This window comes from Capra hircus, chromosome 29 (assembly GCF_001704415.2).
Source record: "Capra hircus breed San Clemente chromosome 29, ASM170441v1, whole genome shotgun sequence".
NCBI lineage: Eukaryota > Metazoa > Chordata > Mammalia > Artiodactyla > Bovidae > Capra > Capra hircus.
In genome coordinates, this window is record NC_030836.1 from 1191495 (window position 1) to 1263583 (window position 72089).

At 39.7% G+C, this 72089-nt stretch overlaps 1 protein-coding gene across 1 annotated transcript; it reads left to right on the forward strand.

The window, feature by feature from the left end:
• SLC36A4 (solute carrier family 36 member 4) lies at nucleotides 17784–58942 on the forward strand. Its single transcript, XM_018043423.1, has 11 exons — nucleotides 17784–17924; nucleotides 23288–23411; nucleotides 24770–24860; nucleotides 26043–26131; nucleotides 27117–27212; nucleotides 29854–29938; nucleotides 34709–34936; nucleotides 37714–37812; nucleotides 42092–42261; nucleotides 48648–48817; nucleotides 54794–58942. Exons 1-11 carry the CDS (start codon nucleotides 17873–17875, stop codon nucleotides 55099–55101), a joined length of 1512 nt encoding a protein of 503 aa, XP_017898912.1. The 5' UTR covers nucleotides 17784–17872; the 3' UTR covers nucleotides 55102–58942.

Below are 72089 nucleotides of genomic sequence, written 5' to 3' on the forward strand. Positions count from 1 at the left end.
AGTTGTCTGGTATTCCCATCTCTTGGAGAGTTTTCCACAGTTTGGTGTGATCCACACAATCAAAAGGCTTTGGCATATTCAATAAAGCAGAAATAGCTGTTTTTCTGGAACTCTCTAGCTTTTTCAATGATCCAGCAGATGTTGGCAATTTGATCTCTGGTTCCTCTGCCTTTTCTAAAACTAGCTTGAACATCTGGAAGTTCACAGTTCATGAACTGCTGAAGCCTGGCTTGGAGAATTTTGAGCATTACTTTACTAGCGTGTGAGATGAGTGCAATTGTGTGGTAGTTTGAGCATTCTTTGGCATTGTCTTTCTTTGGGATTGAAATGAAAACTGACCTTTTCCAGTCCTGTGGCCACTGCTGAGTTTTTCAAATTTGCTAGCATATTGAGTGCAGCACTTTCACAGCATCATCTTTGAGGATTTGAAATAGCTCAACTGGAATTCCATCACCCCCACTAGCTTTGTTCGTAGTGATGCTTCCTAAGCCCCACTTGACCTCACATTCCAGGATGTCTGGCTCTAGGTGAGTGATCACACCATTGTGATTATCTGGGTCTTGAACATCTTTTTTTGTAGAGTTCTATGTATTCTTGCCACCTCTTCTTAATATCGTCTGCTTCAATTAGGTCCATACCACTTCTGTCTTTTATTGTGTCCATCTTTGCATGAAATGTTCCCTTGGTACCTCTAATTTTCTTGATGAGATCTCTAGTCTTTCCCATTCTAATGTTTTCCTCTATTTCTTTGCACTGATCACTGAGGAAGGCTTTCTTATCTCTCCTTGCTATTCTTTGGAACTCTGCATTCAAATGGATATACCTTTCTTTTTCTCCTTTGCTTTTTGTTTCTCTTCTTTTCACAGCTATTTGTAAGACCTCCTTAGACAGCCATTGTGCTTTTTGGCATTTCTTTTCCATGGGGATGGTCTTGATTCCTCTCTCCTATATTATGTCATGAACCTCTGTCCATAGTTCATCAGGTACTCTGTCTATCAGATCTAGGCCCTGAACTCTATTTCTCACTTCTACTGTATGGTCATAAGGGATTTGATTTAGGTCATACCTGAATGGTCTAGTGGTTTTCTCCACTTTCTTCAATGTAAGTCTGAATTAAGCAATAAAGAGTTCATGATCTGAGCTGCAGTCAGCTCCCCTGTCTTGTTTTTGTTGACTGTATAGAGCTTCTCCATCTCTGGCTACAAAGAATATAATCAATCTGATTTCGATGTCGACCATCTGGTGATGTCCATGTGTAGAGTCTTCTTTTGTGTTGTTGGAAGAGAGTGCTTGCATGACCAGTGCATTCTCTTGGCAGAGTTCTATTAGCCTTTGCCCTGCTTCATTCTGTACTCCAAGGCCAAATTTGCCTGTTACTCCAAGTGTTTCTTCCTACTTTTGCATTCCAGTCCCCTATAATGAAAAGGACATCTTTTTGGGGTGTTAGGTCTAGAAGGTTTTATAGGTCTTCATAGAACCGTTCAACTTCAGCTTCTTCAGCATTACTGGTTGGGGCATAGGTTGGATTACTGTGATATTGAATGGTTTGCCTTGGAAATGAACAGAGATCATTCTGTCGTTTTTGAGATTGCATCTAAGTACTGCATTTTGGACTTCAGTTGACCATGATGGCTACTCCATTTCTTCTAAAGGATTCCTGCCCGCAGTAGTAGATATAATGGTCATCTGAGTTAAATTCGCCCATTCCACTCCATCTTAGTTCGCTGATTCCTAGAATGTCGATGTTCACTCTTGCCAATCTCCTGTTTGACCACTTCCAATTTGCCTTGATTCTTGGACCTAACATTCCAGGTTCCTATGCAATATTGCTCTTTACAGCATTGAACCTTGCTTCTATCACCAGTCCCATCCACAATTGGGTGTTGTTTTTGGTTTGGCTCCATCCCTTCATACTTTCTGGAGTTTTTTCCTCCACTGATCTCCAGTAGCATATTGGGCACCTACTGACCTGGGGAGTTCATCTTTCAGTGTCCTATATTTTTGCCTTTTCCTACTGTTCATGGGGTTCTCAAGGCAGGAATACTGAAGTGGTTTGCTGCCGGGAGCCAGCGTGAGGAACTCCGCCCATGGCAAAGGTCATGAGGAACGAGGCTTGGCATATGCAAAGGCGTGATCAAGCCTCAGGAAACCCCCTGTTCCCGAGCATCTAACCCCAAAACCAGAGTCTGTTTTGTGCTCTCCTCCATAACCATTTTTCTTGGAGAAGGAGTAAACGTGTAGCTCCAAGGCAATAAAAATTCTTGGGCGTGACAAGAGTGTTTCAGCTTATGAACTCCTCTGAAGGTTATCTAGCCCACCTGTATAGGTTCGTCCGGCCGCATGTGATTGTTTACAGCCTCCCAATCTGAGAGGCACGAGATGTTTTAGACTTACTAAAGGCAAATTCTTTTGGGGAGTTAGAAATTATTAGCATAGTGTGTTGGTTAGGAATTATATTGGTGAAGGGTTTTTTCATCTGTTGTATCAATAATCGCTGCTAATTCCCTGCTCTGGGTGGGACAAGGATGTCTCAGGTCAAACCTCTCTGCTGACAGACTAGCTTGTGTGACAGGATTATCCATACTCCTGCCACTACGCACGTGATTGTTTACTACCTCTCAACCATAAACAGCACAGAGAGTTTTGGAGTATTTTGAGAGTCTTGATTAGCATAGGGCTTTTTCTTCTTCTTGAGTCAATGATTGCCGCCAGGCCTCCATACCCTTAGGCACCTGGGAATATATTAATCAATGTATTTGGAATATAGAAAAGGAAATGCAGTAGTTTTTAAGGTTAGCAATACTAGACTTTTTGAGTTAATGGATTTTCTCTTTTGTAATAGATCACTGTACTTTGTTATACATCACTGTGTCCTTGCTATGTAAAAATGTAACTTTATCACTATCTTAAGACTAAATAGATCTTAAGGGGAACATTGGTGAAAGGATTTTCATTTGTGGGGCTGATGTTTGCTGCTAAATCTCCATGTTCCCTACCCTTATAATGAATATAACTAGCATATAGGAAGAAATAAGTATTAACCTTTAAGCATATAGGAGAAATAAGTATTAACCTTGAAGATTAATCCTGTTAACCTTGGGTTAAATAAATTCCTTTCTTGATTGTAACTCACTACACCCTCACCCTATAGGAATGTAACTTTATTTGGAGGGTGGTGCCTGGTTTAAGAAAAAAACACCCTTGGAAGAAATAAGTTTTTTGGTTATCAGAAAGAAAGGATCATAAAATGTCAGCAGGTCTCACTCATGGCCAGAAGATGATGTAATATCCCTAAGACCTTTTTTTATACATTTATGTGAAGTACCTGATTTTGATAAAGGTCAGGACTGCTGACTCCCGCGTGACTCTATATTCATCCCTATGTGTAACAAAAGGTATATAAGCAAACCCCAAAATAAAGAAATCGGATCAGTTTCCGGAAAGACTGATTCCCCCATGTCACTTCTTTCTTGCTCCCGTTTTTCTGGCTGAATTCCCATCTGGAGCATGGATACTATTCCACGTAATCCAACTTATTCAGCCTCTTTTTCTCCACTAATCTTCCTACTACACTATCCATTTCTAATCTCTCTATATCTGTGATTAAATATGTATTTTTCCAAAGATGCCGACTCTGTCCCCACCTTCGAATCACCCTGAATCCACTGGGGCTGGACCCCGGCAGTTTGCCATTCCCTTCTCCAGTGGACCACATTCTATAGTTGGGTAAATTGATATTTAAAAACTTTATTTCTTGTAGGTCAGCAGTCTTTCACAAGAAGATTCCCTCTCATTTTGACTAGAAAATTTCAAAGGGCTTTTTAGAAAATCTACTCTCCTCAGTCTTTGCTAGTAATTCAAGTGTAAATTCTGAAACTGCTGTGTCCCCGCAAAGATAACTGACAAAAACAGAGTATATGAAAACAATTACTGAACAGGAGACCATATAAATTTTTAAAAATAATAAACTTCACATGACTTTCTGGAATGTTTCTCTTAACAAAAATTAGTAATTGGAAGGAACCATGACTTTCCCTCTTTGTAAATTTAGTGCTTGTTTTTTATCATGTACTCAAAGAATCAGATAAGACGTAATGAAAAACAAGTTCTTATTTCACCCTTCCTACAACTCCCTTTCTCAAGAGGCAACCACTTTGAACTCTTGATAGTTTTATTTGATATTTTACTTCGATATTTCTAAATAACACACCTATAGTAGTACTAATGTTTCAGCTTTAGATATTCTCTTTTTTCTCACAACTATGAAAAGGGAGAATTTAGCTCTTTTTCACAGTCTTCACTGAGCACATTTCTTCCCACCCCACCCACATCTTCAAACAGAATTGTAATATATTCTCTGTCAAAGTTATATTTTGTGTTTTTATTATTATGACTTTCCATGTATTATTCCCTGCCAAGCAAAATAGCACATTATACTTAAATTTCTTTTATCGATGCTTTATTCTTGAAGGCATCCCTTCTGGGTACCTTCTGTTCTCCTGCCCTAACTGGAACTTGTTGCTCTCTAGGCCTGTTGCACCGCTGTGATCCTGCAACTCCCCTTTGGTGTCCCCTTGGGCTTTACCTCTCCCATGTTGAATCCCTGCTTTCTGGGCTCTCATATCTACTTCTTCCTAGATGTACTCTTTAATTTTGATGGAGCTTCCCTGGGTGGCTCAGTGGTAAAGAATCTGCCTGCCAATGCAGGAGATGCAGGTTTGATCCCTGGGATGGAAAGATCCCCTGGAGAAGGAAATGGCAACCCACTCCAGTATTCTTGCCTGGGAAATCCGAAGGACAGAGGAGCCTGGTGGGCTATAGTTCATAGAGCTGGACAAGACTGAACATGAATACTTGACTTTGATGGAGCAATCCTCCTATGCTTTCTAAGAAAAGGAATACAGGTGGTACATATTTTTGAACTCTTATATATTTTAAAATGTGTGTATTTTGTGCTGTCATTTTATTGATAGTTTGGCTAGGTATCAGATTCTAAGCTGGATGTGTTTTACTTCAGAAGTTGCAATTCAATTCTCCATTGTCCTCTAGTTTTCTTCTTTTCTTGTGATATTTATTTTGAGGAAAATTAGATATCAGTGGTGTATATGAAATACTTACTATGAGCTACATACTATGCTGTTATTATCTGTTTATAATCTTTTATTTTTTTAATTATGAAAATATAACACATTTATAAGTGACTTGGAAAATACAGAACAAGGTTACATACAGTTCCACTATATATTATAATTATTTTTAAGTAGATGAATTAAGATTTTAGTTGGAGTTTCAATATCAAACTCTTAAAAATTAATAGAATGAAAATATAGAGAAGCAGGATATAGTGACCTGAAAAGCATTATGAACCAACTCAGCATAATTGAAATTTATATAATTTTTCACATAACAGTATGATACAATTTCTATTCAAGTTCTCATAGACTATAATCTAGGAGACACTGGAACATATCCTGTCCTCTAGCTTTTGATGTTGCTACTGGGCAGTTAGATGCAACTGTAATTGAAAATGATTCCCTCCTCATCTTTTTTTTTTTTTTAAGTCTCAAGAAGCTGTTAGGATCTCTCTATTATTTTCTAATAATAAAACGTTCTAAAATTTTACAATTTTATCTTGGCTTAGGCCTGTTTTCATCTGTGGGATTGGGCATTCAGTATTGTATTAGGCAATCCTTCTAATTTAGAAAAAATACCCTGCAATTATGAGAAATTCTGTTGTATTATTGTTTTGATTTTTCCTTCACCTTGAACCTGTTAGATGAACCATTAATTACTTTTTCTATTTTTCTTCCTTTTTGTCTTTCTGTTTTACTTTTTGTTCTCTGAACATTCCTTTTCCTATGGCATTATATTCTTATTTTATGAATTCACTATCTTTTAAAAATTTATTTGAGAATATCAGTATTTTAGTTACCTTTTTCTACTTGCATTCCTTTACTTATAGTCACAGTTTTCAGTTAATTTTAATCACTAAATCAGTCACAAAGAGTTAAAGAAAACAAACTTATTGGTGATAAAAGTGAGGTTATCAGTAGCAATTACTTCAAAGAAACTCTTAAGAGAATCAGTGCTGGTTAGCATGTTTTCTAAATTCTCAACAGAATAAAGAAGTCATTAAGATAGATATTAGTTAGAAGATGGTAAAAAATTATCTCTATATTCATTGAAAACATAAGAGGATGAAATGTACTTAAGATATATAATTGGGCTTCCCTAGTGGCTCAGATGGTAAAGAATTTGCCTGCAATGGAGAGACCCAGGTTTGATCCCTGGGTCAGGAAGATCTCCTGGAGAAGGAAATGGCAACCCACTCCAGTATTCTTGACTGGAGAATTCCATGGACAGAGAAGCCTGGCAGGCTACAGTTTATGGGGTCACAAAGAGGTGGACACAACTGAGCATGAGACACATAATAAAGTAATATTTCACACAGAGGAGAATCAAAGTAAAGTAAACACCTAAGATTTGGTCTGTTAAATTTCTCTTTTTGGAAACTATTCCCTTCACCACACTGTCATCTACATAATTTCATCAATGTGTACATATGTTAGTTGCTTGGGCATGTCTGACTCTTTGCAACCCTATGGACTGTAGCCCACCAGGTTCCTCTGTCCATGGAATTCTCCCAGCAAGAATACTGGAATGGTTGACATTTCCTTCTCCAGGGGATCTTCCTGAGTCATGGATTGAACCCTAATCTCCTGCATTGCAGGCAGAATCTTTACCATCTGATCTACCAAGCCCAATTTCATCAGTACGTACAATATATATAACTTTGTTCACACCTCATTTGATTAGTCTTGGATGAGAACCTGATCTAGTCCAATTGGAACCTAATCTAATCACATATTTTTCCTGGGAAATTTAAAAGCTTAGAAAAAAAAGAAGACACTAGTATCTTTCTGGACACCTGAACACAGAAACTGCAAGTTCTAGGAACCATGTTTCCTGCTGGGAAAATCTGAGAAGCAGATGAATTTAGCAAAAACCTGCACAGATACACAAGCAGGTACACAGTGAAAAGCAATGGCCAGAGAAGGAGATAGAGTCTCAGAGACATCAAAATCAGCTTGTCCTAAATCTAGGCACATCTCTGTTCTGGGGATCTCAATAGTCTCATTAAAGTCTATCTTTGTCTTAAGTTAATTTATATTGGCCTCTCTCTCTAGAGCTATTAAGAAAAAAAAAAAAAAACCACTTAACTAATATGGTTCGTTTATTTGATGCTTTCTGTTGTGAAATGGAGTATTTCTTGCCACAGAGGTAAGCAAGGATATTACAGCCTTATGAATGTAAATTTCTGAGCCTAGGAAGAACAATGCAGGGTACTGGACAGGCACAGTCACTTTCTTGTAAGCAGCAAGAGTGAGCACTGAGGAGCTGGGAGGATGTAAGAAAGCACAGGCCATCAGCCCCATCTGCCACTCCCTGTGCTGAGCCAGGAACTAAGGATGCAAACAATCCGGAAGCAGAATTTGGCCCCAGATAGCTAAGATGCCTATGAAACAAATGAATTCAGTGAGCCAAGCTGCCTGCCTCTTTCTATACATAGAGGAGCACTAAATTCCTTAACTTGAGGTATCTGGTTTTCCTTAATTAACAATAATCTCCAACGTTCAGATGACCTGCCCTTTGTGTTGCAAACTTCTATATAGAAGTTCCTTCCCCCACCTTGTTGGAGCAGTTTCTCAGGGCTACTTGGGATGCTGCCTCTGGGGCTTGAAGTCTTACAAATTCCCACTATGTAAATATAACTGTCAGCACTCAGTTGTGACTGTATTTTTTAGTTGGCACTGTGAACTTGGTAATGGGCTAATGCTCTAAATACTTTACCTCATTAAATCGTCGCAACAACCTCTGAGGTTGGTAATACTATTTTACGCATGAAGAAACTTTTGAGATATAACTACTGTATAAAAGATAATGCTATTCAAATGTTCCATGGGTGTCTCAAATCAACATGTATAAAACACAATCCTTTCTCCATCTGTAAAATGGGAAGGTTATTCTCAAAGCCTTGGCTGGTCTTCTCCTTATGTAAATCTAACCAATTCCTTCTAACATTTTCCAGTCCTGTGGCCACTGATGAATTTTCCAAATTTGCTGGCATATTGAGTGCAGCATTTTAATAACATCGTCTTTTAGGATTTGAAATAGCTCAACTGGAAAAGGTCAGTTTTCATTCCAATCCCAAAGAAAGGCAATGCCAAAGAATGTTCAAACTATTGCACAATTGCACTCATCTCACATGCTGGCAAAGTAATGCTCAAAATTCTCCAAGCTAGTTTTCAACAGTACATGAACCGAGAACTTCCAGATGTTCAAGCTGGATTTAGAAAAGGCAGAGGTACCAGAGATCAAATTGCCAAATTCTGTTGGATCATTGAAAATGCAAGACAATTCCAGAAAAACATTCACTTCTGCTTCATTGACTATGCTAAAGCCTTTGACTGTGTGGATCATGACAGACTGGAAAATTCTTCAAGAGATGGGAATACTAGACCACCTGACCTGCCTCCTGTGAATCCTGTATGCAAGTCAGGAAGAAGCAACAGTTAGAACCGGACATGGAACAATGGACTGGTTCCAAATTGGGGAATGAGTACGTCAAGGCTGTATATTTTCACCCTGCTTATTTAACTTATATGCAGAGTATATCCTATGAAATGCCAGGCTGGATGAAGCACAAGCTGGAATCAAGATCACCGGGAGAAATACCAATAACCTCAGATATGCAGATGACACCATCCTTATGGCAGAAAACAAAGAACTAAAGAGCGTCTTGATGAAAGCAAAAGAGGAGAGTGAAAAAGTTGGCTTAAGACTCAACATTTAGAAAACTAAGATCATGGCATCTGGTCCCATCACTTCATGGCAAACAGATGGGGAAACAGTGGAAATAGTGACAGACTTTATTTTTTGGGGCTCCAGAATTACTGCAGATGGTGACTGCAGCCATGAAATTAAAAGATGCTTGCTCCTTGGAAGAAAGGCTATGACCAACTTAGTCAGCATATTAATAAGCAGAAATATTACTTTGCCAACAAAGGTCTGTATAGTCAGTTATGTTTTTTCCAGTAGTCATGTGTGGATGTGAGTTGAATCGCAAAGAAAGCTGAGCACCAAAGAATTGATGCTTTTAAACTGTGGTGTTGGAGAAGACTCTTGAGAATCCCTTGGACTGCAAGGAGATCCAACCAGTCAATCCTAAAGGAAATCAGTCTTGAATATTCATTGGGAGGACTGATGTTGGAGCTGAACCTCCAATACTTTGGCCACCTGATGTGAAGAACTGACTCCTTGGAAAAGACCCTGAAGCTGGGAAAGATTGAAGGAGGGAGGAGAAGGGGACGACAGAGGATGAGATGGTTGGATGGCATCACCGACTCAATGAATATGAGTTTGAGCAAGCTCCAGGAGTTGGTGATGGATAGGGAGGCCTGGTGTGCTGCAGTCCATGGGGTCACAAAGTGTTGGATACAACTGAGCGAATGAACTGAACTGAACTGAACCAGTTTCTTCTAACCCAGAGGTGTCAACTTAAATGTCATCTGAGACGTCTGTCCTGCCTACTCAATCTTAAAGTAGGTTCTCCAGTAGCATCCTGTTAGTATTTTCTTCACTAACATTGTAATCACATAGTAAATATTTTGCTTAGTTCCTTTCTTTTGCAAGCTCTTGTACTGTACTTTGAATTCCAGTACATACCAGTGTTCTTTGCCATTATAGACCCTACATCTAGCACAGTCCCTGGCACAGCGATGGTGCTTCATAAATGTGTTTGGCTAAATTAAAGCTTTCTAAATAAGGCCATATTCAGTGACTTTCAACACCTATTTATTGAACCACTGATACATGCAGGGCACTCTGTAAGGCCTTATTGAGACAAAGGCAGAGACAAAGATACAGCTTCTCTGTGCAAACAGTCACAGTATATGAGAAATGATATATTTCCTGCCATATAAGTAAATAAGGATATCACGATCATCAGTGATTGTAGCCCTCAAAAATAAGCTGTTGAGCCCTAAGGGTACTCAGGAAGGAGAATTCCTGCCATTTAGCAACCATCAGACTGCAGCCACTCCCAAGAGAGCTCAGGATGTGAATATACAGGACACTGGCCGGGACAGCTAAGGGGAATATGAAAGAAATGATTTCAGGGAGCACAGACTCCTCCATCCTCCCATACACAGAAAAGTTCTAAGTCCCTTGACTTGGTTTTCTTTAGTTAACAATAGTCTTTGGATGTTCAGACTACCTGCCCTTTGTTGCAAAACTTCTATATATAACCTGGCTCTCACACTCACCTCCTCAGAGCAGTTCTCTCAGGGTTATTCAAGCTGTCTCCCAGGCTTGAAGTTCTAAAAATTCCCACAAAGTAAAATGTAACTCTCAACTTTTAGGTTGTGAATATTTTTTTAAGTCGACAAGCATAAGACTCAGGCAGGGATATAATTATGAGGAGCGAGGTGTTATAACAGAGTTACAAATGAGGAAGCAATTGAGATATGGTCCAAGGCATTAAAGTGAGGGAAAAGAAACACAGGAATTGCTAGGGTTCTGTCAGATTCTTTATAATATCGTTATTCTAATACAGCTTTTTCCTACCTCTTCTTCCAGTTTACAAGATCTGGAGCAGAAGTCACGGTAGTTTCTCAAGTAGTGAAATATGAAACCATATATTCTCTTGAATTTTATGATCACCCTTATCCCTTATCTCCATATCAATCTGTAAAGATATTGAGACAGGCTGCTTGCTTCAGCCCAGACTTCCATTACAGGTCAGGTTTTTTTCTCTCACACTGCCAGATCTGCTTATCCTGATGCTAAGATTGAGGACAATGGCTTTTGATTCCATTTAACACTCAAAGAAAGCCTTCCTAAGTGAACAGTGCAAAGATATAGAGGAAAACAATAGAATGGGAAAGACTAGAGATCTCATCAAGAAAATGAAATACCAAGGGAACATTTCATGCAAAGATGGGCTCAATAAAGGACAGAAATGGTAGGGACCTAACAGAAGCAGAAGAGATTAAGAAGACGTGGCAAGAATACACAGAAAAGCTGTACAAAAAAGGTCTTCATGACCCAGATAACCATGATAGTTATCTGGAGATTACCATCTCCAGATTATCTCCAGGTTATCTGGAGAGCCAGACATCTTCGACTGTGAAGTGAAATGGGCCTTAGGAAGCACCGCTGTGAACAAAGCTAGCGGGGGTGATGGAATTCCATTTGAGCTATCCTGAATCCTAAAAGATGATGCTGTGAAAGTGCTGCACTCAATATACCAGCAAATTTGGAAAACTCAGCAGTGGCCACAGGACTGGAAAATGTCAGTTTTCACTCCAATCCCAAAGAAGGGCAATGCCAAAGAATGTTCAAACTACTGCACACTTGCATTCATTTCACAGGCTAGCAAAGTAATGCTCAAAATTCTCCAAGTCAGGCCTCAATAGTACATGAACTGAGAGCTTCCAGATGTTCAAGCGGGATTTAGAAAAGGCAGAAGTACCAGAGATCAAATTTCAAAATTCTGTTGGATTATAGAAAAAGCGAGAGAATTCCAGAAAAACGTTTATTTCTGCTTCACTGACTGTGCTAAAGCCTTTGACTGTGTGGATCACAACAAACTGTGGAAAATTCTTCAAGAGATCGGAATACCAGACCACCTTACCTGCCTCCTGTGAATCCTGTATGTAGGTCAAGAAGCAACAGTTAGAACTGGAGTTGGAACAATGGACTGGTTCCAAATTGCGGAAGGAGTACATCAAGGCTGTATACTTTCACCTCGCTTATTTAACTTATATGCGGAGGACATCAAGCGAAATGCCAGGCTGGATGAAGCACAAGCTGGAATGAAGATTACCGGGAGAAATACCAATAACCTCAGATATGCAGAGGACACCACCCTCCCCTCCTGGCAGAAAGCAAAGAAGAACTAAAAAGCCTTTTGATGAAGGTGAAAGAAGAGAGTGAAAATGCTGGCTTAAAACTCAACATTCAAAAAAACTGAGTTCATGGCATCTGGTCTCATCACTTCATGGCAAATAGAAGGGGATGCAATGGAAACAGCAAAGTGACCAACCTTTTTCCTTTGGCTCCAAAATCACTGCAGATGGTGACTGCAGCCGTGAAATTAAAAGAGACTTGCTCCTTGGAAGAAAAGCTTTGAGAAACCAGTCAGCATATTAAAAAGCAGAAACATTACTGTGCCAACAAAGAACTGACTCATTTGAAAAGACCCTGATGCTGGGAAAGATTGAATGCAGAAGGAGAAGGGAATGACAGAGGACACGATTTTTGAATGGCATCACTGACTCAGTGGACATGAGTTTCAGCAAGCTTTGGGACATGGTGAAGGACAAGGTATCCTGGAGTGCTGCAGTCCATGGGGTCGCAGAGTGGGACAGGACTGAGTGACTGAACAACAACTCTCAAAGGATAATGTTGCTCTTTCAAGACACTGTCCCAAGTGTTCTCATTACAATGGGTGGTTTCTTGGACAATTACCTGTCTGATGTGCATATTCTCTCCCACTGATCTGTAACAGGTACCCCACCCCAACATGGCTTATGATCCATGATGGAGCTCTTTCTTCTCTATCTTCCCTATATCTTTGTTATGTTTCTAGAACATTTCACATAAAACCTTTCTTTGGTGTTTGCATGTGTATGTTTCAGAGTGATTGGGGTTGATCTAAAGGAAAAAAATGGTGTTGGCAAACCGCAGTAAAACTCACAAAAGGATAAAACAGGAGGAAGCATAGATATTACTTAACTGCGTACATTTAAAATATTAGCATTTAAAGTACTTATCACTGTTGACTTAAAAAATATTCACAACCTAAAAGTTGAGATTCATGTTTTAATTGGCAGAAATTTTTAGGACTTCAAGTCCTGGAGATGGCATCTCAAGTAACCCTGAGAGAGCTGCTCCAAGAGGCGGTAGTAGTAGTGGTGGGAACCAGGTGTCTGCGACAAAGGGCAGGTAGCATGAACATCAAATGGTCATTGTTAATCAGAGAAAAGGAGATAACTCGAGTTTAGTGCTTTTAGTGCTTTTCTGTATAAGGGAAGATACAAGAGTATGGGCTCACTAAACTCATTCCTTGGATACGCCCTTCGCTGACCAGGGGCCAGTTTCCTTTGCTCTCACATCCTGAGTGGCCTTCCCTCAGGGCTCAGAATAGGGAGTGGCTGATGGTTGTTTAGTTCAGTTCAGTTCAGTCATTCAGTCGTGTCCAACTCTTTGTAACCCCATGGACTGCAGCACGCCAGGCCTCCCCGTCCATCACCAATTCCCAGAGTTTACTCAAATTCAGGTTCACTGAGTCAGTGATGCCATCCATCCATCTCATCCTCTGTCCTCCCCTTCTCCTCCTTCCTTCAATCTTTTCCAGCATCGGGGTCTTTTCAGATGAGTCAGTTCTTCACATCAGGTGGCCAAAGCATTGGAGTTTCAGCTTTAGCCTTGGTCCTTCCAATGAATATTCAGGATTGATTTCCTTTAGGATTGATTGCTTGGATCTCCTTGCTGTCCAAGGGACTCTCTGTTATGCCCAGCGTCCGAGTCCCCAAAACTGAGAGAATAAGACGTCCACAGCAATGCAGAAGCATAGAGGGGTTTATTGCTAGCTCGAGCTAGGGCCCAAGTCTCATCCAGCACAGTGGAATCTTGATGAGAGCCCTGAGCTCTGAATCACAGCTGCTTATATACAGGTGGTCTTTTGTCTCAGCAATAGTGTAGTTGGCGTGTGGTGATTGACTCAACCTTGGGTCATCGTGGTGATTGATTTAACCTTGGCGTCATCAGGGAGGACCTTGGTGTCATCGGGGACCTTGGTGTTATCGGGGACCTTGGTGTCATTGGGTACCTTGGTGGGTCTTCCCAGAATTATGACTCATGCTTACAACAACCTGAGGCTTAGGCCTAGTGTGGCCTGTCGAGCCTGTCATGGCTCAGGTCAGGTCCCAACACTCTCAAGAGTCTTCTCCAACACCACAGTTCAAAAACATCAATTTTTCAGTGCTCAGCTTTCTTTATGGTCCAACTCTCACATCCATACATGACTACTGGAAAAACCATAGTTTTGAGTAGACAGACCTTTGTTGGCAAAGTAACGTAAATGGACCTTTGTTGGCAAAGTAATGTCTCTGCTTTTTAATATGTTGTCTAGTTTGGACATAACTATTCTTCCAAGGTACAAGCGTCTTTTAATTTCATGGCTGCAGTCACCATTTGCAGTGATTCTGGAGCCCCCCAAAATAAAGTCTGTCACTGTTTCCATTGTTTCCCCAACTATTTCCCATGAAGTGATGGGACCAGATGCCATGATCTTCGTTTTCTGAATGTTGAGTTTTAAGGCAAATTTTTCTCTCCTCTTTCACTTTCATCAAGAGACTCCTTAGTTCTTCTTCACTTTCTGCCACAAGGGTGGTGTCCTCTGCATATCTGAGGTTATTGATATTTCTCCTGGCAATCTTGATCCTTGCTTGTGCTTCACCCAGTCCAGCACTTCTCATGATGTACTCTGCATATAAGTTAAATAAGCAGATTGACAATAGACAGCCTTGACATACTCCTTTCCCGATTTGGAACCAGTCTGTTGTTCCATGTCCAGTTCTAACTGTTGCTTCTTGACCTGCATACAGATTTCTCAGGAGGCAGGTCAGGTGGTCTAGTATTCCCATCTCTTGAAGAAATTTCTGCAGTTTGTTGTGATCCACACAGTCAAAAGCTTTGACATAGTTAATAAAGCAGAAATAGATATTTTTCTGGAACTGTTTTCCTGTTTAGATGATCCTACAGATGTTGGCACTTTGATCTCTGGTTCCTTTGTCTTTTCTAAATCCTGCTTGAACATCTGGAAGTTCACGGTTCACTTGAAGCCTGGCTTGGAGAATTTTGAGTATTACTTTACTAGCGTGTGAGATGAATGCAATTGTGCAGTAGTTTGAGCATTCTTTGTCATTGCCTTTCTTTGGGATGAAAGAAAACTGACCTTTTTCAGTCCTGTGGCCACTGCTGAATTTTCCAAATTTGCTGGCATATTGAGTGCAGCACTATCACAGCATCATCTTTTAGGATTCGGGATAGATCAACTGAAATTCCATTACCTCCACTAACTTTGTTCGTAGTGATGCTTCCTAAGCCCTACTTGACTTCACATTCCAGGATGTCTGGCTCTAGGTGAGTGATCACACACCATCGTGATTATCTGGGTTGAGAGGATCTCTTTTGTGTAGCTCTTCTGTGTATTCTTGTCTCCTCTTCTTAATATCTTCTGCTTCTGTTAGGTCCATACCATTCCTGTCCTTTTGTGTCCATCTTTGCATGAAATGTTCCCTTGGTATCTCTAATTTTCTTGAAGAGATCTTTAGTCTTTCCCATTCTATTGTTTTCCTTTATTTCTTTGCATTGATACCAGAAGAAAGTTTTCTTATCTCTCCTTGCTATTCTTTGGAACTCTGCATTCAAACGGGTATACTCTTCCATTTCTCCTTTGCCTTTCTCTTCTTTTTATAGCTGTTTGTAAGGCCTCCTCAGCCAACCATTTTGTCTTTTTGCATTTCTTTTTCTTGGGGATGGTCTTGATCACTGCCTCCTGTACAATGTCAGGCACCTCCGTCCATAGTTCTTCAGGCACTCTGTCTATCAGATCTAATCTCTTCAATCTATTTGTTACTTCCACTATATAGTTGTAAGGAATTTAATTTAGGTCATAACTGAATGGTCTAGTGGTTTTCCCTACTTTCTTCAATTTAAATCTGAATTTGGCAATAAGGAGTTCACAATCTGAGCCACAGTCAGCGCCCAGTCTTGTTTTTCTGCCTGTATAGAGCGTCTCCATTTTTAGTTGCAAAGAATATAATCAATCTGATTTCAGTGTTGACCATCTGGTGATGTCCATGTGTATCGTCTTCTCTTATGTTGTTGGAAGAGGGTGTTTGCTATGACCAGTGCATTCTCTTGGCAAAACTGTTAGCCTTTGCCCTGCTTCATTCTGTATTCCAAGGCCAAGTTTAGTGCTTTTAGTACTTTTCTGTGTGAGGGAAGATGCAAGTGTCAGGGCTCACTAAAATCATTCCTTTGATATGCGCGTTGCAGACGGGGGCAGTTTCCTTTGCTTTCACAACCTGAGTGTCCTCCCCCAGGGCTCAGGGTAGGGAGTGGCTGATGATTGCTAGATAGCAGGTATGTTCTTCCTGAGTGCCCTTAGAGCTCACTGATTCAGTGATCCTAGAAATTAGACACTGCCCCCCCCCACCCCCACCCCCAACCAAAACAACAACAACAAATAAATTTGCCTCAGAAGACCCTAGGGAAATACAATGGAGAAAAAGAAAAACAAACAAACAAAAAAAACATGCAAAAACAACAACAAAAAAACAAAACAAACAAACAAACCCAGAAAACAGAAAATAAAAAACAAAGAGAACAACTTCAAAATTATTTTTCTTTAATCCAAAAACCTTACTCACCCAGTGATGTAGTCCCGAGGGACCAGCTTTGCATACTGGAAGCCCTGGCTCTAGCTGCAGTTAGAAGTCCATATTTGCCATTTACTACATTACTATCCTTGGACAAGTGTTACTTAGCTCTGTGTGCTTAGTTCCTGCATGAAAATGGACAAACACAGTAGAATTATTGCAGAGGCTGATCATCTGAATAAAAGAAGACAATCCATGCACAGTGCTTAAGGATATTTGACACTGCATCAGCATTAGCCTTAACCTGAATTTCCTTTCAGCACTGTGGTAAGGGCAAGCATCTGTGAAGGGCACTGGAAAAAAGTCCTTAAAGTGAGACTGACTAAATGAAGAGCTTCTTGAGGGGACACTAAAGCTCTAAATAGACGCACAGAGAGATCAACAGCCAAGGAGGGGTCAGAACTTCAACACGGATGGGGCAAAAGTACTACCTCCTACTTCGCATTCTTCAGGGTGCCTTATAGAATGATTGTTTGCGTTCTTGCTCAGTCCTGTCCTGTCCAATTCTCTGCGACCCTATGGGCTTTAGCCGATCAGGCTCTTCTGTCCATGGGATTTTCCTGGCAAGAATATGGAGTTGGTTGCCATTTCCTCCTCCAGTGGATCTTCCACATGCAGGGATCAAACCTGTCTTGGCAGGCGAATTGTTTACTATTGAGCCACAGACTTCAGATTGCTTTCTGTATGTGTGTGTGTGTGCGTGTGTGTGTGTGTTAGTTGCTCAGTCGTGTCCGACTCTTTGCGATCCCATGGACTGTAGTCCTCCAGGCTCTTCTGCCCATGGAATTTTCCAGACAAGAATTCAGAATGCTAAAGCCTTGCAAATACATGGGCTCCTCAAATTTAAGCTCGTGGTTATATCTAAAGGCACCCTCCGCGCCCCCGCATGGTGGCCCAGTTTGTAAAGAATCGGTCTGCAGTGTGGGAGCCGTGGGTTCGATCCCTAGGTTGGGAAGATCCCCTGGAGAAGGGAAGGTCTGCCCACTCCAGTACTGTGGCCTGGATAGTTCCGTGTCCTGTACAGTGCACTGGGTCGCAGGGTCGGACAGGACCGAGCGCCTCTCCCCTCCCCGCCCCCGCCCGTAAGGCCCGGGTCTCCGCTCGGTCTGCGCTGTCCCCAGTTGTCCCCGAAGCGCCTCCATCCCGGTGCCCGCGCCGGTTCTCAGCTCGGGCTCCCGGCCCCCGGGCTCCTGGCCCCGGGCGCTCGGGGCGGGCTCGGCCGGCCCACCGCGCAGTGCGCATGCTCGGCGGCCGGGCGGCGGGAGGCGGGCCTGCTCCGCCGGCGCCCTGGGCCTGCAGCCGGCCACGCAGCGGCGGGAGCGCGCGCCCCGGGGCGGCGGCGTCCTGGAGACCCCCGAGCGATGGAAGCGGCGGCGCCGGCGGCGGCCGAGGCGGCTGGGCGCGAGGAGCTCGGTGGGTGCGGCGCGGGCGCGGGGGCCCGGGGCTCGCCGTCGGCCTCGGGGTGCGCGGTGCTCGAGCAGGCGGGCTCGTCAGTGGGCCTCTTGCGGGGCGTGGGTCTGGCGTGGGTTCGAACGTGAGAGCAGCCGAGTCCCAGGCCACGCGGGCGGCCCGAGGCCGCCGAGGGGCCTGACCTCGGGGCCCGCACCTGCGCAGGAGAGCGCGGTCAGGCGGGGAGCCGGGCCTGCAGAGGCTGTCAGAATGTGTGTGTGGCAGCGTGAGTGTGAGCGTGTGAGAGTGTGTGTGACTGTGAGTGTGAGAGGGGGTGTGTGTGAGACAGTGTGTGTGCGTGTGTGAATGTGTGACAGTGAGTGCGATAGTGTGATTGTGTGTGACAGTGTGTGTGTCTGTGTGTATGAGAGAGTGTGTGAGTGAGTGAATGTGTGTGTGTGTGAGGTCGGGTGGCGTGCACTGAGTGTACGTGTCAGAGGCAAACCACAGCCTGCGCTGTGACTCGCACTGTGTTTTTCCAGCGATGCTTTAAGGAAGTTGTCACAGTTGGGCTTTTCAGAGGAGGCACCCAGATCAGGAAAGCCGGCGAATCCTTGGTTTACTCTCCGCCCCCGGGCGTGGCCAGCGCGCTCTGATCAGACGCACGCAGGCAAACTTCTGTTTTCCTCCTTTCCTTTGGTGTCTTATCTTGGCGACGGAGAATACACATCGTTTATGGTTTCCCGCTGTCAAAAGGAAAACAAAAGTAGAGATCGGAGTAGTAATCATATTGTTCCTCCCGGTTATAAGCATCGTATTAGGAATATTTGTAATTCGTTGTTAAATCATTAAATGATTTAAAAAGAAGTTGAGGGAATTCCCTGGAGGGTAAGTGGTGAGGGCTCCTCCCTTCCATTGCAGGGGGCACGGGTTCCAGCCCTGGGTCCGGGAGCTAAAATCCTGCTTGCGTCTTTAAAGAAATGCTGTATTATAGTAACAAGTAGACGTCCTCTAATACTGTGCACTTTGCAGTTGATTTCTTTCGAGTCCCAGTAATGGTGGAAATAAACATAGCGGTATTGAATGTTTACTGTGTGTCAAGTAGTGTAAGCGCTTTTCCTACATTTTGTCTCCTTTAATTCTCACAGTGATGAGTGAAGTAGGTGTAATTATTATCCCTGTTTTATAGATACAGTAATTTTAAGCTTATTAATGGTAGTACTCAGATAGGAACCCAGGTTTATCTGTTGTAAATTCGTTAATAACCCAACCCAGTGAGGATGTCGGGAAATGTGTATTCTCATGCATTACTGGTAAAAGCAGTGTAACATATTTATCCTTAAAAATGCACATATTGTTTGACCCAGCATTTCTACTTCTAGAAATATTTCCCAAGGAAAGAAGTCATGAAACATACCAACAGATGTTCATTATGTCATTTATAAAAGAGAAAAGCTGGTGACTAAATGTTCAGTTAAAGGAAATTGTTTATGGATAAATTGTGATATAGCTATATGGTCATATGCTGAATAGCCATTTCAAGTTACATGGGAAGATATTTGCCAGATATATTTTTACTAACTGAAAAAATTTTCTAAATTATTTTTTTCAAGTTATGTCTGTTCATTAATTCAATACATATTTGTTGAGCTTCTCCCATGCACTAGGCACTGCTTTAGGCATTTGGGATACATCTGTGAGCAACACAGATCAGATCAAGATTCTTGCTCTTGTGGAACTTATATTCTAGTAAGAGGAAGCAGACAGTAAACAGCAAGACTATTATTAGTTAATGTATATGTGTGTGCTCAGTTGCTCAGTTGTGTGAGACTCTTTGTGACTCCCTGGACTTTAGTCCACTAGACTTCTCTGTCCATGAAATTTTCCAGGCAAGAATCCTGGAGTGGGTTGCAATATCCGGGGGGATCTTCCCAACCCAGGGATCGAGCCTGAGTCTCTTGCGTCTCCAGCGTTGGCAGGCAGATTCTTTACCACTGCGCCACAATGATTACATTAGGCTAAAAGGGCTTTGGAGAAAAAGAACAAAGTAAGGGAAATCAAGAATGATTGTCAGGCTTGGCAGTTTATAGTATTTTATAAAGTGGTCTAAATGGACTTTATTGAAACAGTGAGATTTGAACAAAGACTTGAAAGATGTTAGGGGATTAGTCAAGTGGATATCTGAAGACAGACTATTACAGGCAGAAAGAACAGCTGGAGTAATGATAGAAATAGCAAGAAGGGCCAGGAAGCTGAAGCAGAATGGTTAAGGTGGTGATAAAGCCAGATTATGTAGTGGTGTGGACGTCCATGTAAAGCCTTTGGCTTTTACTCTGAGAAAATAGGGAGCCAACGCAAGGTTCAAGAGAGGAGAGACATGATCTGACTTTAATTCTAAAGGATCACTCTGGCTGCTGTGTGAAGAACAGGCTTAAGGGGGCAAAAGTAGAAGCAGGTTATTTCAGCAAATCAGTAAACAGATGGACTTGTCCTTAGCAGCAGTGTGGTAGCAGCGTGGAGAATGGAGAGAAATGGTCAGACTCTGGATATATAAAGCAGAACCAGAATGATTTCGTGACAGGTTCGATGTGGAGCGGTGGTGCAGCAGAGGAGACAAGCATAACTCCAGGGACCTGCTTGTCTGGAAGAATGAAACCGCCATCATCTGAGATGTTGCAGTGGTTTTATAGTATGTCTACAGATGCTTTGATGTTTCTCTCTTCTAGAGGAGGAACTTAATTCCCTTCCCTTTGAATGTGGGCTGTATTTAGTGACTTGTTTCTAGTGAATAGATACGGTGGAAATGGTGATGGAATCGTGGAAATGGTGGCAGTGACCCCAAAGCTGGGTCCTGAAAGGCACTGTGCCGTGCTCTGTCTTTTGGATTGGTTCCTTGCAGGGAAGCCAGCTGCCGTGCTGTGAGGACACTCAAGCAGCCGTAAGGAAGAGCCCACGTGTCATGGAACCGAGGCCTCCTGATGCAGATAGCAAGTTCCTGTGCTTAAAGCTGGGCGGAGCAGGCTTGGTGGTGAAGATCAGTTTAGTTTGAGGCTTGCTAAGTTTGAGATTTCTGTTAGACATGAAAGTGCAGATGTTGAGTAGGCAATGGGATTTATGTCTAGAGTTGGTGAGAAGCCCGATCTGGAGATAAATATTTGGAAGTCATCAACATGTAGATAGTATTTAAAGCCATAGGGCTGAATGAAAATAAACTGAAGTGAATTAACATGTTTGTTTGTGTGTACTCTAAAATGTTTCCAGTGGTAGTTTCTAGGTAACGAGGTCATTTTAGTTAAAAAAATTTGCTTATCTTTATATTGTCTAATTTTCTACAATGACCAAACATTATTTGATTTAAAAAAGAATTTTAAAAATTGGCTGTCTATGTGAAAAGCACTAGTAGAGTTGTTAAGATACAGGTTTCCTTGAGCTTAAGGTCCACACTTTTTTTCAGAGCAAATAGGAACCTCTGGAAGGTTTCGTGCTGTACATATAAGCTCTCTGCCTCAGAAATGGATAAAATAGTGACTGTTCCTCTCTTATATACGGTAGTACATAGATTTAGGTTGCAACATTATGTTATTTTTTAAAAAGGAAGCTTTCTACTTTATTTTAGTTTGTCCATTGTCAAAATATAAGTGGCTTCTTTTGCTATTATAAAAGTAAGGCAAGTTTATTACTTTCTCCTTATTTTTTACATTTTCCAGAGAAAGACAGAAAAAGGTACTCACACTTTCGTTGTATCTATCCTTGTTAACTTATTCACATTTTGTATTATTTCCTTTTTAAAGTTTTTATTTAACTTTTAAAACATCGTTGCACTCATGCTGTGATTATCTAGCTTTTTCTTCCTCAGCAGTTGATACAGTATCACTGTTTTGTTCAGACTTTGAAAGCCATAATTTAATGTCAGTATCATAGTTTACAAAGTGGATGTACTCTAGTGAATTGATGGATTTCCTGATTGTTACACATTTAGGTTGTTTCCAAATTTTCAGCGAGTGTTTTGTTTTGATTAACATCTTTGTGTAGAAATCCTTTTCTTCATATACTACATTGGCAGACGTGGGATTACTCAGGTTTCAGTTCATATTGCTAAATGAATGTGATTGTTCTTTATTCTGGTGATAACTGGAAATTTCAGATTGATTTTAGGTTAGGAAATTGAGATTGCAAAGAGCATAAAATCAAAGCTAAAGAATCTTCCAGTATCTTAAAGCATAGCTTTACTCTTATGAAGACCTGTTGTACTGAGTTCCAGTTAGCTCTAGGATAGTGGCAGCTGCCTAAATCTTCTCTCTCCACATGTCCTCACCTGAAACCTGTTAATTCAACAAGATCACAAGGAAACACATCTATGAAATTATTCATTTAGTATAGGAGACCAAGGATACCACAAACTTCAGATAATCTGCAGATAGAAAAATAAACAGAAAATCCCCAGCAGGGATCCTTTTGCTGCTGCAAACATGGAGAGTGGAGCAGTCACTGTGGAAAAGAGGAGAGGGAGCAGGAGGCTTGGAAGAAGCGCAGTGAAAATCCCCTTCAGAAAGGGAAAGTGTAAAGCGTGGTATATATTTATAATGGAGTACTACTCAGCCATAAAAAGAATGAAATCCTGCAATTTGCAACAACATATATGGACTTGGAGGACATTATGCCAAGTGAAATAAGTCAGGCAAATACTGAAAAATATATAAAACTAGAGAATATAATAGAAAGGCCAACTCATAGAGGACAAAATAGTAGATACCAATGGGGAAAGGGAAGCAGGGAGGGGCAATATAGGGTCAGAAGATTAAGAGGTATAAATTATTAGATGTAAAAGCTGCATGTACAAATGCAACATGGGGAATATAGCCAATATTTTATAGTGACTGTAAATGGAGTATAACCTCTAAAAATTGTGAACCACTATATATATATACCTGTAACTTATGTAATACTGTACAACAATATTAAAAAGCTTAATTAAAAGATAAAAATATGATTGCCATTTATGTACTCAGTATGATTTGACACTAACAAGAGATAAAAGTTCATTGGATTATTTCTTCACATTTTCCATACCATAATTCTATCATCATTTACTATAAACCTCATGGAGACAAAGTAGAAAACGTGTTGCAGTGAATACTTATGCTTTTCACCTTGCACTGCTTAGTCCAAGCAAAATAACCAGCAGTTAAGTCTAGTTGTTTCTTTCTAGATATGGTAAAACTATTAATGTGCATTCTAAATATGGTAAAAGTATTAATGTGCATTAACTTAGGGTGGAAATAGTAAAGATGAGTAAAATTGCACGGCCTTCTATTAAAAACTTCATTTACACCAGCTTAAACTCAATTTTTAAAATGATAGTGAAGCACTTTTTTTTTCTTTTTAAGATATGGATGTCATGAGGCCCTTAATAAACGAGCAGAATTTTGATGGGACATCGGATGAAGAACAGGAGCAGGAGCTTCTGCCTGTTCAGAAGCATCACCAGCTTGAGGATCAAGAGGGTATTTCGTGAGTAATTAGGGTTTAAATGTCTTTTTCTCTTGGCATTCACTGTATATTTTGTAATCATCTTCTACAGACCAGGCACTGGATACTGCAGAAGTCACAAAGATGAGTAAGACATAGTCCTCACCCTCAAGAGATTCATAGCCTATTTGGGAAAGAAGAAAAACATCTAAATTTCAGAGCAGTGTATAGGAATCATTGCATGATGAAAGTGAAAGTTGCTCAGTTGTGTCTGACTCTTCGCGACCCCATGGACTATACAGTCCTTGGGATTCTCCAGGCCAGAATACTGGAGTGGTTAGCCTTTCCCTTCTCCAGGGGATCTTCCCAACTCAGGAATCGAACCCAGGTCTCCCGCATTGCAGGTGGATTCTTTACCAGCTGAGCCACAAGGGAAGCCCCCTCACTACATGATAATACATATCAACTGCTATGAATCTTGAAAGTAGGGGGATTGGATTGAGAGGAATAGAATTTTCAGAGACGGAGCTTCTGCAATGTTTAGGAGTTAGACTCTGGGAAGTAGGCAGTAAACAGTTCTTTATGTTGAGTGAATGGTGTGAAACAGTCATGGTTTCAGGAAAGCAGTGGAATATTTTAAAAATCTTTTTTGTTATTTTGTCATCATTAATAGATTTGAGTAAGTTATTATTCTAATGATAATTTGACAGTTAAGCAAAGTAACATTTTTATTGACCAAAGATGAATAGTATAAACTAAGAAAAACTTTAGATAAGCATTTTTTTTTCAAAATTAAAAGTTTGTGCCCTTCTTCCTAGTTTAATTTGTGTTTTCTTGGCCAAGAGACTCTCCAAATGCCTCTTGGAATGCTTTCTTAGGTGAAATCCCTTGGGAGTTCATGATTGTGAAAGCTGATTAGTATTTATCTTACTTGATGATATACACAGTTTTAGAAATTATATTTTTTTCTTTTAATTAACTTCCTCTGAGGTTGATAATCATAGGTAAACTATGTTTAATGTCATGATTGCATAGTGCAATAAATTGCTGTCTTACCAGCTTAGCTGTATATAATATTCAGCATTGTTCTGAATGTCATAGCAGCAAAGAATCTTATGAGAAAATTGCCTTTCATTTATTACTTTAATATATACAAAAATACTTTCATTTAACTCATTTAATCTCCATAATAACCCTCTGTATTCTGCTTTTAAAGAACAAAGGTAGTACTTGAACCAGATACAACTTCTGGCTTCTTTAGCTTCTGGTCACATGGAAATGTTAGTTTGATTCCTTGCCAAGATAAATTTTTAGTTCCCTTCTGATGCTAAAACCATGGTCATGTAATTTTAATAGCTTTTGTCCTAAAATGTTTAATTCTTACAACTTCTATTTTTCAGGTTTGTACAAACTCTTATTCATCTTCTTAAAGGAAATATTGGAACTGGTCTGTTAGGACTTCCACTAGCAATAAAAAATGCAGGCATAGTGGTAAGACTCATCATTGTAATCTCTAGTTAAAATACAGTTACCAATCTTAATTTACAACAAAAATTAGAGCAAGTTAACATCTAGCCTAGTCAAATATAACCTGGTCAGGTGACAAGTAGATAATCGTTTAGCTATTGTTGTTAAAATTATATGAACTATGATAATATCTAACTAAAAATGAGAATCAATTACTCTTTTCATTTCTACCTAATTACTTGTTTACAATATTTGACGGATCCTAAATCAGTATCTGATTTTTCCAGATATAGTTAGATCTTATTAGCCTTTTGGATTTTTCAGGAATTTAGGTGATACATTCATAGCAACAGATATATTTTTAGAGTTATTAGTATTGGTGAAATTTTATAGTTTTTTAGATTCCAAATAAAATATATAGTTTTCAGGTTTTAAGAATAATAGTTAAAAAAAGAATAACAATATCTTTTGAAAACAAATATTCAAAGAGTTTGTTGGAACCAATTGTAATTATAGAGAATCCTGATAGGGGAGTATTCAGTTATGAACTAATGAAATTGTATTTAACATTTTTTAACTGATGAATTTTCTTAAGAGTTTTAACTATCATTTTGGACTTTGTCCATCCTAATTTAGAGAAACTGAAAAATTTCTCATTATAAAAATAACTTTGGCAATATTTTGTCTGTCAATAATCTAGGCATCACTTTAATTTTAGTAAATGAATACTTGAAATTTTTATGTACCACTTTTTCAAATAATTATTTTCTAGGCACAGTTTCTCAGGTGTGATTCTCAACAAGTGATACACAGAAGAAGTAGATTGCCTACAATCCCAGATGATACAGTGCTTTTTAGTAACTTAGATAATGTTTTATGGTTGTGTATACTTTTAATGATGGGATACCAGTTGTCACAGACTTGCCATCTGATGTTAAATATCACACTGTATTCTATTCTATTGTGTTGCATTTATATATTCTACATTCATACGTTTGGATAGTCAAGTTGATAATTATATGTGGTTGTCTTAAATATTACTAAATTCTTTCTGTATCAAGTCCATTAATTTCTATTATGCAAATGATTCTTTAATCATTTTGTCTAAAATTTGTCAGTGACAATTAATAGTCTGTATTTCATTGTTTATAAGATAATTTAATTTTTATTAAACTTAAATATTTAAAACTTATGTTTTTCCCACAGCTTGGACCAATCAGCCTTGTGTTTATAGGAATTATTTCTGTTCACTGTATGCACATTTTGGTACGTTGCAGTCACTTTCTATGTCAGAGGTAAATGTGAATTTGTTAAGTTTATTTAATTTATTTTAAAGCTATATAGTTTTTAAAGGATAAGATAGTCTTATATTTCTACTGTGCTTTGCAACTAGACATTGTATTGCCTATAATCTATTACATGGACAATTCTAAGAATGATTACGGAAAAAGGTAGCATTTTATATGATTGAAATCTGGTCAGCATAAATATACTTCTTTTAAAAGTAGTGAAATCAAATTTTTTTTAATATAGTGTAAATGAAAAAAATCAGGGAAGATATATGGGGCAAAAGGAGGCAGCAGGGCTACTTTTAGTTAAAAAATAATGGTTGTTTGTTACTAATTTCATTTTGAGTATAAGACCTTTTATGCTCTTTGCTGATATGTGGTTTGGTAGATAGTAAAATAATATTCTGTTTTTATTTTTGTATCAAAGTGTTTCTATTGGATAGTGAACCAACTTTTAAACAAACATTGTCTATTCTGGCAAACTAATATTCTAACTTTAACTCGCTTTTGTTGTTGCTAAATGTTCTTAAAACTTTAGGCAGGTCATTTATGATCTTTAAATAACACTGTATACTTGAAAAAATAGAAGTGAGAATGTGGCTATTAGATGATTAAATATATGACAGTATATTATAAAGCCCTGTATGGGTTTTTAAAAATAATGCTGTTATAAGAATGGAATAGTTTAGGCACAAACAGTATAGTTGATGTTTTTAGATAATTGAAATATTTAAATCAGTGAAACACAAATATTATATGAATTTAACAAATATGTAAACTTTAACAGTGGGTTAAAACTAATATATTGGTTGAAAAGATATATAAAAACTTCAAATTTCATGAGATGTCTTTAGAAATATGCAAATCTCCAAATTTCTGAAACTCCTCTGTCAGTATATAGCCCACTTATTGATGTTCTTTTCAAGCGATGCATTTATGGAACCGTTTAAAAGTTTTCCTTTTCATATGCATGTATGTCATTAAATTTCAGGTTCAAAAAGTCAACATTGGGGTATAGTGACACGGTGAGTTTTGCTATGGAAGTAAGTCCTTGGAGTTGTCTGCAGAAGCAATCAGCATGGGGGCGGTAAGTACTTGCTATGTTATTAATATATAGTTATCAGTATAGGTATGTTCATCTGATAAAGCAGATTAATAGAAGTAAAATAAAATTGGGGGAAACATATGTTTTAGAGTTAAATGGACTTGGGTTCAAATTTCAGCTCTATCATTTTACAAATTCATGATCTGGGTCAAAGAATTTTTATTTTATTTGAGTTTTTCCACTATCAAGTGAGTTTATAATAATACTTCATAGAATTATAATGATAGTTGAAATAAAATGATATTTATAAAGTGTCTAGCTAACCTATGACATAATCATGTTTGATAATTTTTAAGGAAGAAAAAGCAACAAAAATGTTGCAATCTCTATTTCAAATCAAATTGTAGTGTTTAGCCCATACTCATAAGACATCTGAAGTATGCATTTTAATATAATGTTGTTTTGATCATTGTATAGTTTAAATGTAACTTCATAGTTGCCAGACATAGCTAATCAAAATCAGGTGATCACAGGACTGGAAAATAAGCATAGACAGTTTACAGCATGCTAACCAGGGCACAAATACTGTATGTGGTGGAAGTTAGAGAAGGAAAAGGGTGGTGTCAGTAGAGTGGTTTATGGTTTGATTTTCAGGAAGTTAGATGTGTCTGTGAGCTGCTCAGAGTTTCCGCCTGATAGACTGTGCGGGAGAAGGAAGGAAACAGAGCCCAGTGCCCTGGGGATTGCCTCCAGGACCCCGTCTTCCTCCTCCTCCTGCCAGGCTGAAGGCAGGTTTGTCTGCTTTTCCTGTCTAAAAGAATGGCTTTCAGACAGAAGCTACTGGGATGATTGTTGGTAAAGGGTACTAAAATTAAAGGTGAGTGAAGAGATCTTAAAGAAATGCTTAATTCATCAGAGAGAAGGAATTTGGATTCATTTCAAGGTACCAAGGTTATTTACACATGGGATCCCTGAAGAACCGTGAGGAAAGAGAGTTATGGCAAGAATGAAAATAGGCAAAGGCCCTTCCAACTTCACATGGGAAGAGGAGGGTTTGTTGACTTGTAGACTAGATGACTTGATAGCTTGACAGTAATGGTCAAACAAGAGACTATAATGAATTAGTAAGTGCAAGCTCATTGTTCCCAGAACAATAGGCAGAGGTGTGGACTGTATACTAATAATATGTAGGCTGACTTTTAACTTGATTATAATCATACCCAAGTAATGCTAATTTGGCCAGTGATTTCCCTTTCCCACTTCCATACCCGCTGTGTTATGTGGCTGGAATTGTTTAGAGTATCTAAAAAACTGTGCAGAGAGCTAAGCAACCTGGAGAGGTCTCTGTAGAATGGTAAGGGCCATGCTCCCAGTCCTCTTCCATTTCGTATTCTTATTAGTGATTTGGATGGTAGGGAACAGGCTCATCCTATTTGCTGGGAAATACCGTAGGTTGGAGAAGGCAATGGCACCCCACTCCAGTACTCTTGCCTGGAAAATCCCATGGATGGAGGAGCCTGGTTGGGCTGCAGTCCATGGGGTCGCTTAGAGTGGGACATGACTGAGCGACTTCACTTTCACTTTTCACTTTCATGCACTGGAGAAGGAAATGGCAACCCACTCCAGTACTCTTGCCTGGAGAATCCCAGGGATGGGGGCGCCTGGTGGGCTGCCATCTATGGGGTCGCACAGAGTCAGACACGACTGACGCAACTTAGCAGCAGCAGCAGTACACCAGGCTGATCTGAAAAAGATCTGGAGAAACAGAAGAGATGGGCTTAATATAATTGATGAAATGTTTTCATGAAATCACTTTATAGATAGATACTCATTAATCTGTTGAATTTCAGAAGTAAATAATGGGAAAATTGGGAACTTTTAAGTATTATAACTTTTTTTGCTCAATGATATGTCTAGTGATATGCAGATCATAAATATATGCTCTTTGTAGATAATAAATATTTTAAGCAAATAGAAAAAAGTGGAAGCAGTGACAGATTTTATTTTCTTGGGCTCCAAAATCACTGCAGATGGTGACTGCAGCCATGAAATTAAAAGATACTTGTTCCTTGGAAGAAAAGCTGTGGCAAATCTAGACAGCATATTAAAACGCAGACATCACTTTGCTGACAAGGTCCATATAGTCAAAGCTATGGTTTTGCTAGTGGTTGTGTCTGGACGTGAGACTTGGATCATAAAGAAGGCTGAGCACCAAAGAATTGATGCTTTCGAATTGTGGTGGTGGAGAAGACTCTTGAGAGTCCCTTGGACTGCAGGGATATCAAACCAGTCAATCCTAAAGGAAATCAGTCCTGAAGGTTCATTGGAAGGACTGATGCTGAAGCTCCAATACTTTGACCACCTGATGTGAAGAGCCAATTCTTTGGGGAAAAAACCCTGATACTGGGAAAGATTGAAGGCAAAAGGAGAAGGGGGTGACAGAGGATGAGATGGTTAGATAGCATCACTAACTCAGTGGACATGAATTTGAGCAAACTCAGGAAGATAGTGAAGGTCAGGGGAGCCTGGTGTGCTGCAGTCCATGGGGTTGCAAAGCATTGGATGTGACTTAGTGATTGAACAACAACGACATTATGACATATTTAAAATAGTTAAAAGGGAAAAAATATATTGACATTTCTTCAGCTCTTACTAATACTTATTTGTGGGTATCCCTTTTTAGGAATGTGGTTGACTTTTTTCTGGTGATAACACAGCTGGGATTCTGTAGTGTGTATATTGTCTTCTTAGCTGAAAATGTGAAACAAGTAAGTGTTTTTCTCCAGTTTTTGAAATCATTTTCTTCTGATGCCACAATTATGGCATCATATTTAGATATGGCATCAAACATAGATGGTTTGCAGTCTTGGTAGAGACTATCAGTTTAAACAAACATGCAAAGCACTGAAATAAAAAAAAAAAAGCTCCCCTTTTAGCACAATGCCAAAGTACATTTCTTTTTGTGCTTTAACTGATGGTTGGCCTGTATTATTCTTACTTTACCATATGTTTTTATTTAGTTATTTTAATCAATAACTGTTATTATCCACATGTGCATGGTACAATAGTAGGCATTACTCAGTAATCTAGAGTACTTCTGTAGGTATTTTAGTGCAAAATCATGTGAATATGTGTTCTAAAGAATCTCTATACCTAGTATATATTTGGGCTTCCCTGTGGCTCAGCTGGTAAAGAATCTGTCTGCAATGCAGGAGACCTGGGTTCGATCCCTGGGTTGGGAAGATCCCCTAGAGAAGGGAAAGGCTACCCACCCCAGTATTCTGGCCTGGAGAATTCCATAGACTGTATAGTCCTTGGGGTTGCAAAGAGACATGACTGAGCTACTTTCACTCTCACTTTCAAGTATATATTTGACTCACTTTTCTAAGTGTAAGATAACTTCATTTTATATTTAGACCAAGATTTGGCAACCATTTTTTGTAAAGGGCTAGATAGTAAGTATTTTCAGTTTTGCAGGCCATATGATCTCTATCTCAACTCAGCTGTAGACAGTAATACGTTATATATGGCTATATTCCTGTACAATTTTTTTTTGCAAAAATAGATGATAGGTTTTGGTCTGGGGGCGATAGTTTGATAAAGCCCTCCTCTTAGATTTTTAATGGTGGAAAGGGTCACTGAGTCATTCTTTTATAAATAAGAGAGTTGATGCTTTTATCAGCATTATTGATCATTGATGATGCTTTTGATTTTACAAGTATTTAATTCTTCAAGTCATATAGTTTTAGGATTACTGACTCAGTTAAGAGGCTATTTAATGTCAATATAAGGTAACCCATTTTGGCAGTCATTTACACAGAATATAATGGAAATAGTGCCTTTCTGGGATTGTGCACCCTGGTAGTAGTGAATGTTTTCTATCATCCCCTAAGAGAGCTACCAACAAGCTTGACCTAAAGTTATAGATAATGCTCATAATGCTTTATGATCCTATATTTATAAACTGTGATACATATCCTTTAATTTTTGCAACTGCACTGTAATATAAGTATTATGCTTATTTTATGAATGAGGATACAGAGTCTCACAGAGCATGAGCAATGTGCCCCGGGTCATGTGAGTTAGGCAGCAACCTAAATGCCTCATACAGCTGCCGCACTACTGTTCTTCCTCGGGCAGGGCATTGTCTGGCTTTAGTTGTGAGTATGTGTATGACTGACTATATAAGTAAATAAAATAAATATCTGTAAGCTCAGGATTGGTCACTTTCTCCAATGAAATGTTATCAGTTGCCTCCAAAGTTGAATGGAAGAATTTAACTCATTTGTACATATCATAAGACCAGGTAGAAAAAGTGACTCTCTGGAAGGTAAGGAGAAGCTTGCAGTTGATAGAAAGATGAAAGTTCTTTTGCAGCCCAAAGAGCAGTATGGAAAAAGACATCGAGGCAGATGTGAGAAAAGTTGAAAGCAATGCTAAGCACCTCACCTTAGAGAGCAGACTGAATCAGCAGTCTGATCACTGAAACAGCCTCATCAGAGATTGCCCCTCTCTGCAGCAGCGTCCTCACATTTGAGAGCAGTCTCCAATAAAAGATACACAGGTTGATTAAACTGTACTAATTGCTACTACTTTTACAGTTTAAACCCGTAAGGTTATTACCACCTTGATCTGCCTAAAACTGAAGGTTCAGTGTTACATCGAACCAGAGAGTTAAGAGTTTAGTTCCCATATGGAGCTGTGCGTCTCTTGCTCTGTAGCTGCTGCACGGCTGTTCTTGGTCCCGTTAAGCCACTGTGGCCAGTTGGCAGGGGTGAGGTACTGTGGCGCTTCCAGTGATGCTGGTCCATCATGGTTATAGTAGCTTCTTGCTGATCTTACGTTAAAATGCTCAAGAAAAGGTCAGATAGACAAAGTAGTGTATGTGGGCATGAAGAATAGGGAAGGGCTGATACATTCAGAGAAAACAAAATGTTGTGATACCAAAGCCCATGGACTTCAGAGTCAGAAGATCTGAATTCAGGTGCATGCTCTCAGTTTTTTTGGGTAAGACCCCCTTATTCCTGGTCAAACCTCGATTTCCTCATTTGTAAAATAGGAACAATAGCAAAACCTCCCCATGTTCCTCATAGCCTTATTGTGAGGCTCAGCTGATGAAAGGTTTGTGAAAGCCTTTATACAATGCATTATGCATTTTATATGCAGTATGCAAATGTAGCATATTATAGCTCTAATTCTGCATTATAGCTTTGCTGAAGAACATCATCTGCCTTTGGAATTTTAACCATTAAATCACTGAATTGAAAAGTTAATAAACTGTAGAATTTAGTAAATTTGAGCTCTACTGGAAGCAACTGAATTTAGTAATTTTATCTTATAATATTTATTTCAGTGTTTTGCATTTTGGTAAACATGTGAGAGCGTAGGAAGTCCTATTAGATAGCCAATCTCTGTCTCTAGAGGGCACCGAAGGACTCAAATGTTTACCTGAATCTTGCTCTGGGTATGTATCAATATTTTTATTTTACTTTATTTTTCAATCTTGAGAATTTCTTATAATCGTCTTTCTGCCAAAGAATACTTAAATATTATGAGAGGTTTGTGATAGAATTGATGTGAAATTCCCAAGCACCTAATGACTCAAACAACTCTTTTATATGACTACTTTTCTCTTGCCAGGAATCCTTGATAGAGCTTAACTTTATCATTACCTCATCTTGATTATGGGAGGTACTTCTTTGAATACCTGTACTTCAGAAGTATTTGGCTGTAAATAATTTGATGACAGAGAAAATCGGGTCAGCAAATAAAATATCTTCTTAAAAGCCAAGTGATGTAAACAATCAATTTGGCTTCCATTTCAAGTTATAGAAGATAAAATAAGAAGTTTTAATGGCCAATTATAAGATAAATGAGAGCTGTGCATTTCTTAAATGGTACATGGCATAACCTGAGAGTCTGCTAGTCCAGTATGAGTTATAAGTTGCCAAATAACTTAAAACTGGTAGGTATAGTCCCTGCAATTTAAGATGATAATTACATTTGTAGTGACACTAAACATTACTTATTGTGGGTAAGGGTGAAATTAACCCCTTGAATTATTAATCATGTCAGATTTTTGTTCTGTACTTCTGACTTGTTGGCCTCCTAGTCCTGTATTTCGGGGGAGAGAGATGTCACGGAGGGGACCAGGGGCTCCTTGGGCAGGCCCCTCCTTAAGGCTTGCAGCATTTTGATCAGGTGAACGTGTACCTGTCACACACTAGATTCTTGGTCTCAGACCTGGGCTTGAATCCTCGAACCACCACTTACTGACTTGATAGTATATAGATTTTTCTTTTTTACTTTCCCTAAACCTCAGTTTCCTCAACTATAAAATGGAAATTAATATTACCACACACCTCAGAGCGTTGTTTTGAGGATTAAATGAGATGTTGCATATCATGTATTTAGTTCAGTACTTGACACAGTATATGTAAATCATGATGTTCTCTATATTTCTCCTTCATGGGTATACGTTGGTGGAAGCTTTTTCCTCCCCTCTTCCTTATTCTCCTGGTAATCCCATATAGGTTCATGAAGGGTTCCTGGAGAGTAAAGTTCAGTACCTGACACATACAAAATACTCAGAAAATACTTGCTGTTACTACTATAAGTTTTGGTTCTTAATTTATATATCCAGAGACGTGATAATGTCATTATGTTCAAAGGAGGGTACAGTGTTTGGGGCAAATAGATTTTCACTGATATTGTTATTTTAGTATGATCTGCCTCTTCTGTGAGTTTTAAAGATTATTTTTAAAGTCCTCTATAATTTCATTTCTATTTTTGTAAGTTGGACCATTTGATTAATTGAATGAGGGATAATTTTTAATATATGGAGCCTATAAATTATGGAATCTCATTTGGAAGCTAAACATTGGTTTATAGAAATAGCTGAATAAATTTTGAGGTAGAGTTGATTTATCTTATAGAAGCTTTTTGCTCTGACAAAAATGTATTGTCTAGCACACAGTAGATAACTGATTTTTAATAAATATTTATTGACAGTGATACTAATTCATCAACAGTTGCTTTATAGAATACCTTTAAAATTGGGCTCTGATTTCTGAGTTTCATTTTGATTACTGTACATTTCTAAAAGGCACTTGGAGATTGTTTGCTGCTTCGAAAAAACTGTGTTAATAGACTACCCAATGGCCATTCTAGACAAGCATACTTCTACTTTTGATTATCTCAGAAGCAGATTGAGCCTTTGCAGGCATCACGAGCATTACAGTCACAAAGCTTCAAAACGGATTAGCAAATCTGTCCTCATAAGTTTCTAGTGAACCTTGTTTTCACAGTATGATAAAGTTATTTTGCAAAGAAAACTATTTTAATTATCCTTAAATTATATATATATTTATTTATTTCTAGGTTGCTAGATTGTCTTAAAACTATGTATTTTATTTATTGCAAAGGAATTTATTATAGAGTGTATATAGATCATAGTTTTCTTTATATTTCTCCATGCTTATAAGTTAATGGAAGTTTTTGTCTTCTCTCTTCCTTATTCTCCTGGTAATCCTGTATAGGTGCATGAAGGGTTCCTGGAGAGGAAAGTGTCTGTTTTGAATAGTACCAATTCATCAAGTCCATGTGAGAGGAGAAGTATTGACCTCAGAATATATATGCTTTGCTTTCTTCCGTTTTTAATTCTTTTGGTCTTCATTCGTGAGCTCAAGAATCTGTTTGTGCTTTCATTCCTTGCCAACATATCCATGGCTATCAGTCTTGTGATAATTTATCAGTACGTTGTTAGGGTAAGTATAACATGTTTTTAACTGTGTTGTATGTTTTTTAACAAGTAAACATTTTTTTTTTACTTTAGAGGTAAAAGTGATGATAAGTAAAGACCCTACTTCCTGTGTGTCACCTAGGACACAGAATCAGGCTTTCTTTAGGGGGATACTGCTTAGCTGAAGAAGTGTATGGCACAGAGGATGAAAGCGTAGGCCTTGTAGTCAGATCTGGTTTTGAATCTTGGTCGGTAAGCTTCTGAGCTGTATGGCATGGCCTCAGAAGGCAGCAACGCCTGCCCTACTGGAGTTGTGAGGTGCAGGACCCTGCCTTAGCACACTGCCTAACACGGAATAAAGAACTCATCAGTGTTTTGCTTATTCCTTTAAGACTTGGACCAATCATAGGAGATGGGAGTCTAGCTGTGATGTAATGATTTTCTTTCACGCCTGAAGCTTTATTTGCCACCACTGCTTCAGCTCACTGACACTGCCCTGGGCTGCAATCTCTTTCTGCAGTAACCACAACGGAGTTCATCATCAGTAGTCTGGAGATACTTAACTCAGTTTCCTTAAAATAATCAGTTGAGGGGATCCAGGGGATCTGCAAATCCCTTAAAATGATTTATAAGATTTAGTGTTTCTTGCCTGGAAAATCCCCTGGAGGGAGGAGCCTGGTGGGCTGCAGTCCATGGGGTCGCAAGGAGTCGGACACAACTGAGCGACTTCACTTTCGCTTTTTACTTTCATGCATTGGGGAAGGAAATGGCAACCCACTCCAGTGTTCTTGCCTGGAGAATCCCAGGGACAGGGGAGCCTGGTGGGCTGCCGTCTCTGGGGTTGCACAGAGTCAGACACGACTGAAGCGACTTGGCAGCAGCAGCAGCAGCCGTGTTTCTGTATGTATATGTGCTTTTTCCACTGGGCAGCTGTATAGCTTTCATCTCTCACTGGGGCCAATGACTCAAAAAAGGTAAAGAATCCTTATTTTATTCTTTTCTGATGCAATTAGACTTTTTAGACATTGCTGCCAAAGTAGTTGTCCTAAAATCTCCATTAGCAGTCCATGATGAATTCTCTTATGATGAGTCTCTGTCTCTTTTTTGCCCTGTCTGAATTCCAAAGCCTGTGGACTCGTTGTTTTAGTACATGTGAGTGGAAGAGGAGAAGCAGGAAGACCTCATAAGATTTTCTAGAATTCCTGACCCCTTAGTTGGACATCTAGGAGTTAGTGGAGCAGAAATGTATGTTCCTTAGGTAGAGGGAAATTTGTGAGCCTTGAAGGACAGTTTAGTATTATCCAGCAATCCAAACGTTTTAATTTTCCATTTTGATCCTAACATGGTTTTAGTCATGTAGCACCATCATGTCACACAGTTCTACTTGTGCTTCACGTTTTCTCAGTTCAGTCGCTCAGTCGTGTCCGACTCTGTGACCCCATGGACCGCAGCATGCCAGGCTTCCCTGTCCATCACCACTTCCCGGAGCTTGCTCAAACTCATGTCCATCTAGTTGGTGATGCCATCCAACCATCTCATCCTCTGTCATCCCCTTCTCCTCCTGCCCTCAATCTTTCCCTGCTTCAGGGTCTTTTCCAATGAGTCAGTTCTTCGCATGAGGTAGCCAAAGTATTGGAGTTTCAGCCTCAACATCAATCCTTCCAATGAATATTCAGGACTGATTTCCTTTAGGATTGACTGGTTGGATCTCCTTGCAGTCCAAGGGACTCTCAAGAGTCTTCTCCAACACCACAGTGTTGGAAAAGCATCAGTTCTTTGGCGCTCAGATTTCTTTATGGTCCAACTCTCATATCTGCACATGACTACCAGAAAAACCGTAGCTTTGACTAGGTGGTGGACCTTTGTCAGCAAAGTAACATTTCTGATTTGTAATGTTCTGTTTAGGTTGGTCATAAGTTTCCTTTCAAGGAGCAAGCGTCTTTTAATTTCATGGCTGCAGTCACCATCTGCAGTGATTTTGGAGCCCAAGAAAATAAAGTCTTTCTAGACCTCTCTTATTTCCCCAGTTATCCCTGTGCTCTCACACTTCAGTGTCTTTGCTCATGCTTTCCATCGGCCTCGAATTCCACTTCCAGTCTGGTGAGGCAGAGAACACAGGGTGGTGAGGAGACTTGGGGTAGCTGGAGGAAGTAGCCACTTTGGACCTAGACATCTTGAACAAGATGTGCAGATTGTAAGTTTCCAGATAGTGAGGGTTGGAACAAGGCTGTATGAGTCAGCACCAAGTCATCGAAGCCAGAGGCAAGGCTTCTGCACAAATAATAAGGGTGATGGCAATCGTCAGGCCGAAGAGTGAAACACTGAAGCCTGGAGCTAGGGAGCCACGCAGGGTGATAAGGCAGAGAGCCAGAGTTGAGCAGTCTCGGAAACCAAAAGAGCAATGAAAGGAAAGAGGGGACGAGTTCCACTGGATACTGTCAGCAGTGGTTGGCAGCTGGTTGTACAGTTCTCAGCTGAGATGATGAAGATGCTTGCACGTTTCCAGCGGTGGCAGGAGCCATGCCCAGTGAGAACAGCCTGGGCCTTACAGGTGGAAGCAGGTAATCAGGAGCGTTCAGCTCAGCTGGAACGTGTGGGCTCGAGGCAGACAGTTGCTTCTGGCAGTAAAATCCTAACAGCTTGGCTACCTTTAACATAGGATGCTTAAACTTTTTATTGAAAGAATTATTCACATTTACAATGTACATTTGCTAGTGTGAAGCTCATAAGTATATGATTTCACTCTTCTGCTTTAAATTGTTTCAAACAAGTAAGTAACTTATTTTTTCTTTCTTTCTCCAGAATATGCCAGATCTCCACAACCTTCCAATAGTGGCTGGTTGGAAAAAATACCCCCTCTTTTTTGGTACTGCTGTATTTGCTTTTGAAGGCATAGGAGTGGTAAGGATTTAGTCTTTATTATTATTTTTTAAAATCTTAAGTCAACACAGAGACCTACTTACATTTAAAAATACATGGTTTTCTTTCCTGTTTCTGGTTTTTTTTTTGTTGTTGTTATTTCTATTTTTTTATTCCTAGAAAATGATTTGCATTTTGATATGATAATCTTGAATTACAGTTTAGCTCCTCTACTAATCAGGATTTCATCATGTTTTATCTTGGATAATTTTCTTAATAAGTAAAATGAGAGCATTAGAATAGATTATTTTTAATATTTTGTTGTGAAAATTTTCAAACCTATATAGTGTGATGAACTCCTCTGTAAGCATCACCAAGCTTCAAAACCCATTAACTCATGGTTAATTTTGTCTGATCTATATTCACTCTACTCTGTTAAGTCTGGGTTATATTTAGACAGATCCCAAACATTATATCTTATAGACTAGATTATTAGAAATGAATTGAAATTGTTATAAAGTTTACTATTACATAAGAAGAGTCAAACATAAGTTCTTTTTAGATTTGAGCATATTTGTTTTGTGAAATGATGTTATCATGAAGCTAATACCAAGAGATACAAACATCATGGGGACTCTGAGATCCTGCATATTTCCATTCAAGATGTTTCCAGTTTGGGGACATCCTTGTGGCCTAGTGGTTAAGACGCCGAACTTCCAGTTCAGGGGGCGCAGATTCGGCCCTGGTTGGGGAGATAAGATGCCAAAGGCATGCGGTGTGGCCAGAAACTGAGAAAGGTGCTTCCCTCTCACTGAAAGCCTAGAATGTATGGATTTGGGCAAAAGAGGATATTGCTGTTTGTGTGCTTACTCAGTCTATCATGTCCAGCTCTTTGTGACCCCATGGACTGTAAGCTGCTGCGCTCCTCTGTCCATGGAAGTTTTCGGGCAAGAATACTGGACTGGGTTGCCATTTCCTACTTAAGGCGACCTTCTCAACCCAGAGATCAAACCTGCATCTCTTGTGTTTGCTGTGTTGGCAGATGGATTCTTTGATGCTACTCCACCTGGGAAGCCCCCATACTACATTTGATCTTGGTCAAAAGATCATGTCTTTTTGTCTTTTCATACTGTTCATGGGGTTCTCAGGGCAAGAACACTGAAGTGGTTTGCCATCCCCTTCTCCCTGGACCGCCTGGTGGCTCAGATGGTAAAGCATCTGCCTGCAATGCAGGAGACCTGGGTTCGATCCCTGGGTCAGGAAGATCCCCTGGAGAAGGAAAAGGCAACCCACTCCAGCATTCTTGCCTGGAAAATCCCATGGTTAGAGTAGCCTGGTAAGTTACAGTCCACGGGGTCACAAAGAGTCGGACACGACTAAGAGACTTCACTTCACTTCTCCCTGGACCACTGGGTCCTTCTCCAGTGACCCAGACCCTGATGCTGGGAAAGGTTGAGGGCAGAAGGGAGCAACAGAGGACGAGATGGTTGGATGGCATCACTGACTCAATGGATGTGAGTTTGAGCAAACTCAGGGAGATAGTGAAGGATGGAGAAGCCTGGCATGCTACAGTCCATGGGGTTGCAAAGAGTCAGACACGACTTAGCGACTGAACAGTGAAAGGCCATAGCTTGTGTTTCATAGACTGATGTTTGGTGTGGGAGCAGAACCGCTGATAAACATCTGTTTGCATGAACCACAGACAAAATAGAACTGGGACAGTTTTACGCGATTTTAGCTGGGTTTCTGCTCTCTCTGAATTCTCCTTTACAGAATTCTTACTAATTCTTGGAAGCTCCATTTATCCCTGTTAGAGACATAATTGTAGATTTTCATTTCTGCTTTAACTAGTAAGCCATAGTTAAGCTATTCCAGTTAACTGTTGTTCCTCTGACATCTCAGATTCAACAACTCTGAAGTCTGACACATACTTTTGCTTTTTTATATAAAATCGGTTTCACTTCTTCATTTCTGTATTTCTTTTAGTTTTACTTTTGGTTGCTCAGACTTGAAACACTGGAGTATTTCTTTTCACTGTGTCCCTGGTTTCCCCATTCCAGTCAGCAATTAAGATGTGTTGAGTCTTCTTTTTGTCTTTCCCCAAATCAGCTCTGTAAGTGAGGTTATGTGTGGAACAGGCGGCGCTGCTTCACGCGGATGGAGCCTCTGTAGTGCCCGTTTCCTTCCTGAACTGGCGCCACCCCTGACTTGAGCTTCCTCTTTCAGTCTGGGTTTTCTCTGAGCATACGACTGGCGCACTCTTCTGTTTTCTGTTAATCACTCACAGTTTTCATATGGACTGATCTAACTCACCCGAAGAGCGGAAATAACATTAGTTATTATGTCATGAGGTTATTGTGAGATCCTACATGCAAAGCTTTTAGAAAAATACCTGGCACACTGTAAGCACTTAGTAAATACTCATTATTAGTGTAAATTTGTATGCCCAAAACCTCCAAAAATTTGCCTACAAATTAAACTTTTAAATTAGCCCTTCCCCCCCCCCCACCCCCACCCCCGATAGTGTAAATACTTATTCATCTCACTGGGGCTTCCCTGGTGGCTCAGATGGTAAGGAATCCACCTGCAATGTGGGAGATCTGGGTTTGATTCCTGGGTTGGGAAGATCCCCTGGAGAAGGGAAAGGCTGTCCACTCCAGTATTCTGGCCTGAAGTATTCAATGGACAGAGGAGTCCACAGGGTCGCAAAGAATCAGGCACCACTGAGCGACTTTCACACTTCACACATTCATCTCATTGACAGACAACAGATACAGATGGATAGATAGAGAAACAGTTGTAGACGTGTGTACTTGGGTCAGTATGCGTGCATGTACCTACTAACTCTGTCTGCTGAGAGAGCGGAAAGCAGTGGCACCCAGGAGCACTGAGCCCGCTTAGTGCCCAGATTGTGATTCTCCAGCAAAGGAAAAAAAGTTCTTCAGAGAAATGGCTGATTACAGGACGGAAGCAAGGAAATTCAAGGTATATCTGGAGCATATTGTAGTGCCAGAGAGAATGTGTGTGTGTGTGTTAGTTGCCCAGTTGTGTCTGACTCTGAAACCCCATGGACTTTAGCCTGCCAGGTTCCTGTCCATGGAGTTTTCCAGGCAAGAATATTGAAGTAGGTTGCCATTTCCTTCTCCAGGGGACCTTTCTGAGCCGGGGATTGAACCCTCATCTCTTACATGCCCTGCATTGGCAGGCAGATTCTTTATCCACTAGTGCCAGCTGGGAAGCCCTGCCAAAAAGTACGGAAGTGCTCAAAACCAGAAGAACAGATGCACATCAAAAGGACAAAGGACCTCACCTGATAGAGTTCATGATGACCGAAGCCGGAATGAGAGTAGAACGAAATGAGCAGTAGTAAACTGTAAAACAAACACATATGAATCCCTGTGAATGCAAATACGTGATTGAATAAGTAGGCACATAGGGCAGATATCCAAATAGCTTATGTAGATACTGTCCTCAAGGAGTTGTAACTTAATCCCCCCAGTCCCCGGAGTGTGGGCTGCCTGTAGTGTTTTACTTCCAATGAATAGAGTATGAGGAGGAGGAAGGAAAGAACTTTATAAGCAGAACTTTACTGGCAAACACTGCCTTAACCAGGGAATCAAAATGAACTTCAGCAGCGATAAATCGTGTTGACAGCATGTATGATAGGAAGGGCATCGCACCTCCATGGTGTACTTTCCTGAAAGCTATAATCCCAGTCTAGCCATGAGGAGGACATCAGACGGTTAATAGAGGGGCAGTGTGCCAGCTACATAACCGTGCTCCTCCAAACTGTCAAGGTAATCAACAATAAGGAGGGTCGACAAACGGCCCCAGACCAGAGGGAACTAAGGGCACATGATGGCCAAATGCAGGTGCTGTCCTGCAGGACCCTGGAGCAGAAGAAGGACGTCTGTGGGAAAACTGGTGAAATCCAAATACATTGTGGAGTTTAATTGTAATGTCCCAATACTGGTTCTTAGTTGTAACACATGTTCTTTGGTTGTGGAAAATGTTAATCAAAGGAGAAATTGGTCAGGAGTGTATGGGAGTCTTCTGTTGATCTCTGCATTTTTTCTGTGAATCGAAAATTATTCCGAAGTAGAAAGTTTATTTTTTAAAAAACCTGACAGTTTTGTGTATTAAGAGCTGATTTAAAATCTTTTTATTTTAGGAATTTAAAAAAATCTGTAGTCTGAAAAAATATGTAATATTTAGAAAAATACATAAGCCATTATGCATTGCATATATTATAGAAAGATTAATTTGGGCACGTATCAGGAGGATGCTATATTGTTTTCATTTACTTGCATTCTCTTCTTAGGTCCTTCCACTGGAAAATCAAATGAAAGAATCAAAACGCTTCCCCCAGGCATTGAATATTGGCATGGGGATTGTCACAGCACTGTATGTATCATTAGCTACTTTAGGATATATGTGTTTCCACGATGATATCAAAGGCAGCATAACTTTAAATCTTCCCCAAGACGTGTGGTAGGTAGACAAGAGTTTGTTAACTTAATTTGTATATTTTATAATTTACTAGTGTTTTATGATAAAGGTGTATTTTTAGTTTTATGATTTAAACATTTAAAATCTTTACTGTGGTTTCTTTATTTGTGTAATCTAAATTTTTTCATAATCATCAGAGGAGATCATCTGATTTTACAGATTTTTGTGGCATATTTTTAAAAGATTAAAATTACAGGTTGTTCCAAATTTGGATAACAGGTGAAACGTGAACTCTTTTAATATGGACTCACTTTAATAAAAAATTTAATACTTATTCTTGCTGCCAAAAATCTAACATTTTGGGTTTCTGATAAAATCATGTAACCCATCACTTACGGCCCTCAAGGTTTCAGTGGTCAGCTTTAACACTGTATGTGCCTCAGTCCTTTCTGGACACAGGACACATTATACAGTTGACCCTTGAACAACAGGGGTTGAACTGCATGGGTCCACTTATATGGATTTTTTTTCAATTAACATGTTAGAAAAATTTTTGAGATTCATGACAATTTGAAAAAACTCACAAACTACATAGCCTAGAAATATAAAAAAGATATGTCATGAATCTATAAAATATATGTAGCTGTACCTGTAACATACAAGATATGAGTTAATTGACTGTCAGTAAGGCTTCTAGTCGTGGTAGGCTATTAGTAGCTAAGTTTGGGGGGAATCAGAAGTTATATGCAGGGTCAGACCCCAACCCCTGCATTGATCCAGGGTCAGCTGTAAATAGTGCAGTGCATCTTAATATTCTCTTTAATATTAGAATCATATTCCGCTAAATGAAGCAATATATAGAGTCTTTATCTTCTTCCAGAAATTGATCTTTGGAGATTTAATAAAGATATTGGCAGTGATTATGATGTAGACTTACTCCCTTATTTATGAAATGGAAAGTAACTCCTTAGTTTTGATAAATGCAAAGAATAAATGCCGACCTAATATCGTGCTGCTCCTTTAGCTGTTTGGATGGAAGTCTGTGAAACCTTAAATTTAAATATTTTGACTGGCTTCCTGATGAGAGTTTGGTTGCTATTCAGTAGACATTTGAATCCTGGGTCCTCATTAAAGTCCAAAACGTTGTTAGAACAAGTGTGTGTAGGGAACCATTATGATAGGGAGAAAGTACCTAGAGTAGTTTCCAGGTTGCACAAGTCTCACATATGCAGTGTGTTTATCTTTTTTTTTAAATTACAGTTTTACTTTAGCTATGATATATTTAGGAAGGCATTCCAGGATGGAACCGTTTCAGTGCTATACATTTGTTTCAAGCTGGAGACATGACTACAAACAAGACATGTGGTTGTTTGGCATTTATTTCATTAACCTATTTTATAGTTGATAATATAATTTTGTTTCCTTCAAAAGTGCTCCTTTTTTTCTTTTTTGTAATAGTTTAGTATGGAATATCGACAAACAGCTTAATATAAGAGGATCAAGGCTAAGAATTATGGTAGTTTAGTTTCTCTTCAAAGATAGTACAGCGTCTAGAAAACAAAATGATACATTTCTCCACTTGAAGTAAAGTTTAGACTAAATCCTAAAAGCAAATTCATAAGTAAATTTGACAAGTACTATAAGATGTAGGTGGGGAAACGATCTCAGAATTCTCCCCTACCCTTATTCATGAACGTATCTGAAGAAAGTCTTAAGGGGGAAGATACCAAGGTGGGAGTGCCTGCGTGTCAGGTTGAGATGCTCCTCTCCCCAGGGAGCTAGGAACCTGGCGAAGTAGCAGTGGGCACGGAGGTGGAGGGCGTGCTTTTGGTTTTCACAGCTAAACCTCAAGGGGGTGGTGCTGTCCCTGCAGAAGCTCTAATGAATCCTTCCCTTTTTCTGCATCCACTCCCCACCTTTGCCTTGTTCCCTAATTGCCATGGCTCCCCAGTTAGAAAGGAACTCATTATAAGCCTTAATTAAAACCAGACTATCAAATAAAACAACTCTCCACTTTCAGGTTGTGACTATTTTTTTTAGTTGACCAGATCATAGTTTCTATTCAGGAAAGCCTGGTTAGACACCTGCTTTTTATTTAGGAGAGGGGAGCCTTGTATCCTTAGAAACAAAAATCTGTACAAAACAGGAAAGCAAGTCAAGATACTCCCCTTGAGAGAACTGCTGTTGAGTAACACCTTCTTGTGGAGACATGCCTCTTCTGGCCTACAGTCTATTTCTTTATGGTTGCAACTGTGCGTGCGTGCTCAGTTGCTTCAGTCATGTCTGACTCTTAGCGACCCTATGGGCTGTAGCCCAGCAGGCTTCTCTGTCCATGGGAAGAATAGTGGAGTGTGTTGTCATACCCTTGTCCAGGGGATCTTCCCAACCTCGTGATCAACCCCCTCCCCCACCCCCCGTCTCTCACATCTCCTGCATTGGGAAGTGAGTTCTTTGCGACTAGGACAGTTAAAATACTAGCCATGGGGGAGGGATACTGGAGAGAAGGCGGTTGTCTTTCATAATGATAATCTTCCAAAATGAGAAGTTTGGACTAGGATAATCATGGGGTTATCGCAGAGATTCCTATCTTGAATTGCTGTGTATGAGTCCCTTCTTCCCTCCCCTTCCTATGCTTCAGGCAATAGGCTGAGCAGTTTAGGCAATGTGTAATGTACTCTTTATTGGCTGGGTATTGATCTTGGAGAGGCAGCAGTGAGAGGTGATGTGAAGCGAGATCTTAGTTTCCTGCCCAGAAATTGAACCTGGGTAGCCTGGATGAAACTAGCCACTAGATCAGCAAGGCTTAGAGGCTTAGAAGCTCTTGCCCCCATTGAAGTGCATTTCTCAAGGAGGCAAAAACTGTGAAAAGAGATACAAAGTTTGTTATTAGACACACGCAATCACGAGTGCGAGGGCCCAATGGAGAAAGTCTGTGTAGCTGAGAAAGACGTAAGGGGGAGATGCACACCCGGAGGGCAGGGCTGGGGTGTCCCCCTTAGCGACGAAGAGCACTGCAAAGAGGCAGTTAAGGCACTCACATAGGGCAGCTCTTCTGGGCCTTTGTTTACTTTGGGCCAATTATCGGGTTTCTTTTTCCACACCTGACTTACCCTAGGACCCTCCCCCATGGGCATGTGCAACACCATGGACTGTAGCCCGCCAATCCTGGGCTGGAATCCATTTTCCAGTGGATGCCAGGCAGCCTTGGCATCACATACTATGGGGGCGTGCCCCCTCCTTTGACCCCAAGGAGCTTTTGTGCACATGTTCAGTGTCTCCCTTGCCCCAAGGATGGGAAATACATGACCTCTTGATCCTTTACTCAAACAGGGTTTAGCCCCTCTCTGTTTCTGCTGTGACTGTTACCTTAAGGTGTGCACAGAAGATATAGCCTGGCTATTTTCCCTGTTTCTGTTGTTATTTCTATTTCAAAGTGCAAAGAGGAGGCTGGTTGTAAATACATAATCTGGAGCCCCCCTATCTCCTGTCTCAGGAAATGCAAACAGGAGGCTAGCTGTGGAGTGTCCAGCCTGAAGCCCATTTTTTTTTTTTGGTCCCAAGAAATGTAAGCAGGAGCCCACCTAATCCCTGCCTTAGATGTGAAAGCCAGTGACTGAAACTGTCACAGGGGCCTAGGGAGCCCAGCTACCAGCCATGAGAAGCTGTGAAAGGCTTTTGATGCCACGTTGACTTAAAAGTCTCAGAGTCCATGTGGGGTATTCCTACAATAAAAGGTTGAGTTAGAGAGCAGCCCCAGAATAAAGCAAGTATGGATTAGAGAGACTCTATGTTATTAATCACTTATCACCTTCAATCTTATGAGGCATCATCTTTTGAAGCTAGTTATGAGTGATATTGTTCAATGTAGTGCATTTAGCTTTTGAAGTAAAGGGTATATTTTAAAGATTATAATAAAGTAAATTGGGCCTCCCCGAGGGCTCAGGGGTTAAAGGACCTCCTGCAATGCAGAAGACACAGGAGACACGGGTTCGATCCTTGGGTCGGGAAGATCCCTTGGAGGAGGAAAGAGCAACCGGCTCCAGTGTTCTTGGAGCCTGGCAGGCTGCAGTCCATGGAGCCTCACAGAGTCGGACACGACTGAGCGACTAAGCAATCAAGTAAATTCACAGTTCTGAGCTAGAACAGGAGCACCTTGAGGCAGAAACCCTCCACCTCTGGGCTTGTGATACCTCTCCATAATATAGCACGTTGCTCAGCACTTAGTAAATGTTCATTAAATAGTATTCTGGGTATGAAAGCATTTCCCTTGCAACTGCTAGTCTTAGTTGAATGATGTTTTGGCATTGTTTTTCCAGGATTTCCACTAGAGTAATCCAAACAGCAGACATTCTTCTCCTAAGAGACATCAAGGGTATATTCAGTTTTCAGATAAACAGACACTGAGAAGTGGTAAAGTGACTTCTTCCATCTCACGCATGGAATCCTTTTGAAGCACACATTGGATAGGAAAATTCAAACCGGAGAGAAGCATGTAAGAACAGGGAAGACGTGGGGTAGATATTTTAATTTATTTAGATAAGTGAACTGGGACTTCACATTCCCCACAAAACAGAAAAAAAATCTTAAGTCTGAGTTCCTGTTTGTAGCATACAGGAACTAGGAGGTTAAATATTCTGGGAAATATAGATGACAAATAGTGGCAGATAATCAAGCTGTCTTAATTGATCCTACCAGGAAATCTGGGAGTTGACCTCTGAGGAATTTGTTACCTAAGATGAAAATGTTTAGGCAAGAATGGAATCACCAAGAGGCACAGTAAATAAAGATGCAGAGAAATATAAGGGAACAGGATAAAGAAGATTTGCATATTCTGAACTATTTCTTCCATTCTCGCCCTCAGAAATTCTTAATGATATTCTTCCAATATTAAAGTTGCCTATATCTAGGAATCCTGGCTGAAATGACCTCTGCCTTTCCTTTCCTCTGCCTGTCTTCTTTTTTCATCACAGTAAATATTATTAAATTTCTGAAACGATTAGCATATATGGCCAACATTAGTACATATGGACAATTACCACAGATACATGCTTAAAACCAAAATGAGAACAAAGGTTGATAAACATGTAGGAAAGCTGAGTATAGAAAAATAGAGTGCTCTAAATTATAGATATGAAACATGGAAATTAGAGGGTTCTTGAAACAAAAATAAAAATGGAATAGTTGACTTTAAAATCCTGTAATGCTTCTCCTTAACACTGATTTCTGTATTACTCTCTGATGGATCCTTAACAAATATACCAGCTTCTAAAAAGATACTGACCATTTTATTTCCCATTTTTACTCTGGGTAACAGCAAATGATAGTAATTACATGTAGTTAATATTCCTGAGTGGTGTTAATAATAACCAGATTCTTAACCTATATAATTTGTTTTATACCAATAGAAAAGTTATTTTACCTATATATGTAATGATATATTTTTAGATATATTGTTAATCATATTTTTAAAACATGTAAGTTAAAAGATAATTAGAAAAAAGGACTGTAATAATAAACTGATAAGAATATTCAATTCTCCAAAATTATGTATCAAAGTATATGAAGTAGGAGTCTTTTGGTTATTTTGTACATTTCAACAGCTTGACCATTTATGTTTAAACTTTAAAACATCAAGGTGAGAAATATACCTTGAGGTCTTTTTAATAGTAAGTTTGTATTGTTCCTAGCCCTAAGGCCTTCCTTCTTTCCTTAATTTTGCTGTTGGTAGTATTTTCACATCTGTTTCTACTCAGCTTTCTTCCTTCCTCCTTCACTCCTAGGATGAATACATTATAGAAGGAGACTTAATCAAATTCCTTCTTGTTTGGCAGCTGTTTAGGAAAACTGTTTATAATCTTGACCTATTAGTGATAGCATGCAGTATTTGTCTTTTTCTACCTGGCTTTTTCACTTAGCATAAAGCCCGCCAGGTTCATGCATGTTGTCTTGTTTTTTGCTCATGCACGTTGTCTTAATATGAATCTAACTTTCTTTTTATTTTGGTTATTTTCGTTTTATTTCTTTTATTTTTATTATGACTTAGATAAACAGAGAATAGATTGGTGTTTGCCAGGGGCTGGTGGATGGGGGAAAAGAGGAGTTTGGTAAAACGATACAAGCTTTTGGTTAAAAGATGAAAAGGTCTGAGCATCTAATGTATAATGTGGAGACTGTGGTTGATATTACTGTATAGTATGATTGAAATGTTCTGAGAGTAGAATTGGTGTTCCCACCAAAACAGAAAAAAATAGGCAAATATGTGAGGTGATGGATGTGTTTGTTAATTAATTCTGTTTGTGGGAATTCTTTCACAATGTATATCAAACCATCATGTTGTAGACTTTAAATGTCTTATAATTTCATTGGTTAGTTAGATGTCGGTAAAGGTGGAAATAAAAGAATGACTAAATTCTGAAAATTTTTAACAGGTTATATCAATCAGTGAAAATTCTGTATTCCTTCGGCATCTTTGTGACATATTCAATTCAGTTCTATGTTCCAGCAGAGATAATTATCCCTGTGATCACATCCAGATTTCATGCTAAATGGAAGCATATATATGAATTTGCAATAAGGTCCTTCTTGGTTACTATTACTTGTAAGTATCACTGCATGCTTATAATGATTTTTATTGTTGAATTTCTTGTAATGAAGCTACTTAAAGTGTATTTTTTATATTTTTGAAATAATTATGTTCACCTAACTAGATATATTTTCGTTTAAAATTCTGTTATTCTACTGATAGAGAAGAAAATCATAAATCAGATCCTATCACACGTTAAACAAGTAACCAAATTATTATTTTCAAAATAATATTGCTCATGATTGAAATATAAGTATATTTAAATCAGATGCATAAGTGACTCTTTATATGGTTGATAACATTTTGCTTTGGCTTTCTAGTTTCCTGAGGTTTTTTTATATCTGCTAACTTTTGTATGTTTAACAGTTCAGCTCTCCATGACTACCTATACGAATGGGTTTTGTTCTGTTTTGGTCTTTAACAGCTTTAGTGGCTTATTTTACTTACTGTTTGAAGGAGTGTGTATAATCTCTTATTATAGTTTCATATTATAAAATGCCCCACAAGGTAGAATTAATCATGGAGACTCGTGGAGAGGGGCCTTCATTTTGCCATGGCACTGTCACAGTGAGGCGACGGTTCAGAACCCAGGCCTCCCACTTCCTTGCTGGGTCTTTAGTTAAGTTACAAACCGTCTTTGAGCCCTTCTTTCCTCAACTATGAAATGAAGATAAGACATTTAAAAAATATGAACAAAGTGGTTAGAAGTTGCTGTTAATACTATCATTGTTGTCACCACTTTTATTATAATTGCAAAGAGAAAGACGATTGCCACACCGACCTGTCTGAGGAGATTGCCTAGAATGATCCCAAGGACGAGATGACTGGTGATTGGGGGACAAGCAGCTTTGGAAATTCTAGAGAAGATTTGAGTAACTGTCTTGGCCCATTCGAGGTTACAGAATGGTGGAACTAGAAATTCTGGGCAACTCTAAATTTCATTGAGCACCTTGGGGTGGAGCTTATGCCTAGATTTAAAGAATTGGGTGTATTATATTTTGTTCAAGGAAACAGCAAAGCTGGGCAAAGTAGATAAAGTAGATAAGACATACTTTTCGAAGCAATTAATTAAATGAAATATGTCAACTAATAAGGGAAATCACATTGAGGAATGAAGTCAGTAAACCCATACTCCAATGATTAATGAAACACCCAGGAGGAAAAAATTATTTTAAAATGTTTTAGAATATTCTTTACACATTACTTTTATTGACAGTTTGACAGCTGTACTAAATAAAAAGACGTATTTCAGGCAAAGTCCTTTTATCAGGAGATGTAAGGCAGTTCTATTCTGAATGCATGTCTCCTTTTAAGGTTAGCTACTGAATTTTAATAACTTCACCCACTTCTGCACATTGGCTGCTGTTATGCTGAGCTCCCTGTCTGCTGCGGTCCGGACCAGACTGCACCTCTACCTCCAGGAGTTTATCTCCACAGCCAGGGCTTTTCCTCAAGGGCTGAGTAGAGAGCACCGAGAGTTGCAGCCTGTTCTTTGTTGCTGCTGTCTTTTAGTTAAAAATAGAGAAGCCTGTTTAACCATATGTGAGGGCTATATTTACAGCATGCATTGGGCACAGAGAACACAGACCATGTCATATGCCCTTCTACTTCATTGAGACACATCACTGGCCTCTGACCTTCATCTAAATCTTTGGCAGGTCCTTCCAAGTTAAAATCAGCTGATGTTCATGACAGACCTGTTTTGTATCCGTTATCCAAAGCACTTGAAAATGTCCTGGGGACGACTCTACTGACGGGTGTGTAGAGAGCTGGCGGGACCTTGTCCTGTCTGTAGAGCAGGCTGTACCGCACTAGCAGGGGAAGTGGAGGCCCAGTTGGGTTTGCGCATTTCAGGCCCCATAGTCCTTTCCAGGTGCTCGGTCCACGTCTGCAGGACAGATCTTGCAAAAGTATGGGGCTCATCAGCTTGGGTTGTATGTTATGGCTAGGTCTCCATTTAGTATTGAATCACCATTTCACAGCATCTTCTTCATGTAATCGAAAGCTTGAAAGGATGGGTCAGGCTCTTCCTGCATGTTCCCCATAGATCCTTACCTGCTAGGTAGGCATTACACAGGTAAGAGAGAAGAGTGACTAGCAACTGGCCAGAGGCCACCTTGGACTGCAATAAATGCCTTTTATTTTAAAGGCAAACCTGTAGAAAAAGCTGCTAAATTTTGATTTCAAACCAGTATTTCGATCCCCTGTTTGAACTGAACCTACAAAATATGTTAAATACTACTTATTTCTGTTATTGTCCAATTCATTGATCCTTTTACTGTTTCTAATTTGAAAAGTCCTTGGATTTGAGAGTATGCTTTCTTCTTTTAGTAAACTATGACTACATAAAGCATAAATCTTTCATAGTTTGTAGAATACTATGAAGACATACCAGAACCGTTTAACTTAGTTGTCACAGTAGCTGAAAATAAGTACCATTCTGTGCCCTGGTATTCTATCTTAGAGTCAGTAGGTATGTGGGGAGGATCATTCACTGTTTGTGCAACTTAAATTTGTGTGCTGCAACTAGAGAAAGCCTGCGTGCAGCAATGAAGACCCAGTGCAATTGAAACTAAAAATAAATAAGTTTTAAAAAAGATTTATGAGCTAGAGTGTTGTTGATGTTACAGTATCAAGCATTTTATTTTTTTCTCTGCTATATCTGCTTTTACCATTAAGTTGCAAGAAAATGGGCCTTTTTTGCCATTGCTTTTTTTTTCCATGTCAGAGACAACTTTATACCTTAAGGATACATTCTTTTCCTCTATAATACAATTTTTGGAAATACTGAATAAGATTAATTAGTACTTACTAGATATATTCATCCGAGAAGGCAATGGCACCCCACTCCAGTACTGTTGCCTGGAGGGTCCCATGGATGGAGGAGCCTGGTAGGATGCAGTCCATGGGGTCGCTGGGAGTCAGACACGACTGAGTGACTTCACTTTCACTTTTCACTTTCACGCATTGGAAAAGGAAATGGCAACCCACTCCAGTGTTCTTGCCTGGAGAATCCCAGGGGCAGTGGAGCCTGGTGGGCTGCCGTCTCTGGGGTTGCACAGAGTCGGACACGACTGAAGCGACTTAGCAGCAGCAGATATATTCATAATAACTGTCTGTAAATGACAAAGGGCAGCATATTTATAGTAATCCTGTAGTGAATATTTGTAATTTGTAATGAATAAACTATCCTTATCCAAGCTATCCTTGGACTTACTATTTTTGTGATTTTTGAGTTCTTCTATGTCACATTTGCCTAAAGTATATATATTTCACTTTCTTCTTTACTAACATTATTAAATAATATTTCAAGCCATTTTTACTAGCAAATATATATTGGTTATATAACATTTAAAGAATGACTATCTAATTGATAAATTTCATGATTTAAAAGTATTTGGTAAATGGAATTTTAGTCTGAATAAATAAATTCTAAAATACTATAGTGTTTCTCCAGATGCTTTTCCAAAAATACTTCACTTGATTTACTCATAACAACTTGGCCTATTGGAAAACATTAATAACAAAAAATAGACTCCAAAATGAAAGGCTCTTTAGATGACAAGGTGGTAGTAATGTTGGTCTGGTTGTCCTTTTAAATACTGCCATCTACTATAAGTATTTTTTCACAAAATGGATAAAAGCCATTGGGTTTTGAAATGTTCTGTTGTGATTGAGAGTCATGCTTTATACTTCCTTTGAGAGAAGTGTTAAAATGGTATAACACACATCCATTAAACAAGGATTCACTTTATTTCTAGTTTAGAGTTCCAACTTCACATTATTTTACTTAGGAGGATTTATTGTACTTCGGTCTTATAGAAGTGCAGCTATATTTATGATTTCAAAATAACTTTTTTAGGATTTTAGCTTTCATAATAATGTAAATAAAAAGTGGTAAGTAGTATTGTGTGGTTCTAAGAAATGTGATGGCTCCAAATTAATCCCACATCCTCCTGGAAAAACATCGAGAGCCACAAAGAGAATAAGGAAAGGGAGAAACCATAAACTAACAGTTAAGAAGTAAAGAAACCAGGAGACCAGAAACTCGAAACTTGATTGCAAAGAGCATGAGTTAAATTATACACACACACACACACACCACAGAAAGTTCAGTAAGAGACAAACATGCAGGGAAAAGAAAAGCAAAGGAGAGTAACCTTAGAAATAGAAGGATGACAAAGAATAGTGAGAAAACCGATAGCTTTTGAAGACAAGGAAAGGAACACTGACACATACATAATTAGAGGCCTCACAGCTGGAACTGTGGTTATGTAGTCATCTTTGGTGGCGGTAGTGATAGAGTTGTCACAGCTTGCATGCCAGCAAACTTAGCTACTATTTCTGGTGGCAACTCCAGCCCTTCACAAATCATTCAGTGATTTAAGGACAATTCAGATTTGGATCCCTGGGTCAGAAAATCCCCTGGAGAAGGAAATGGCAACCCACTCCAGTATTCTTGCCTGGAGAATCCCATGGACAGAGGAGCTTGGTGGGCTACAGTCCGTGGGTGGCAAAGAGTTGGACACGACTGAGCAACTTCACTTTCACTTTCAGAGAAAGAATATGTCTCGATTTTTGCAAACCTTCTGTTGATACCTTTTGGCAAGATAAAGATAAGATCAAAAAAGTGCTGTATCAAAACTTGGAGAAAACTTGTCAATAGCTTGGCATAAAATCCTGCTGACAATAACGGTGCATACTTTTTTTAACTTTTCATTTTGAAATAGCTTAGAAAAGCTGTACAAGAAAGTAGAACTACCACAAACCCTTTACTCTGTCTTCTCTAATGTCAGCAGCTTACATGCCACAGTACAACAGTTAAAGCCAGGAAATTACCATCGATAAAATACTGCTAACTCATCTGTAGACCTCATTTTGATTTCACTGGTTTTCCCTTTTTCTGATCCAGGAACCAATTCAAGGTCCCACTTGAATTTAGTTGTCAGGCCTACTAGTCTCCCCTAGTCTTGACAGTTACCTTTTTTTTGTCTTCATTTACCTTGACATCTTTGAAGTGTCAGTAATTCTGTAGAATTTCCTTCAGTGTAGACTTGTGTGATGCTTTCTTATGATTAGGTTGAAGTTAAGCATCTTTAACAAGAATTCCACAGGTGATGCTTTGCACTTCTCAGTACATCACATTATGGCTTATGACTGCTGATGTTAACTTTGATCACTTGATTAAAGTGGTGTCTGTCAGGTGTCTCCACAGTAAAGGTACTCTTTTTTTCCCTTTATAATTAATGAGTTTTTAATAGGGGTATTTCCTGTTGTTATTAAAAAGAAAAGTGTAAAGTGTTAGTCACTCAGTTGTGTCCAACTCTTTGCAACCCCATGGACTGTAGCCTGCCAGGCTCCTCCATCCATTGGATTTTCCAGGCAAGAATACTGGAGTGAGTTGACATTTCCTTCTCCAGGGGATTTTCTGACCCAGAGATCCAACCCAGGTCTCCTGCATTGCAGGCAAATTCTTTGTCATCTGAGCCTTTTGCCCATTAATTTTAGGATCCTTCATTGACTTTTCCTGCAACAGTTATTACTGATGGTGTTTACTTAATAATGATTTTCTGTTTCCATGGTTTCTTCTATTTTGGTTAATTGGAATTCTAATGTAAGAAATAGTTATCTCTTCTCTTTGATTTAACCATTTGTTTATACCATACCAGACCAGATTCTGTGCTTTGTAGAATGAGCTGAATGGCAGAATAATGAAAATGCATTCTTTACCCAAAACCTCATAGCAAAAATTAAGATTGTTTATGTAAGAAACCCTAATGATAAGTCAAAGTCTGAAACATCACTCAGTGTTTTGGTTTCTTTATTTTCATTTTTGGCTCAGAGCAAAACGTGACAGATGCTTCCGCAAGCAATAGTTTCATAGTGCCTACTTGCATCAGTTAATTTTAATGTATTGAAAGTATCTGTAGTTAGTGTTTACATAGGTATTAGATATTTACAGAAGGAAAACTTGTATTTTCGATTTTCTAGGTGCCGGCGCGATCCTCATTCCTCGGTTAGACATTGTGATCTCCTTCGTCGGAGCTGTGAGCAGCAGCACGCTGGCCCTGATCCTGCCGCCCCTGGTTGAAATTCTCACGTTCTCTAAGGAGCACTACAGTATATGGATGGTCCTGAAGAACGTTTCCATCGTGTTCACTGGAGTTGTTGGTTTCTTATTAGGGACATATGTAACTGTTGAAGAAATTATTTATCCTACTCCCAGAGCTATCACTAGCACTCCGCACGGTCCCTCTTTAAATTTGAATTCGACATGTTTTACATTGGGTATGAAATAGTAGAAGCAGAGATGTGAGTCTTCGGTTTGGAAATTATTTAAGAACCACTAGGACACATTGGCAGTACTGATAAGCTACCACATATTTCTTGGTTTTAAATATTAGAAGCAATTTCAAAAATTTTAGTTTTGAAAATCAAAAAAATTAAAATGTTAAATAATTAAAGAAATACTGTTACTTGTCTTTCAGTCAGAAATGATTCAACCGAGATTCTTTTACCTCCATGCTATTCTTTTATCACCTGGTTGAGGAGAGAACAGGGTTTCAGCATTAAGAGGATTAAAGAAGAAGGTATATGCTGCTGCTACTAAGTCGCTTCAGTCGTGTCCGACTCTGTGCGACCCCATGGACGGCAGCCCACCAGGCTCCCCCGCCCCTGGGATTCTCCAGGCAAGAACACTGGAGTGGGCTGCCATTGCCAACTAAAATCTGACCACCCTAATGAATTTCAAAGTATACTTCATGTTAGTATAGAAATATCTCAATTGTGTTTTTATTAGAGAGCCAGATACTTAATGTTTACCCTTTGGAAGTTTAGAAAACCCTCATTAGCCATGATGTAAGTGTCAGAAAATCCCCCAAACAGAATTATTTTTAGCTGATCTTCACAATGCAAATCAAGAGGGCCTGTGCAAGAGTCTGACTTAGTGTTTCAACCAGATATGAAAGAGACTTTAAAAGTTGTGAAATACAAATTCCCTTGTCCTTTTTTAACCTGTGGAAATAAATACCCCCAGGATGGTTAAAGTTAACATGATTGAGACCACTCAGCTTGAGAGAGAACCTGATCTTTGGATTCCTGGTCCAGGATTTTTTATCTTTCCCGTCACATCCTAGAAAAAGAATAAATTATGTTCAGTTCAACTTTAGTGTTAAGTCGGTTTAATATGATGTTTGCCAAGTGCGTGTGACCTGAGCAGACAGTCAGGGAGCTCTGAAAAGCCTGCAGCGCAGCCGTGGGGCAGAAGCAGCGCTTTAATGAGCCAGTGGAAACACTGGCTTCTGGCAGGTGGACGGTGCACAGCTGTCCTGTGTGTGGCTTTAGCTGTCCTTTGTTTCTTCGTTTCTAGGTTTGTAGGTACTATCTTTCCTAATGACAAAAAAAAATAGATACCTGGCGTGATACAGGACCTGTGCCCTCTTTCTGGCCTTATGGCCTTCCTCATCAGAGCCTTCTGTTGCTCCACATGGGCAAAATAAGAGAAAGATTCAAGCCAAGGGAAAATTGAGACAATAATAAACTGTTAAATACTGAGAGCTCCAGGCTTCTTCCAGAGAAATGCATTCTATTCCATTCCTCCATATTTTTCAAGCCCAGTTATTAACCAAAACAAAGAATCTCAGTGGGCATGGAAGATGAAAATGGTTAAATTTAAAATTGAGAATCTTAATTTTTTTAAAATCATAATTTAAAACATTGAATTTTTTAGTCAGGTTGGTGAAAGAGATCACCAAGATCACTGCAATGTATATAGTCTCTATTTTTGTATGTAAATGTCAGTTCAAGTATTTTTTGCTTACATCATAGAGTCGAGCATAATCCTAAAGGTATATCAGAAACTTTGTTTTGGTACAAATTCATCAGCATCAAAACTTTTAAAAAAACATTTGCGTCCAGAATCACCAATAATTGTTTATGACACTTTTATGTCAAATCTGTTATGTTGAACTTTTAGTCATGTTGGGAAAATGTGGAAGAAATTGTAGGAAGAGTAATTGCCATTGAAGCGAATGTTGTATAATCTTGAATATAAGAGTAAATTAGGTATTTTTTTTAAGATATGTAACTTGGTATAAAGTGACTTGAAAACTATTATAGAATACAAAGCACTATTAGAGTTTTTGTCAGCTGTATCAGATAATATTTCTAGTCTGTGTGAAATTTTATTTTTGTAGTTTTGCCTTTGTTTTCTTTATGAAATTTATCAACTTTAGTGAAATATCAAATGTTTGATCATAGCAACATATAAATCTTAATTTATATATTGTGAACAAATGTTGAGTATATTTTCAGAGTCAAGTTGAAATGCAGAAAGGAAGAGGGGGAGAATAGTTTTAGTTCCTATCAAGAAACACTATGTAGACATAAATGTACTCTATGTAAGGATTTTTGATGGTTTATTTCATTTGCAAAAAAAATCAGGTAATATTTTTCCCTTGAAAATTAGTTTTAATGAGTCATAACATTTTCTGAATGTTATTAGAGAAGATACTTTGATCAAACCAGCTATTGATTTTATTTGGGGACCTGAAAAAATGAGAGTGATTGCACCTGTCAAATTTTTTATCCGGTATCTTTGGTCCATTGCATTCTGGCTGAAATGACTTCAGCATTTCATCTGCCACCACAGTAAAACACCTTTGGAAAGCCAACCAGGTGTCTTATGAACTTTACTATTGGAATGGGGAAGATAAAGGAAAACTTTATTCACCCCTGAAAACCTCAGAGATAAGCCAGTCACCTCTGTTGCTTTCCAGCCAAAAGAGTTTCTCCAGTTTCAAAGCTTATCAAAACACTGGCTCTCAGACCTTTCTTTTTTATCAAAGGATTTATTTTTCCTTGAATGGCATGGTTTCTCCACAAGTGAAGAAATAAGACCTAGTTTTTCTTAGAGACCAATTTGCATAGTGTTGCCAAATGAAAAACATACTATGTTAGCAGATGCCATATTCTGTTTTAATCCTGTCCTCTGGATTCTTCTCTGTTGAAATGATTTCTGCCTCGTGTCTGTGTGATGCAGTTAACATTTCTGTAAGTGTTTTATGCAGTATGCATGTTGTAAATGTCCTAACGTGGCCTAATTTCATTCAGTATTTTTGTAGTAGTTGTAGAAAAGCTCTCTAACTGTTAAGTGCTATGCAGATATTAATTGGGATATTAATTGAAGTTCTACGTCAGTGACATGTCCAGCTGTGGGCATGCTTTACTCTAGCTTACCTGTGATATCTCCTCTGGGGCTGACATGCCAGAGAGGTCAGAACAGCAGCTGAGAAGTGCATTTGTTTATTGATAATATGTTTCCCCTCATTTCTTCATTTGCAGGGGAGAAGATACATAGCAGAGCTAATAGAAGTAATAAATAAAATTATTTAACTGATACCAGTGGCTCAGTGAATATTTTCTGTTGAGAAAATAACTTGGTAAAAACAAAGGCAATGCTATAAAATGAGTTTTTTTAAATGAGTATTTTTATCTTTTTGTCTCAGTTATCTCCCCTTCATAAAACAATTTAAGAGACTTCAATCTAAAAGGTATAACAAGATACTTCTTAACATTAAATGGCTGACTGTAATAACTAACAAATTGGCAGTGTGGTTAACCATAATCTTATTTATGCCACTGGTGCTCACTAGGATTAACACCATTCTCAAAGTTGTTGGTTCTGACCTAGGAGATAAGAAAAACATACTTTAGAAATGTTATTTATTGCCCTATGAAAAAATGAAATGACAAATCACTCCTATTCTTAAAATTATATATCAAGGTTACCTAGTCCTGATGTATCCACATATATACATTCCAGTACTTTGTGTTATATACTAATATAATTTGCCATTGAAATTGGATCCAGACAGATGTATGTTGAAAGATCACCCTGAAAATGATTCCTTTAGAGTTTTCTTGATAACAAATAGGAAAACACATGCTTGTACCATGAATAAATTAAGCTGTGGAGTTTTGTTTCTTGAAATGATGTTGTTTGTTTGAGTGAAAACTACATATCAGTGCACTTGAGTCAATTATATTCCTTTTAACTTATTTTTCTTTATAGTATGAAAAAATGTCTTCAAAAGTACTGTAACTTCTGAATTTTCAATAAAATATTATTTTGCTTGCAAATGCCTTTTTAAAATAAATTTGTCCTTTAGAAGGTTAAATGACACAAATGTCATAAACTGCAAAGGGCGCTAGTATATTCTACTGTAACCTTTTAATCAGTCTTTGAGGTTAATTCCTTGTCATGTGACCTTCTACATTGGAAGCTGCTGTTATGCACCACTGAGATATAAGAACCTAAGTTGACTGAAAATGAAAGGTCATACTCAAAACAGTGACCTGAGCTGCCTGCAGAGTAAATGCTGGGAGGGCAGTCTGCCGCTGCCACAGCCATGCCATCATTTGCCGTTCTCTAGGGTCAAGACTGTACCAGTCACACTAATACGTTTTGCTTGCAGTATGCCAACCCCAAATCAAAGGCCATAAAGGTATTTATACCTTGACAGCAATAATTCTGCTCTTGTGAACTTAAGAAAAGGGCATTCCATAGTTCATCAGAAGAGAAAGACTCTATACTTAAAGGTGCATTGGCAGCCTCGTGTGTAATAGTGAACAGCTGAAAACAACCTAAATATTCAACACTAAGGAAATCATAAATTGTGATATTTTAGCCTATAGTACAATTTTAGCCTACAGAGCCTACAGTACAGTTGTTACATTTTAGCCTCAGTTCAGTTCAGTTCAGTCGCTCAGTCGTGTCCGACTCTTTGCGACCCCATGGATCGCAGCACGCCAGGCCTCCCTGTCCATCACCATCTCCCAGAGTTCACTCAGACTCACGTCCATCGAGTCCGTGATGCCATCCAGCCATCTCATCCTTGGTCGTCCCCTTCTCTCCCTGCCCCCAATCCCTCCCAGCATCAGAGTCTTTTCCAATGAGTCAATTCGCATGAGGTGGCCAAAGTACTGGAGCTTCAGCTTTATCATCAGCTTCAGCTTTAGCATCATTCCTTCCAAAGCCTAGAGATTACATTATTCCACTAATGTTGTACTGAAGATTAGTAATTTGGTTAAGAATAAATACAAAGTTAATTTTTTAGCTGCAGCTGTATAAAAATACGCTTTTGGACCAAGACAGGAAGATAAGCAGGAAGTAAACCATGGTGCTGAAAGAAAGAGATGGGTTTTACGTTTTACTGCTTTTGAGTAGTTACAAGAAGGCAGTGAGAGAAATAGGGTTTTGAGAGCGGGAAAGGCAGTTTATAAAGCTTTAGTAGTAGTACATGCTTTTGTTAAAAAAAAAAAAGGAACATAAAGACCAAAAAAAAAAAAAAAAAATTACAGGATGTGAATAGGAGTGGGTGCATAAGAGAGGTAAATTCAATGAAAAGCCCTATGGAATACTTGGAGAAAAAATATGACCACTTTGCAAAATTAACTTTGTTTTTTTTTTTTGTTAAATATAGAAAGTTTAATGTTTGTTCCTAACAGATAAGCACATTCTCTCAAAATTTTACAAACAGGTTGATGGAGCTCACATCTCAAGGTGTCCACAGACCCAAGGGGAAAGAATTATTGGAAGAGGCACATCCGTGTTTGAAGAATGGCTTCGGCTCAGAGTTCCCCCATGGAGGTGGACATGTTTGCAGTAGCATGGAGGTCTTCGGTCACCACCGTTTCCTGAGGCCATGAAGTACAGGATGACATGGTAGGACACAGTACAATGCTTCTCAAACGAGACCTAACGCATTAATCTTGCCAAGGAATTTGGGAGTAACTTCCCCATCCTCCGTCCTGGATCTGGATCTGGCCTACAGGACGAGGACTGGACGCTGACCCTCCAACCAGCACTGTGTGGAGAGGAAAGCTGTGCTGAGCGTGAGTCAAGGCTGAGCAGGCCTTGAGTAGAACAAGAAAGTGCTGGAAAAAATGGGTAATGCAGAAGAAAGCAGCTTCAGATCACAAGCCTACGGGGCCTTACATACTTTTGTAGCTTCAGCAGCTCATCACACTATTAGGGCACAGAGTAGGTGCTCAAAACACTGAGCTTGTGACTCCCCTGCCGTAAATCTTTTCTTCTTCCTCAGCCTCAGCTGTGTGAAGACCAAGGCCTCCCCCACTATCTCAGCCTCCAGGTTCCAGCAGCACCAGCTGCAACAGCAACACACACAGACCAGCTGGTTTTCATCGGCATGACCATCATGTCTTCATGCTGAAATACTGTCTACTTCCTCCTCCACTGTTTTCTGGCCAAGCCCTGGTTATTCTTAAGATTCAACTTAGGCATGTCTTCTACCAGGAAGCCTTCCCGTATACCCTCTCCTCCACCCAGAATGAGCTGTGGACTCTTTGCTTCACACTAGAAAACAATCTTAGGTTTACTATCCCACTTTGCACACTGGGGTAATTCAGTTTCTGGATCTGTCTCTCCATTAGGAGTTCTATAAGCATACCGTGTGTGTGTGTGTGTGTGTGTGTGTGTGTGTGTGTGTGTGTGTGTGTGTGTGTAGGCAGTTTTGTCAACTGTGTTCAATACTAGAAGCCTATCAATCAGGCACTTTGGAGATGGTAAAAAATATTTGTTGAATAAATGGTAAGGAAAATCATTTATTTAACAGAATAAAAAGGAAAAGCCCATATTAGAGTTCTGGTATTTAATAAAATCTTTGAGTACAGGGGCCAAGTCATATTTTTGTACTGACTCTCCCAGCCTTGTGTGTATTTATTGAACAACTGTGGCCAACTCTTTTTCACTTTGTTTGTGAGCTCAGCAGTTGTCTTACAGAATATCCTCTGAATGAATCAAGTCTTAAACACATATTCAGGAACTTCTGGTAATGGATGTAAAGTCCTTAAGGAAAAGACTGAAAACCCTCCTTTGCAAACCTTTGTCTTCATGCTTTATATAAGCAGATTGTTTTGTAGAAAAAAAAATCAGAGGTTATACTTTTATTTATCATATGAAAAATATATATATGACCTAGAATGCAAATGTCCATTTCTTCTAAAAAGAAGTATGTGTCTAAAGTATAATATCTAGTCCTGATATCTGAGGGTATTCTCCTGAACTTTTGATGCTCAAGGGATCCCTGCTGGTAAGAGTCACACATTTAGATGTTTGGAATTTTCTTGCAGAGGTGAATACTCTGGCTGTTCTGAGAAGCTCTGTCTGTGCTCTGTGCTCAGTTGCACCTGACTCTTTGCGATCCCATGAACTGTAGCCTGCCGGGCTCCTCTGTTCATAGATTTTTTTTCATGCAAGAATACTGGAGAGGATTGCCGCTTCCTACTCTAGAGGAACTTCCCAACCCAGGGATCGAACCTGCCTCTCTTGCATCTTCTGCATTGGCAGGTGGATTCTTTACCACTAGCACCCCCTGGGATGTCCTACCAGGCTTCTCCGTCAATGAGATTCTCCAGGCAAGAATACTGGAGTGGGTTGCCATTTCCTTCTCCAGGGGATATTCCTGACCCAGGGACCAAACCCAGGTCTTCCACATTGCGGGCAGACACTTTAACCTCTGAGCCACCAGGGAAACAGAGATCTGAGAAGCTACCTCTTGTCAAAGTGCATTGCATCACTCTATATGACAGAGATGGACCTCAGTGCAGGGCAAGAACGAGAACCTATCCGTGTGGGAAAAGTGACTGCCAAGATGATTATTGTGTAAGAATAGCTAGAAATGAAAATGAAATTAAGAAGAATAGAAATGATAGCTGGAAACTGGAATTAGTTTAACTGAAAATTCATTTGCCCCAGTACATTGTGTTTAACGAGGCTTTGCCCAAGTGTATTATTAGCACATAAAGCGGAGTGCTCTGTGGCAATGAGTGACCATAGTCATACCTTTCAGTATAAAGCATATGAATTTTGCCACTGGAAAAATACAAGAGACATCAAATTATACTCCTCTTGGAAAAAAATGGGTCTGGGTTATCTTTTTCCTATATGCTGGTAACTCTGGCCACCCAATGTTAATAACCAGTCAAAACCTATATCAAAAAACACTGCCAGAAAACAGTATGGAGGTTTCTCCACAAAAACTAAAAACTGAACTACCGTTATGACCCAGAAATTCCACTCCTGGATCTATATCTTGAAAAAAATGAAAACACTAATTCAAAAAGACACATGTACCACATTGTTCACAGCATCATTATTTACAATGCTGCTATGAACCTAAGTGTCCATCAACAGATGAATGGAAAAAGACGTGGTGTATAAATACACAACGGAATATTGTTCAGCTTTAAAAAAGAAGGAAATCCTGCCACTTGCAGCAACTGGAGACCAAACTAGTGGTTCCCAGAGGGGAGAGGTGAGAGGTCAGGGGCAATATAGGAACAGGGGAGTAAGAGGCACAAACTATTAGGTCTAAAATACACTACAAGGATATAGTGTACAACATGGGGGAAGACAGCCAATATTTTGTAATCAACTGTAAATAGAGTATTAGCTCTAAACATTGTGAATCAATATATGGTATATCTTTAATGCATACAATATTGTTCATCAACTATACTTCAATAAAGATTACAAATTTAAAATTTACAGAAAGACCTCTGCTGGAAATGGCATAGTATCAGCGGTAGAAGATGCTCATCAAAGGGTGTGCCTCAGCATTTCTCTTTTCAGCCACTGCAGTGGAGGATGCCCATGGAGGAAGTACTTGATGACTTAGAGATACTGCAACAAAAAAATCCAAACCACAGGAGAAGAGATGTTCTAATTTAAAGTTTCTTTTGGAGCCTTCATGCAGACTGGCGATGTGCTGTGCTCAGTTCTGACAAGGGCCCGGATTCTCACGAGAAGAGAACACCGGTCCCTGAATGCAAACCCATGCACTGCTTGGTTTTCAGGGGTTAATTAACAACCTGTGCTGACAGAGCCTCCTGACTGCAATTTTATGTTTAAGGAAATAGTGAAAATTATAACTACCATCAAATTGCAGCTATTAAATATCCACTTTTCGAGCACATTCTGCCAAGAAATGGGGGGTAAATGTACAACACTGCTTTTCATTGCTGAGGAATGCTGGCTGGCAGAGAGAAATGTGCTCCTAGGAGCTGTAAAATCAGGGACAGGACATTTCTTCATGACATTAATAATCTCAATATACACCATTTCTATCATTTCAAATGCACAGTGCATCTCAGCAATATCTTCAATTATCTTAACAATCCTGAACTCACCACAGGAGAAATAAACTTTTGCCAGTTTTCCATGGTGAGGATAAGGTGTCAGAATTAAAACAAGACAAGACAAAACAAGCTAGGGTAAAAATGCTCCAGTCACTAGGAAATTGATTCATCCCCAATATTTGATGATTTTATTTCTCATTAGAGAAAACAAGACAGTGAAATCTTGGGTATGCTTAAAAGCCACATCAAGATGCAGCAATGAAATGGTAACAATTGCTTGACAGAACGAAATGTAACCAGGGTGGACTGAGAATTCATTTGTCACTATCCTCAAGTAAACTCAAACTGCCACATTTCGATATAATTGTGGACTTAGAGTTTTCAAGGTACTACTTACTAAATCTCTCCATTAATTTCGGGTCCATGTTTGACTTGAATGGGCTTCCCCGGCAGCTCAGCAGTAAAGCATCTGCCTGCCAATTCAGGGGACACCGGTTCTATCCCTGGGTAGGGAAGATCCCCTAGAGAAGCGGCAATCTACTCCAGTATTCTTGCCTGGGAAATCCCATAGAGAGAGGAGCCTGGCGGTCTATAGTCCACGGGGTCGCAAAAGAGTCAGACACGGCTGAGCAACTAAACAACATACAATATTTGACTTGAATATCCAGATTTATCAGATGGAGCCATCAAGCACGCACATTCCCAATCACTGATAACTGTCATTTTAGCCTCTAATTTAGTAGCAGTAAAAGACAGGAAAGAAGCATAATGCTTGTAGAACCTAATGCTTGAATTATTGAGACAAAAGTGAAAAAGGTTAGCGATGAGATCATGTCTCTTCCACAGACATGAAACAATTATTTTTGCTATTAATATTATGTTCCATTTTTATAACTTAAGTACTTATCATGTCTCTTTCTATTCACTTAAAATTAATGGTCCGTGAGAACAATGAGCAAACCATAGGATGGTTTGGGAATAACAAACATCTGAGAACTGCTGGTGAGAGATAGCTGATGGAAGGAATGGCTGAGGGAATTCTGTAGGCTACTCAAGAGCTGATGGTAATGAAAGTGACTTATCCTTGTTGTGACCATGGAAAATTGAGAATAAGTGCTGAAAACTGGCGGAGGAGGAAATGGCAACCCACTCCGGTATTCTTGCCTGGAAAATCCCATGGATGGAGGAGCCTGGCAGGCTGTGGTCCATGGGGTCACAAAGAGTCAGACACAACTGAAGCAACTTAGTACAGCATGGCACAGCTGAAACTGGAGCAGATCCTGAGATGTGCATTTGATGAAGACGGTTAATATGGGAATAATGGAATCTTTTGAAATTCTTAAAATACAAGTGATGGAAATGATCACAGTGCACACTGATTGCATCGTTAGTCACCATCTTTCAATAAAAATTGATATACACTGATAGAATGACAGTAGATCAGAAACCCTTTAAATCTGCCAAGTGATGCAAACAATTTTTCCTCCTGTCAAGAAGATTCATTTGCCAAAATTTCAATCCAAGTAGCCCCTTGTACAGTATTCTGTGCGGTATAGAACAGGCCCTTGCATCTTGTGCTATATTCTGGACATTTTCTCTCAGTGATTACCACAATAAAGATCGTTGAGCCTGGGGAACAAAGAACGTAAAAGAACAAATATTTCTGGTATCCATACACTGTATTACTCTTATGTCTAGAAACACTGTCACAGCAAGAAGAAAGAGGAGAGAAATTGCCTAGATCCTAAATCTCATTACCATCCTTCAATTTAACCCCATTTTCAAATTTTATGAACTCAATGAAATCACATCATAATAGGTGTAACTGGTAGGAAAAAAATTGCTCTAAAGATGTCAGGACAAGTAATATAGCTGCTGTAACAAATCACCCCTATATTCTTAGCAATCTTGTAAAGACAGTAGTTGAGCGGTCCTAAAGAGAGATTTTAGTTCTCTACATAGGAATTGAACGTGGATAACGTGTTCTTGCCTAGGGAATCCCAGGGACGGGGGAGCCTGGTGGGCTGCTGTCTATGGGGACGCACAGAGTCGGACACGACTGAAGCAACTTAGCAGCAGCAGCAGCAACCTGGATGGAAACCAAGAATCCTAGCCACTAAACCGCCAAGGGCTAGAGGCTAGAAGCAAAGTGGCCCTGAACATTCATGAAAGAATGTTTCAAGGAGGCAAAGTCTGTGAAAACAACTATAAAGTTTAGAGACTTTAGAGACACACAGCATAACATGTGGGCGAGTACACAGAGAAACTGTTTATTTAAAATTGAAACAGGCAGAAATACACACCCATGAGGAGTGTGGGCATCCTGAGGTGACTTAAGTCATTCACATAGGACAGTTCTTTGAGGTCTGTGTTTATTTTTGGACTTGTTTCTTTCCTCCAACCTGACTGGTCTTAGGACTCTCCCCAAGATGTGTGCACCACTTTTTGCTAAGACATCTTCCAGCCCTGAGGCCTGGGGGGGTATGTCCACGTGTGTTATGGGCTGGCACCCCCTCTCTTTTGACCCCCAAGGAACCTTGCTGCACACGTGCAGATTGGGAAGTTTTCCTTGACCTCTGGAGTGGGCATGTTATTGCTTCACCTCAGCCGAGCTCAGCTTTTGCCACAAGCTTTGTCCTTAGAGTGTCTGGATGAAAACAAATTTCAATTTTACTCAACTTGACAAACACCAGCTGTCCAGCCCAGGGGCCCATCCATCGCCTACCTCACTAGTCATGAATCACAGCAAAATTCTCCTTCTTGACCAGGTCACAGTATGCTATACATTGAGGCTGCCTCTTCCATGCAGGGAGGGATTCAGTGATAGCCAACTGTCTGCGTCTTGTGCCCCTGCTACATTCACCTCCAAGACTGCCGTGGGAGAGAAAGAGCCGGCACGGGAGACCTTTTGTGGAGTTCTGCGGCCAGACCTGGAAGAGCATTCCAGAACTTCTGCCCGCCTCCCAGTGCCTGGACCCTCACCCCACAGCCTGGGTTACCAGTTCCAGGAGGGGCTGGGAAGGAGTCGTCCTGTGCGCCCAGGAAGAGAGAATGGGATTGGCAATCACGCAGGAAGTCTCAGGTGCAAACCATACATAATTAGGCTATTAAGACCCAAAAAGCATATACATATACATTTTAAATGTAAAGCACAATACTCCAAAGAAATTTTGAGCTGAAGGGTTTCGATGGGAGTTAAACTATGGACCCTTGAGAAAACACATTCACACACCGATATCTCACACACACAAGAGCTATCTCAGTAGAGATGTTTGAGAAGCTCGTAGCAATGCCCTCAAACTGAGCTAGCCACACTTCCTCATCTTCATCTTGGTGATCAGCATCAGAGAGCTGATCTCTGCACACAAGTATACAATCTGCACACTTAGCGCAAAGCTCCCTCTCACATCTTCCCTCCAGTTCAGTTCAGTTCAGTCACTCAGTCGTGTCTGACTCTTTGCAACCTCATAACCGCAGCACGCCAGGCCTCCCTGTCTATCACCAACTCCCGGAGTCCACTCAAATCATGTTCATTGAGTCGGTAATGCCATCCAACCATCTCATCCTCTGTCGTCCCCTTCTCCTCCTGCCCTCAATCTTTCCCAGCATCAGGGTCTGTTCCAATGAGTTTCTTCACATCAGGTGGCCAAAGTATTGGAGTATTCCCTCCAGACACTCTCTCAATGCAGATAACCATTAAGGGATGGAAAGATGGAAACAACTGAGGTAATGATCTTATTATCACTGTGATCTGAACAAAGAGACCTCAACATGGGAATCTGAAAGGAGAAGATTATTGAGGATTAATTGCTGCTGTAAAAAGGGTGGAAGGAATCTAGTCTGTTCATATTTTAATATTAAAAAAAAAGAGAAACTTCACAGTGGAGAGGGATATGGAATGGTGTTTCATATGTGTCCACTTCAGAAATTTGCATGTGATTTTCTCTTCAAAATAATCGCGCTCTCTCTCAAAGTTGCTCAGTTGCGTCCAGCTCTTTGTGACCCCATGGACTGTAGCCGTCCTAGCTCCTCTGGCCGTGGGGTTCTCCTGCAAGAATACTGGAGTGGGTAGCCATTCCCTTCTCCAGGGGATCTTCTCGACCCAAGGATTGAACCCAAGTCTCTCACATTGCAGGCAGATTCTTTACCGTCTGAGCCACTAGGAAATCCCCAATAATGGTAGAACTGAACATGCATTGTACAAGCAATGCAGTCATGAATGAAATTTAAAAGTCCCTTCCGCAGATGAACCTGTTTGAAGGGCAGGAAGAGAGACGCAGACACAGAGAACAGCATGTGGGCACGGGGAGAAGGGAGGCGGGATGGACCGGGAGAGCAGCACTGTCATCTGTACACGCCGTGTGTGAAACGGACGGCTAGTGGGGGACATACACAGCAGAGGGAGCTCAGCTCGGTGCTCGGTGATGACCTAGGGGGGTGGGGTGGGGGTTCAAGCGGGAGGGGATATACGTATACATACAGCTGATTCCCTTTGTTGTATGGCAGAAACTAACACAGCATTGTAAAGCAATTATATGGCAATAAAAATGATATTCACAAAGCTATTAGCAGTATATCTAGAAAAGATGAGCGAAAAAACAAGTTATTCAAAAGAAATCCATGTTCCCTTTCTCCTGAACTTATATGCATATTGGTAGAGCACCTGAGCAGCCATGATAAAGATTGCATTTTCCAGCAAAAGCAAAACAAAACAGTCCCTCTGAACACAGCCAAGTGTCAATAAACATTTGATAAATTGAGAAACAGGTTAAAAAATGGTATTGAAGTACTGACAGCTCCTGAATATAGCACCCTATCATTTTTATATTAAAAATATAAAGTCAGTAATTAGACTTACTGTTTTGAGAATTAATTTTCCAGAATTTCAATAATATTAAACATGTAATCATTACATGACTCTAAGTAAATAGTTGTTTCATGTTGTTAAGTAAAAAGCATGATTTGATGTAGTTTGGATGCATATATCTGGAGATAACAGTTAGCAATGAAATGAATCAAACTTTTACAATAGAGTGCAAAACCCACCCAATCACAGATTAACCTTGTGTGATTTGCAAATACTTTCTTCCAGAGTGTAGCTTGCCATTTTATCCTTTTCACAGGGTATTTTGCAAAACAAAGATTTTAATTTTGATAAAGTCCCATTGATATACTTTTGATTTTATAGATCACACTTTTGGTTTCAAGTCTAAGGACTCTTTGCCTTGATCCAGATCCTAAGGATTTTCTTTTTTGTTTAAAACTAATTTTACATTTTTACCTTTTACATTTAAGTTCATGATCCACTTTGAGAGAATTTTTAAGGTATGACACTTAGGTCACGATTCATTTTCCTCTGTAGATGTCCAATTGCTCCAGCACTATATAATGAAAAGGCTATCTTTCCTCGACTGAATTTGTACCTTTGTTTGGGGATATTTGTGGATATCTGTTTCTGAGTTCTTTATTCTATTCCACTAATCCATGAGTTTATTCCTCCATTGATATCACTTTGTTCTGATTATTGTAACTGTAGAATAAGTGCTGGCATTTGGTAGACTGATCTCTACTACTTTATTCTTCATTTTCAAAATTGTTTTAGCTATTATAGTTCCTTTACTTTTCCATATAAATTTTAGAATCATCTTGTCTGTATCCACTAAAAACATTTTAGTAGGTTTTTTAACTTAGTTATTTGCTTACAACTTTAAAAACAATAAATGTGAGAACTCACTGTGTGACCATTTTATGTTCACCTCAGTTATGTTGTGGAGGGTTCCAGTTTTCAGCCTATGGTTTTCAAGCTCGGTAGCTGTTATTATTTAATGTAAACATTATCTGTGTGGGGGGCACAGAAGGACACTATCAGAAAGAGATGAAAGTTCTCATATTCCCTTCCGCCAGCTTCTCACCCACAAGAATTTGCCTCCCTTGGTATCTTGAGTATAGCTCTATTTAACCCCTTGGTTTGGCGTCTTGCTTCTTTCTTCTAACCTGCTGCTCTGTAGTGCTATTAGACTCCAGTAATGGAAGTTCAGTGCAGAGAATAAAATAATCTAGGAATTATTCCAACCACTTTTGACAGCCACTTTGCCAATGATAGCTGAGAACTGCCACCCAAAGATTTAGCTGCCATCTAAGGAGAAAAGGAAAGATATAAGCATCTGAATGCAGAGTTCCAAAGAAGAGCAAGGAGAGATAAGAAAGCTTTCCTCAGCGATCAATGCAAAGAAATAGAAGAAAACAATAGAATGAGAAAGACTAGAGATCTCTTCAAGAAAATTAGAGATACCAAGGGAATGTTTCATGCAAAGATGGGCTTGATAAAGGACAGAAATGATATGGACCTAACAGAAGCAGAAGATATTAAGAAGAGGTGACAAGAATACACAGAACTGTACAAAAAAGATCTTCACAACCAAGATAATCACAATGGTGTGATCACTCACACTCATCAAGAGCCAGATATCCTGTAATGTGAAGTCAAGTGGGCCTTAGAAAGCATCATTATGAACAAAGCTAGTGGAGGTGATGGAATTCCAGTTGAGCTATTTCAAATCCTGAAAGATGATGTGTGAAAGTGCTGCACTCAATATGCCAGCAAATTTGGAAAACTCAGCAGTGGCCACAGGACTGGAAAAGGTCAGTTTTCATTCCAATACCAAGGAAGGGCAATGCCAAAGAATGCTCAAACTACTGCACAATTGCACTCATCTCACACACTAGTAAAATAATGCTCAAAATTCTCCAAGCCAGGCTTCAGCAATACGTGAACCATGAACTTCCAGACGTTCAAGCTGGTTTTAGAAAAGGCAGAGGAACCAGAGATCAAATTTCCAACATCCACTGGATCATGGAAAAAGCAAGAGAGTTCCAGAAAAACATCTATTTCTGCTTTATTGACTATGCCAAAGCCTTTGACTGTGTGGATCACAATAAACTGTGGAAAATTCTTCAAGAGATGGGAATACCAGACCACCAAACCTGCCTCTTGAGAAATCTGTATGCAGGTCAGGAAGCAACAATTAGAACTGGACATGGAACAACAGACTGGTTCCAAATAGGAAAAGGAGTACGTCAAGGCTGTATATTGTCATCTTGCTTATTTAACTTCTATGCAGAATACATCATGAGAAACGCTGGGCTGGAAGAAGCACAAGCTGGAATTGAGATTGTCAGGAGAAATATCAATAACCTCAGATATGCAGATGACACCACCCTTATGGCAGAAAGTGAAGAGGAACTAAAAAGCCTCTTGATGAAAGTGAAAGAGGTGAGTGAAAAAGTTGGCTTAAAGCTCAACATTCAGAAAACGAAGATCATGGCATCCTGTCCCATCACTTCATGGCAAATAGATGGGGAAACAGTGGAAAGAGTGTCAGACTTTATTTTTGGGGTCTCCAAAATCACTGCAGATGGTGATTGCAGCCATGAAATTAAAAGACACTTACTCCTTGGAAGGAAAGTTATGACCAACCTAGATAGCATATTCAAAAGCAGAGACATCACTTTGCCAACAAAGGTCTGTCTAGTCAAGGCTATGGTTTTTCTAGTGGTCATGTATGGACATGAAAGTTGGACCGTGAAGAAAGCTGAGCGCCAAAGAATTGATGGTTTTGAACTGTGGTGGTGGAGAAGACTCTTGAGAGTCCCTTGGACTGCAAGGAGATCCAACCAGTCCATTCTGAAGGAGATCAGTTCTGGGTGTTTATTGGAAGGACTGATGCTGAAGCTGAAACTCCAATAATTTGGCCACCTGAAGGGAAGAGTTGACTCATTGGAAAAGACTCTGATGCTGGGAGGGATTGGGGGCAGGAGGAGAAGGGGACAACAGAGGATGAGATGGCTGGATGGCATCACCGACTCAATGGACATGAGTTTGGGTGAACTCCAGGAGCTGGTGATGGACAGGGAGGCCTGGCGTGCTGCGATTCATAGTATCACAAAGAGTTGGACATGACTGAGTGACTGAACTGAACTGAACTGAAAGATTTTTCACAATAGGGCTCAGCACAACTTTGGGGCATGTGACTTCATAAATGGCACTTAGACCAGTTTTGTAAGGGCTTTGAACATCTCCGAATTTAGTTATTGGGGTTGGGCAAGACCTGGAACCAATCCCTCATGG

What these genes read in the sequence shown, in the direction of transcription:
- SLC36A4 (XM_018043423.1), top strand. Translation starts at nt 17,873, where the DNA reads ATGGAAGCGGCGGCGCCGGCGGCGGCCGAGGCGGCTGGGCGCGAGGAG. An exon ending in TAGCTGAAAATGTGAAACAA is followed by an intron (nt 29,939 to 34,708) that starts GTAAGTGTTTTT and finishes AATCCTGTATAG; the next exon opens with GTGCATGAAGGGTTCCTGGA. An exon ending in CTTCTTGGTTACTATTACTT is followed by an intron (nt 48,818 to 54,793) that starts GTAAGTATCACT and finishes TCGATTTTCTAG; the next exon opens with GTGCCGGCGCGATCCTCATT.